Source organism: Ranitomeya variabilis, chromosome 5 (assembly GCF_051348905.1).
Source record: "Ranitomeya variabilis isolate aRanVar5 chromosome 5, aRanVar5.hap1, whole genome shotgun sequence".
Lineage (NCBI taxonomy): Eukaryota > Metazoa > Chordata > Amphibia > Anura > Dendrobatidae > Ranitomeya > Ranitomeya variabilis.
Genome location: NC_135236.1, coordinates 520,918,108 through 520,990,196, shown reverse-complemented (window position 1 = coordinate 520,990,196; position 72,089 = coordinate 520,918,108).

Below are 72,089 nucleotides of genomic sequence, written 5' to 3'. Positions count from 1 at the left end.
CTTTTTTTGGGGGGAGACTGCAGCAAAAAACAGGCCCTATGTATTACACTACACAATGTAAAAGGCGGAACGTGGCTGGCAGATATACTACAAACAGAACTGACGTATATAAACTTGTTGGCAATATAAATCTCCCTTTTGGGGGGGGGGGAAACAGCAGCAAAACACAGGCCCTGGGTATTAGACTATACAATGTAAGTGGCAGAACGTGGCTGGAAGATATATCAAAAAATATAAGGACTGTACTACAATTTCAATTTCCCTACAATGATCTCAGGACAAGTATGGCAGCCAGCAATAAAAAGGACTGCTGCACACAAAAGTGTGGACAAATAAACAAGATAACTGTGCAGAAAGGAGCAACAGGATTTTTGCTTTGAAAAAAGCAGTAGGTTTGCACAGTGGCGTACAAACAGCAAAGCAGCTATCAGGGAGCCTTATAAGGCAGCCTAATAAGCTACAGAGCTGATGCACAAAAATCTAGCCTCCACTGTCCTTGCAAAGGAAAGGTGGTGTTAGACAGTTGAAATCGCTACAGCACAAGTGGTTTGGGAGTTAATATTCCCTCCCTAACGATATCCCTGCTTCTGATGAAGCTGCAGCAACCTCTCCCTATGCTGAGATCGGCAGAAGTAAGATAGCGTTTGGTGTGCACGCCCCTTTATAGCCCCTGTGACACCGCAGAAAGCAAGCCAATCACTGTCGAGCCCTTCTCTAAGATGGTGGGGACCGAGACCTATGTCATCACGCTGCCCACACTCTGCGTCCTCCTTCATTGGCTGAAAAATGGCCCTGAAAGCGTCATACGAAATACGACTTTGGCGCGAAGATCCCGGACCTCATGGCCGATCCCACACTGGGATTGGGTCGGGTTTCATGAAACCCGACTTTGCCGAAAGTCGGCGATTTTTGAATTTGTCCGATCCGTTTCACTCAACCGTAGTGTTCACAATGTGTGCTGCGATTTGATTTGGAGTTACAGCATTTGTTTTCTGTTTTGCTTTACAGTTTACTACTAGTTTTCTTAAAAGAGACCACCCTTTTCTACTGGACCTTTTAAAGTCCAACTTCTCAACTGTTTACATCCATTTGACAAAACGTGCTGCATTAATAATAAATAATAATAATAATAATTTTATTTATATAGCGCCAACATATTCCGCAGCGCTTTACAACTTATAGAGGGGACTTATACAGACAACAGACATTACAGCATAACAGAAATCACAGTTCAAAACAGATACCAGGAGGAATGAGGGCCCTGCTCGCAAGCTTACAAACTATGAGGAAAAGGGGAGACACGAGAGGTGGATGGTAACAATTGCTTTCGTTATTTGGACCAGCCATAGTGTAAGGCTCGGGTGTTCATGTAAAGCTGCATGAACCAGTTAACTGCCTAAGTATGTAACAGTACAGACACAGAGGCTATTAACTGCATAAAGTGTATGAGAACATGATGGAGGAACGTGATTATGTTGTTGTTTTTTATTAATAGGCCACACAGGGATAATTAGGTTAATGCGTTGAGGCGGTAGGCCAATCTGAACAAATGAGTTTTTAGTGCACGCTTAAAACTGTGGGGATTGGGGATTAATTGTATTAACCTAGGTAGTGCATTCCAAAGAATCGGCGCCGCACGTGTAAAGTCTTGGAGACGGGAGTGGGAGGTTCTGATTATTGAGGATGCTAACCTGAGGTCATTAGCAGAGCGGAGGGCACGGGTAGGTTGGTAGACTGAGACCAGAGAGGAGATGTAGGGTGGTGCTGAGCCATGGAGTGCTTTGTGGATGAGGGTAGTAGTTTTGTACTGGATTCTGGATTGGATGGGTAGCCAGTGTAATGACTGGCACAAGGTAGAGGCATCGGTGTAACGGTTGGCGAGGAATATGATCCTGGCAGCAGCATTCAGGACAGATTGGAGCGGGGAGAGTCTGGTAAAAGGTAGGCCAATTAGTAGAGAGTTACAATAGTCCAGACGAGAATGAATAAGTGAGACAGTAAGAGTTTTTGCAGAGTCGAAAGTAAGAAAAGGGCGAATTCTGGAAATGTTTTTGAGATGCAGATAAGAAGAGCGAGCCAGTGATCGGATGTGGGGGGTGAATGAAAGCTCGGAATCAAGGATGACTCCAAGGCAGCGGGCATGTTGCTTTGGAGTAATGGTGGAACCGCACACAGAGATGGCAATGTCGGGCAAAGGTAGGTTTGTAGAGGGAGAGAACACGAGGAGTTCAGTTTTTGACAGGTTCAGTTTCAGATAGAGGGAGGACATGATGTTAGAGACAGCGGTAAGACAATCACTGGTGTTTTCTAAAAAGGTCGGCGTGATAACAGGAGAAGAGGTATATAATTGGGTGTCGTCAGCATAGAGATGGTACTGGAAACCAAATCTACTGATTGTTTGTCCAATAGGGGCAGTATACAAAGAGAAGAGGAGGGGGCCTAGGACTGATCCTTGAGGAACCCCAACAGTAAGGGGAAGGTGAGAGGAGGAGGAACCAGCAAAACAAACAGTGAAGGATCGGCCAGAGAGATAGGAGGAGAACCAAGAGAGAACGGTGTCCTTGAGGCCGATGGAGCGGAGCATAGTGAGGAGGAGCTGATGATCCACAGTGTCGAATGCTGCGGAGAGATCCAAGAGAATTAGCATGGAATAGTGACCATTAGATTTAGCTGTTAGTAGGTCATTAGAGACTTTAGTGAGGGCAGTTTCAGTAGAGTGTAAAGAGCGGAAACCAGATTGAAGAGGGTCGAGAAGAGAATTATCTGAGAGATAGCGGGTAAGACGGGAGTGGACCAGGCGTTCCAGGAGTTTAGAGATGAAGGGAAGATTAGAGACAGGTCTATAATTAGCGGCACAATTTTGATCGAGGGAGGGCTTTTTAAGTAGTGGATGTATGATGGCATGCTTAAATGAGGAGGGAAAAATACCGGAAGTGAGGGAAAGGTTGAATATTTTTGTTAGGTGAGAGGTGACAGCCGGGGAAAGGGACTGGAGGAGATGCGACGGAATGGGGTCGCTGGTGCAAGTGGTCGGGCGAGAAGATGCAAGGAGCCTGCTTACTTCTTCTTCTGTAACTGGTTCAAAGTCAGAGAGTGAACTAGATGCAGTGGGGGAGGGAGGACAGTGCTTGGTATGAGGAGATTGGAAGATGATTTCCTGTCGAATGTGGTCAATTTTTTCTTTGAAGTAATTGGCCAGATCGTCAGCGTGGAGATCTGTGGTTGGGGCCTGCTCTCTTGGGTTGAGTAGGGACCGGAAAGTGTCAAAGAGACGTTTAGGGTTATTGGACAGCGAGGTGATGAGGGTGTTGAAATAGGTTTGTTTGGAGAGGTGAAGGGCAGAGTTGTATGTTTTTAACATGAACTTATAATGGATGAAATCTTCGGGCAGATTAGATTTTCTCCACAGACGTTCGGCGCACCTGGAGCACCGCTGCAGGAAACGTGTTTGCAGCGTGTGCCACGGTTGTCGCCGTCTGTGCCGAGGTGTTCTATGCATTCAATTTGTTTAGCAACTTATCACCGATTTCACCATCTTCACTCTCAAGAAATTGTCTGTATACTTGTTCACATTCATCAGTCCAGCTTGGAATGTATTCTTTGCAGAATCCACGTGGTATTGATTTTTTTGCAGCTTTAATTCCTAAGAATCTGACTCGGTCACTACTTGGACCCAATCCATACTTTCTTTTATTTTTCCTTGTGATTCACAAGCTTCCTGAGGTAACCCAAGGCACTCCAGCAGGTTTAATAAGACTCAGTTTGCATCCTGGGGGACACATATCGACCGTCGCATATGATCTCCCTCGCTGCCTCACAATATATACACTGGGTATGGAAAGTATTCAGACCCCTTTAAATTTTTCAATCTTTGTTTCATTGCAGCCATTTGGTAAATTCAAAAAAGTACATTTTTTTCACATTAATGTACACTTTGCACCCCATCTTGACTGAAATACAGAAATGTAGACATTTTTGCAAATTTATAAAAAAGAAAACTGAAACATCACATGGTCAGAAGTATTCAGCCCCTTTGCTCAGTATTGAGTAGAAGCACCCTTTTGAGCTAGTACAGCTGTGAGTCTTCTTGGGAATGATGCAACAAGTTTTAAACACCTGGATTTGGGGATCCTCTGCCATTGCTCCTTGCAGATAATCTCCAGTTCCATCAGGTTGGATGGTGAACATTGGTGGCAGCCTTTTTCAGGTCTCTCCAGGTAATTCTCAATTTGGTTTAGGTCAGAGCTCTGGCTGTGCCAGCCAAGAATGGTCACAGAATTGTTCTGAAGCCACTCCTTTGTTATTTTAGCTGTGTGCTTAGAGTCATTGTCTTGTTGGAAGGTGAACCTTCTGCCAGGTCTGAGGTCCACAGCACTTTGGAAGAGGTTTTCATCCAGGATATCTCTGTACTTGGCCACATTCATGTTTCATTCAATCGCAACCAGTCGTCCTGTACCTGCAGCTGAAAAACACCCCCATAGCATGATGCTGCCACCACCATGTTTCACTGTTGGGATTGTATTGGGCAGGTGATGAGCAGTGCCTGGTTTTCGCCACACATACCACTTATAATTATCATCAAAAAGGTCTATCTTCGTCTCATCAGACTGGGTAATCTTATTTCTCATAGTCTGGGAGTCCTTCATGTGTTTTTTTAACAAACTCTATGTTGGCTTTCAGTCTTGCACTGAGGAGAGGCTTCCGTCTGGTCACTCTGACACAAAGGCCCAACTTGTGGAGGGCTGCAGTGACGGTTAACTTTGTGGAACTTTCTCCCATCTCCGTGCTGCATCTCTGGAGCTCAGCCACAGAGATCTTGGGGTTCTTCTTTACCTCTCTCACCAAGCCTCTTCTCCTACGATTGCTCAGTTTGGCTGGATGGCCAGGTCTAGGAAGACTTCTGGTGGTCCCAAACTTCTTCCATTTAAGGATTATGGAGGCCACTGTGCTCTTAGGAATCTTGAGTACTGCAGAAATGATTTTGTAACCTTGGCCAGATCTGTGCCTTGCCACAATTCTGTCTCTGAGCTCCTTTGTCAGTTCCTTTGTCCTCATGAGTCTCATTTGGTCTGACATGCACTGTGAGCTGTGAGGTCTTATATAGACAGGTTTGTGCCTTTACAAATCAAGTCCTATTGGTTTAATTAAACACAGCTGGAATCCAATGAAGGAGTACAATGATCTCAAGGAGGATCACAAGGAAATGGACAGCATATGACTTAAATATGAGTGTCTGAGCAAAGGGTCTGAATACTTATGACTATGTGATATTTCAGCTTTTCTTTTTTAATAAATTTGCAAAACATTTCTACATTTCTGTTTTTTTTCAGTCAAGATGGGGTGCAGAGTGTACATTAATGAGAAAAAAATGAACTTACAAATGAAAATACAAAAAGAGTGCAATTTCACAATTGGTTTATATTTACAATGTTCACTTTATGGTAAAATTGATCTGGCAATGTGATTCTCCAGGTCAGTACAAAAACTTAGCTACCAAACATGTACAGTATATAGTTTTTTTTTATTTACCGTATATACTCGAGTATAAGCCAAGATTTTAAGCAAATTTTTTTAAGGCTAAAAGTTCCCCTCTCGGCTTATACCCGAGTCAGTGTCCCAGGGGGTCGATGGGGGACGGGGAGCGGCAGGACTTGCATTTGTCACATCATACTCCCCTGCTCCCGGAGCGGTCTCTGCACTTCTCTGCTTCTCCGATGGTCTATGGCACCGGCAGCTTGTTCCTGTGTTCAGCGGTCACGTGGTACGGACAATTAATTAATGAATATGGATGCGACTCCACTTCCATAGGCATGGAGCGCATAATCAATACTTTAATGAGCGGTACCATGTGACAGCTGAACAAAGGAACAAGCAACCGATGCCGAAGACCATCTGAGAAGCTGAGACCTCGCCAGGAAAGGGTGAGTATGACAGGTGCAGGTGAGCCATGCAATCACTGCAGAGACCCGGAAGACACAGTGGCAGTAGAACGGGGACAGGTGAATATTGCAAGTGCCGGTGTCCTGAGCCAGCAGCAACTCCCGCACCTGGCCCCCATAGCATGCCAGTGTGCCAGCCTGGTCAGGACACCGGCACCAGACCCCCAGCGACGAAAGGTGAGTATGTCTTTTTTTTTAATCGCAGCAGCAGCATATGGGGCATATTTATTCTAAGGAGCATCTTATGGGGCCATCAACCTTTGTGCAGCATTATATGGGGCATAATATTCTATGGAGCACCTTATGGGGCCATTGTTAACCTTTCTGCAGCATTATATGGGGCACATTTTAATATGGAGCATCTTATGTTGCCATTATTAACCTTTGTGCAGCATTATATGGGGCATATTTTGTATGGAGCATCTTATGGGGCTCATCATGAACTTTATGAAGCATTATATGGGGCATATTTTGCATGGAGCATCTTATGGGGTCCATCATGAACTTTATGGAGCATTATATGGGGCGCATTTTGTATGGAGCATCTTATAGAAGCTTCTGCTGATAAATGGCAAATGAGCTTTAATGGGGATAAAGATAAGGTCACGCACTTGGGTGGAAGTAATAAGATGTATAACTATGTGCTTAATTCTAAAACTCTGGGCAAAACCGTCAATGAAAAAGACCTGGGTGTATGGGTGGATGACAAACTCACATTTAGTGGCCAGTGTCAGGCAACTGCTACAAAGGCAAATAAAATAATGGGATGCATTAAAAGAGTCATAGATGCTCATGAGGAGAACATAATTTTACCTCTATACAAGTCACTAGTTCGACCACACTTAGAATACTGTGCACAGTTCTGGTCTCCGGTGTATAAGAAAGACATAGCTGAACTAGAGCGAGTGCAGAGAAAAGCGACCAACGTTAATAGAGGACTGGGGGGTCTGCAATACCAAGATAGGTTATTACACTTGGGGCTATTTAGTTTGGAAAAACGAAGGCTAATGGGTGATCTTATTTTAATGTATAAATATATGAGGGGACAGTACAAAAACCTTTCTGATGATCTTTTCAATCATAGACCTGAGACAGGGACAAGGGGTCATCCTCTACGTCTGGAGGAAAGAAGGTTTAAGCATAATAACAGACGTGGATTCTTTACTGTAAGAGCAGTGAGACTATGGAACTCTCTGCCGTATGATGTTGTAATGAGTGATTCATTGCTTAAATTTAAGAGGGGACTGGATGTCTTTCTTTAAAAGTATAATGTTACAGGTTATATATACTAGATTCCTTGATAGGGTGTTGATCCAGGGAACTAGTCTAATTGCCGTATGTGGAGTCGGGAAGGAATTTTTTTCCCCAATGTGGAACTTACTCTTTGCCACATGGTTTTTTTTGCCTTCCTCTGGATCAACATGTTAAGGCTAGTGTTGAGCATTCCGATACTGCAAGTATCGGGTATCGGCCAATATTTGCTGTATCGGAATTCCGATACCGAGTTCCGATATTTTTGCAATATCGGAAATCGGAATCGGAAGTGTGCGGTGCGTATGGTTCCCAGGGTCTGGAGGAGAGGAGACTCTCCTTCAGGCCCTGGGATCCATATTCATGTAAAAAATAAATAATAAAAATAAAAAATATTGATATACTCACTAGTGTTGAGCGATACCGTCCGATACTTGAAAGTATCGGTATCGGAAAGTATCGGCCGATACCGGCAAAGTATCGGATCCAATCCGATACCGATACCCGATACCAATACAAGTCAATGGGACTCAGGTATCGGACGGTATTCCTGATGGTTCCCAGGGTCTGAAGGAGAGGAAACTCTCCTTCAGGCCCTGGGATCCATATTAATGTGTAAAAGAGAGAATTAAAATAAAAAATATTGCTATACTCACCTGTCTGACGCAGCCGGGACCTCAGCGAGGGAACCGGCAGCGTTGTTTGTTTAAAATTCGCGCTTTTACTTGGTTACGTGAGGTCCCGGCTTGTGATTGGTCAGGGCGGCCATGTTGCCGGGACGCGGACCAATCACAGCAAGCCGTGACGAAATTACGTCACGGCTTGCTGTGATTGGTCCGCGTCCCGGCAACATGGCCGCCATTAACCAATCACAAGCCGTGACGTCACGGGAGGCTGGACATGCGCGTATTTTGAAAAGCGCGCGTGTCCAGCCTCCAGTGACGTCCCGGCTTATGATTGGTCACGGCGCCATGTTGCCGGGACGCGGACCAATCACAGCAAGCCGTGACGAAATTACGTCACGGCTTGCTGTGATTGGTCCGCGTCCCGGCAACATGGCCGCCATTAACCAATCACAAGCCGTGACGTCACGGGAGGCTGGACACGCGCGCTTTTCAAAATACGCGCATGTCCAGCCTCCCGTGACGTCCCGGCTTGTGATTGGTTAATGGCGGCCATGTTGCCGGGACGTCACTGGAGGCTGGACACGCGCGCTTTTCAAAATACGCGCATGTCCAGCCTCCCGTGACGTCACGGCTTGTGATTGGTTAATGGCGGCCATGTTGCCGGGACGCGGACCAATCACAGCAAGCCGTGACGTAATTTCGTCACGGCTTGCTGTGATTGGTCCGCGTCCCGGCAACATGGCCGCCCTGACCAATCACAAGCCGGGACTTCACGTAACCAAGTAAAAGCGCGAAATTTAAACAAACAACGCTGCCGGTTCCCTCGCTGAGGTCCCGGCTGCGTCGGACAGGTGAGTATAGCGATATTTTTTATTTTAATTCTCTTTTTTACACATTATTACATTAATGTTGTTGCGATACCCGATACCCGATACCACAAAAGTATCGGATCTCGGTATCGGAAATTCCGATACAGCAAGTATCGGCCGATACCCGATACTTGCAGTATCGGAATGCTCAACACTAATACTCACCCCTCCGGCGACCCTGGATCTTAGCGGTGCCTCCGTTCCTAAGAATGCAGGGAGTGAATGACCTTCGATGACGTCGCGGCTTGTGATTGGTCGTGTGAGCGGTCACATGAGCGGTCACGTGACCAATCACAAGCCGCGACGTCATCGAAGGTCCTTCACTCTGCATTCTTAGGGAACGGAGGCAGACGCTTGGACCGGTGAGAGCCGGGGCCTTCAGAGGGGTGAGTATATCAATATTTTTTATTTTTATTCTTTATTTTATACATGAATATGAATCCCAGGGCCTGAAGGAGAGTTTCCTCTCCTTCAGACCCTGGGAACCATTCCGATATTTTGTGTCCCATTGATATGCATTGGTATCGGGTATCGGTATCGGCGATATCCGATATTTTTTGGGTATCGGCCGATCCAATCCGATACCTTTGCATATCGGAAGGTATCGCTCAACACTAGTTAGGGCATGTTAGGTTAGGCTATGGGTTGAACTAGATGGACTTATTCTTTCTTCAACCTTAATAGCTATGTTACTATCATTAACCTTTTATGCAGCATTATATGGTGCATATTTTAGTATGGAGCATCTTATGGGGCCCATCATGAACTTTATGGAGTATTATATGGGCCGTATTTTGTATGGAGCATCTTATGGGGCCCATCATGAACTGTATGGAGCATTACATGGGGCTCCTGACTCAATATAGATATTCAAAAACACTTAATCTACTGATGTCTCAATTAATTTTACTTTTATTGGTACCTATTTTTATTTTTGAAATTTACCAGTAGCTGCTGCATTTCCCACCCTAGGCTTATACTCGAGTCAATAAGTTTTCACAGTTTTTTGTGGCAAAATTAGGGGTCTCGGCTTATACTCAGGTCGGCTTATACTTGAGTATATACAGTGCCTTGTGAAAGTATTCGGCTCCCTGGAACTTATCAACCTTTTCCCACACATCATGCTTCAAACATAAAGATACCAAATGTAAATTTTTGGTGAAGAATAGGGTTGAGCGAAACGGGTCGTTCATTTTCAAAAGTCGCCGACTTTTGGCTAAGTCGGCGTCTCATGAAACCCGATCCGACCCCTGTGCTTGTCGGCCATGCGGTACGCGACTTTCGCGCCAAAGTCGCGTTTCAATGACGCGAAAAGCGCCATTTCTCAGCCAATGAAGGTGAACGCAGAGTGTGGGCAGCGTGATGACATAGGTCCTGGTCCCCACCATCTTAGAGAAGGGCATTGCAGTGATTGGCTTGCTGTCTGCAGCGTCACAGGGGCTATAAAGGGGCGACCGCCATCTTACTGCTGCTGATCTGAGCTTAGGGAGAGGTTGCTGCCGCTTCGTCAGAAGCAGGGATAGCGTTAGGCAGGGTCCACTAACCACCAAACCGCTTGTGCTGTAGCGATTTCCACTGTCCAACACCACCTTCGGTGTGCAGGGACACTGGAAGCTACATTTTTTTTTTTTCCCTCAGCGCTGTAGCTCATTGGGCTGCCCTAGAAGGCTCCGTGATAGCTGTATTGCTGTGTGTACGCCACTGTGCAAACCAACTGCTTTTTTCAAAGCACATATCCTCTTGTTCCTTCCTTTCTGCACAGCTATCTTTTTTGTTTGTCCACACTTTTTATTTAATTTGTGCATCAGTACACTCCTATTGCTGCCTGCCATACCTGGCTTACATTACTGCAGGGAGATAGTAATTGTAGGACAGTCCCTGTTTTTTTTTTTTTTTTGTGGAAGATTAAGATTGGCATTTCTGCTACAGTGCCATCCCTGTGTGTGCCATCTCTCACTGAGTGGGCCATAGAAAGCCTATTTATTTTTTTCCTTGATTTGTGTTCTAAAATCTACCTCAACACAAAAACACTACATCAATCAGTGGGAGAAAAATATTGGCCTCAGTCAGGGCTTGTGTGCCACTCCTGTGTGTGCCATCTCTCATTCAGTGGGCCATACAAAGCCTATTAATTTTTTTGTTTTTTTTAATATTATTTGGTTTCTAAAGTCTCCCTGAAAAACAAAAATACATAAAAAAACAGTGGGAGAGTAATATTGCCCTTTCAGCTTGTGTGCCAGTCTTGACTCCTGGGTGTGCCACCTCTCTCTCTCTAATTGTGGGCCATAGAAAGCCTATTTATTTTTTTGCTTTGTTTAATATTATTTGGTTTCTAAAGTCTCCCTGAAAAAAAAAATACATAAAAAAACAGTGGGAGAGTAATATTGCCCTTTCAGCTTGTGTGCCAGTCTTGACTCCTGGGTGTGCCACCTCTCTCTCTCTAATTGTGGGCCATAGAAAGCCTATTTATTTTTTTGCTTTTTGAAATATTATTTGGTTTCTAAAGTCTCCCTGAAAAAAAAAAATACATACAAAAACAGTGGGAGAGTAATATTGCCCTTTCAGCTTGTGTGCCAGTCTTGACTCCTGGGTGTGCCACCTCTCTCTCTCTAATTGTGGGCCATAGAAAGCCTATTTATTTTTTTGCTTTGTTTAATATTATTTGGTTTCTAAAGTCTCCCTGAAAAAAAAAAATACATAAAAAAACAGTGGGAGAGTAATATTGCCCTTTCAGCTTGTGTGCCAGTCTTGACTCCTGGGTGTGCCACCTCTCTCTCTCTAATTGTGGGCCATAGAAAGCCTATTTATTTTTTTGCTTTTTTAAATATTATTTGGTTTCTAAAGTCTCCCTGAAAAAAAAAAATACATACAAAAACAGTGGGAGAGTAATATTGCCCTTTCAGCTTGTGTGCCAGTCTTGACTCCTGGGTGTGCCACCTCTCTCTCTCTAATTGTGGGCCATAGAAAGCCTATTTATGTTTTTGCTTTGTTTAATATTATTTGGTTTCTAAAGTCTCCCTGAAAAAAAAAAAAGTACATAAAAAAACAGTGGGAGAGTAATATTGCCCTTTCAGCTTGTGTGCCAGTCTTGACTCTTGGGTGTGCCACCTCTCTCTCTCTAATTGTGGGCCATAGAAAGCCTATTTATTTTTTTGCTTTTTTTTATATTATTTGGTTTCTAAAGTCTCCCTGAAAAAAAAAAATACATAAAAAAACAGTGGGAGAGTGATATTGCCCTTTCAGCTTGTGTGCCAGTCTTGACTCCTGGGTGTGCCACCTCTCTCTCTCTAATTGTGGGCCATAGAAAGCCTATTTATTTTTTTGCTTTTTTTAATATTATTTGGTTTCTAAAGTCTCCCTGAAAAAAAAACAATACATAAAAAAACAGTGGGAGAATAATATTGCCCTTTCAGCTTGTGTGCCAGTCTTGACTCCTGGGTGTGCCACCTCTCTCTCTCTAATTGTGGGCCATAGAAAGGCTATTTTTTTTTTTTTTTTTTTTTTTTAATTAGTATTTGGTTTCTAAATTGTCCCTGAAAAAAACATTTTATCTTATTTGGTTTCTAAAGTCTCCCTGAGAAAAAAAAAAAAAAAAAAATTAGGTGGGAGAATAATATTGACATTAGTGCTTGAGTGACAGTCCTGCGTGTGTGTCATCTCTGTGATTTTGTGCCACAGAAAACAGAGTGTGTAACATTGTGCCTGATTTTCCTTGTGGTCTCACCAACCTGTTAAGGGATATAGAAATCATACTGAAGTTATAGCTCACCGTGTAAGTTGTTTGACAGCAACAAATAAAGTTACTTTGGTTAATTTTTTAAAACAATGAGGAAGTCTGGTGCAAGAGGTCGTGGCCGTGGGCGTTCATTGTCAGCTGGTAATGATGGTAGTGGTAGTGGAGCATCAGGTGGTCGTGGGGATAAAAATATTCCACCTAAGTCTGGAGCTGTGGAGCCAGTTTCGTCGTCTGGCTACACAAGGCCTCGAACGCTCTCTTTTCTGGGAGTAGGAAAAACGCTTTTAAAGCCGGAGCAGCAACAGCAAGTTTTGGCTTACATTGCAGACTCAGCCTCTAGCTCTTTTGCCTCCTCTTCTGAAACTGGTAAATGAAAAAGCAGCGCGTCGCTTGTGGATGTTCACGGTCAGGGACAAGTCGCTTCCTTGTCCTCCTCAGCAAAAACTACAACAAGAGAGAAGGATGCAGCAGGCGACACAACGGGTCACTCCATGGAGCTCTTTACACATACCGTCCCTGGCTTAGAAAGTGAAACACTTAACAGGCCATGCCCATTACAAGTAGATTCTGACATGGAGTGCACTGATGCACAGCCACAGCCAGAGTACTATGCTGCTCCTTTGACTCAGACCACCACATTGCCCTCTCAGGGTACAGATCCACAATCAGACCCTGATGAGACTATGTTGCCCTGCCACGAACGCTATACCACAGACTGACACAGTGACACAGACGAAGTTGCACACAAGCTCGAAGAGGAGGTAATAGATGACCCGGTTGTTGACCCCGATTAGCAGCCATTGGGGGAACAGGGTGCAGGCAGCAGTAGTTCAGAAGCGGAGGTGGAGGAGGGGCCGCAGCAGGCATCAACATCGCAACAGGTTCCATCTGCCGGGCCCCTATCTGGCCCAAAACGCGTGTCAAAGCCAAAACCTGTTGGAGCACAGCGTTGCCATCCGGTTAAAGCTCAGTCTGCAATCCCTGAAAAGGGATCCGATGCTAGGAAGAGTGCAGTCTGGCATTTTTTTAAACAACATCCAATTGATCAGCGCAAAGTCATCTGTCAAAAATGTTCTACTAGCTTAAGCAGAGGTCAGAATCTGAAAAGTCTCAATACTAGTTGCATGCATAGACACTTAACCACCATGCATTTTCAAGCCTGGACTAACTACCAAACGTCCCTTAAGGTTGTAGCACCCTCGGCCAATGAAGCTAGTCATCAACGCAACATCCCTTCCGTCACTGTAAGGCCACCATTTTCCGCACCACCGGCAGTATCTGTGCAGGTTTCTTTGCCAGCCAAAAGCAGTCAGGGTCAGGGAATCACCAGTTTTGTAGGCGGAAATATTGCATCTAGGGCACCGGCGGAAACAATACCGTCTCCAACCGTCTCTCAGTCTGCCATGTCCACCGGCACACCCGCAAGTTCCACGATCTCCATCTCTCCAGTTCAGCTCACACTACATGAGACTCTGGTTAGAAAAAGGAAGTACTTATCCTCGCATCCGCGTACACAGGGTTTTAACGCCCACATAGCTAGACTAATCTCGTTAGAGATGATGCCCTACCGGTTAGTTGAAAGCGAAGCTTTCAAAGCCCTGATGGAGTACGCTGAACCACGATACGAGCTACCCAGTCGACACTTTTTTTCCAGAAAAGCCATCCCAGCCCTGCACCAGCATGTTAAACAGCGCATCGTCCATGCACTCAGGCAATCTGTGAGTACAAAGGTGCACCTGACTACAGATGCATGGACCAGTAGGCATGGCCAGGGACGTTATGTGTCCATCACGGCACACTGGGTGAATGTGGTGGATGCAGGGTCCACAGGGGACATCAATTTCGGGACAGTTGTGCCTAGCCCACGGTCTAGGAAACAGTTGGCTGTAGGCGTTCGCACCCCCTCCTCCTCCTCCTCCTCGTCCTCCTGCAGAAGCTACAGCTCTTCCACAGACCGCAGTCGGCCAACCACTCCATCGGCAGATGACACTGTTGCACACCAGTTGTCCCATTATGGGCCAGCTACTGGCAAGCGTCAGCAGGCTGTATTGGCTATGAAGTGTTTGGGCGACAACAGACACACCGCGGAAGTTCTGTCCGAGTTCTTGCAACAAGAAACGCAGTCGTGGCTGGGCACAGTAGATCTTGAGGCAGGCAAGGTAGTTAGTGATAACGGAAGGAATTTCATGGCTGCCATCTCCCTTTCCCAACTGAAACACATTCCTTGCCTGGCTCACACCTTAAACCTGGTGGTGCAGTGCTTATTGAAAACTTATCCTGGGTTCTCCGACCTGCTCCTCAAAGTGCGTGGACTTTGCTCACATATCCGACGTTCGCCTGTACACGCCAGCCGTATGCAGACCTATCAGCGGTCTTTGAACCTTCCCCAGCATCGCCTAATCATAGACGTTGCAACAAGGTGGAACTCAACACTGCACATGCTTCAGAGACTGTGCCAACAGAGGCGGGCTGTTATGTTTTTGTGGGAGGATACACATACACGGGCAGGCAGTAGGATGGCAGACATGGAGTTGTCAGGTGTGCAGTGGTCGAAGATACAAGACATGTGTCAAGTCCTTCAGTGTTTTGAGGAATGCACACGGCTGGTTAGTGCAGACAATGCCGTAATACGCATGAGCATCCCCCTAATGCGTCTGCTGATGCAAAGTTTGACGCACATAAAGGAGCAGGCGTCTGCACCAGAGGAAGAGGAAAGCCTTGATGACAGTCAGCCATTGTCTGGTCAGGGCAGTGTACAGGACGAGGTAGCGGGCGAAGAGGAGGTGGAGGACGAGGAGGATGATGGGGATGAGTATATTTTTAATGCGGAACCTTTCCCAGGGGCACTGGAAATTGGTTGCGTGTCAAGGCCGGGTTCTGGTTTTTTGAGGGACACAAGTGACGTAGATTTGCCTGCAACTGCCCCTCACCCAATCACAACCGGAGATTTGACAACTGGAACTTTGGCCCACATGGCGGATTATGCCTTACGTATCCTAAAAAGGGACACACGCATAACGAAAATGATGAACGATGACGATTACTGGTTGGCCTGCCTCCTTGATCCACGCTATAAAGGCAAATTGCAAAATATTATGCCACATGAGAACTTGGAACTAATATTAGCAACCAAACAATCAACTCTTGTTGACCGTTTGCTTCAGGCATTCCCAGCACACAGCGCACGTGATCGTTCTCACACGAGCTCAAGGGGGCAACAGACTAGGAGTGTTAGGGGTGCACACATCAGAAGTGGCGTTGGACAGAGGGGTTTTCTGACCAGGTTGTGGAGTGATTTTGCTATGACCGCAGACAGGACAGGTACTGCTGCATCAATTGAAAGTGACAGGAGACAACATTTGTCCAGTATGGTTACTAACTATTTTTCATCCCTTATCGATGTTCTCCCTCAACCGTCATTCCCATTTGATTACTGGGCATCAAAATTAGACACCTGGCCAGAATTGGCAGAATATGCATTGCAGGAGCTTGCTTGCCCGGCAGCAAGTGTCCTATCAGAAAGAGTATTCAGTGCTGCAGGTTCAATATTAACCGAAAAAAGGACTCGTCTGGCTACCCAAAATGTTGACGATCTAACATTCATTAAAATGAACCACAACTGGATTTCGAAATCTTTTGCCCCACCTTGCCCGGCCGACACCTAGCTTTCCTATGAAAAGCTCTTGCTTGTGAATTACTTTTCTAATGTCTAATTTGCTGCAGCTGATTGTACAGCATACGACATGTTTACACCTCCCTAAATGGCCAAACTCCCCACATGGGGCCGTGGTATCGCGACTTGGCGCAAGCACCCGTGAGACTGCTGTTTGTCTGAAGAGGTGGGTGTGCTCGCTTTTGGTTGACGGCATTGCTACTGGGTCCCTCATAGTACAATGTAGTGTCTCTGGCGGTGGTGGTGCGCACCCAACGTCAGACACACCGTTGTAACATGAGGGGCCCTGGGGCGGTCCCGCCGGCCTCAAGAGAGTTCCCCCCTCCCCCAGCTCAAACTGTGCTCTACCACGTGCAAAATTATGTCGCACAGCTCCACCAATCTTTAGTCTATTCGCTGACATCATTCAATGTCTGGCACTGACAATACAAATTTGTAGACATCTATGATGCAACTTAAAGTAGTCTGTGTCTGTGTCCTATATTGGCACCATTAAATAGTTACTGCCAAATTACTATGTCAGAAACTCAGCAGATGAGCCCACCCCTGTACCTAAGTATGCCACCTTTTTTTTTTTTTTGGTTGTTTTGCGAGACATTAACATCTATTTATATTTTGGGAGTACTGGGACAGACACTCCTTGCAATACTCCTCCACTGACCACCAAGCTGCCTGCCCGTGTATCCATGTAACCGATGTAAAACAGCCATGAGCCTATTGTTTGTTATTTTAGGCCTTTGATAGCCTGTCTGCGGTCCCTACTTTAAATACTCCTCCACTGACCACCAAGCTGCCTGCCCGTGTATCCATGTAACCGATGTAAAACAGCCATGAGCCTATTGTTTGTTATTTTAGGCCTTTGATAGCCTGTCTGCGGTCCCTACTTTAAATACTCCTCCACTGACCACCAAGCTGCCTGCCCGTGTATCCATGTAACCGATGTAAAACAGCCATGAGCCTATTGTTTGTTATTTTAGGCCTTTGATAGCCTGTCTGCGGTCCCTACTTTAAATACTCCTCCACTGACCACCAAGCTGCCTGCCCGTGTATCCATGTAACCGATGTAAAACTGCCATGAGCCTATTGTTTGTTATTTTAGGCCTTTGATAGCCTGTCTGCGGTCCCTACTTTAAATACTCCTCCACTGACCACCAAGCTGCCTGTGTATCCATGTAACCGATGTAAAACTGCAGTATTTTGCTTATAAAAAAGAAAATACTGGAGAGATATCAAATGCAGACATTTTAACATTAAAAACAAAAACACATACAACAAAAAACTGGTACAGTACAAAAATTGGCCACCAGCTACAAAAACTTTCTCCTGCAAGTAGTTAACTGAAAGGTTTTTTTCCATTGAAAACACAGATATGGCATCCACCGAGTGTTGTCCTGTCGCGTCTTCTTTATATTATTGCCAAGAAGCTGCAACTGAATAAAGCTGAGCTTCTACCTTCTGCCTCTTATTAACTGCTTTTTTTAAAAAAAATTGTCCACCAGCTACAAAAACTTTCTCCTGCAAGTAGTTAACTGAAAGGTTTTTTTCCATTGAAAACACCGATATGGCATACACCGAGTGTTGTCCTGTCGCGTCTTCTTTATATTATTGCCAAGAAGCTGCAACTGAATAAAGCTGAGCTTCTACCTTCTGCCTCTTATTAACTGCTTTTTTTTAAAAAAATTGTCCACCAGCTACAAAAACTTTCTCCTGCAAGTAGTTAACTGAAAGGTTTTTTTCCATTGAAAACACAGATATGGCATCCACCGAGTGTTGTCCTGTCGCGTCTTCTTTATATTATTGCCAAGAAGCTGCAACTGAATAAAGCTGAGCTTCTACCTTCTGCCTCTTATTAACTGCTTTTTTTTAAAAAAATTGTCCACCAGCTACAAAAACTTTCTCCTGCAAGTAGTTAACTGAAAGGTTTTTTTCCATTGAAAACACAGATATGGCATCCACCGAGTGTTGTCCTGTCGCGTCTTCTTTATATTATTGCCAAGAAGCTGCAACTGAATAAAGCTGAGCTTCTACCTTCTGCCTCTTATTAACTGCTTTTTTTAAAAAAAATTGTCCACCAGCTACAAAAACTTTCTCCTGCAAGTAGTTAACTGAAAGGTTTTTTTCCATTGAAAACACAGATATGGCATCCACCGAGTGTTGTCCTGTCGCGTCTTCTTTATATTATTGCCAAGAAGCTGCAACTGAATAAAGCTGAGCTTCTACCTTCTGCCTCTTATTAACTGCTTTTTTTAAAAAAAATTGTCCACCAGCTACAAAAAATTTCTCCTGCAAGTAGTTAACTGAAAGGTTTTTTTCCATTGAAAACACAGATATGGCATCCACCGAGTGTTGTCCTGTCGCGTCTTCTTTATATTATTGCCAAGAAGCTGCAACTGAATAAAGCTGAGCTTCTACCTTCTGCCTCTTATTAACTGCTTTTTTTAAAAAAAATTGTCCACCAGCTACAAAAACTTTCTCCTGCAAGTAGTTAACTGAAAGGTTTTTTTCCATTGAAAACACAGATATGGCATCCACCGAGTGTTGTCCTGTCGCGTCTTCTTTATATTATTGCCAAGAAGCTGCAACTGAATAAAGCTGAGCTTCTACCTTCTGCCTCTTATTAACTGCTTTTTTTTAAAAAAAATTGTCCACCAGCTACAAAAACTTTCTCCTGCAAGTAGTTAACTGAAAGGTTTTTTTCCATTGAAAACACAGATATGGCATCCACCGAGTGTTGTCCTGTCGCGTCTTCTTTATATTATTGCCAAGAAGCTGCAACTGAATAAAGCTGAGCTTCTACCTTCTGCCTCTTATTAACTGCTTTTTTTAAAAAAAATTGTCCACCAGCTACAAAAAATTTCTCCTGCAAGTAGTTAACTGAAAGGTTTTTTTCCATTGAAAACACAGATATGGCATCCACCGAGTGTTGTCCTGTCGCGTCTTCTTTATATTATTGCCAAGAAGCTGCAACTGAATAAAGCTGAGCTTCTACCTTCTGCCTCTTATTAACTGCTTTTTTTAAAAAAAATTGTCCACCAGCTACAAAAACTTTCTCCTGCAAGTAGTTAACTGAAAGGTTTTTTTCCATTGAAAACACAGATATGGCATCCACCGAGTGTTGTCCTGTCGCGTCTTCTTTATATTATTGCCAAGAAGCTGCAACTGAATAAAGCTGAGCTTCTACCTTCTGCCTCTTATTAACTGCTTTTTTTTTTAAAAATTGTCCACCAGCTACAAAAACTTTCTCCTGCAAGTAGTTAACTGAAAGGTTTTTTTCCATTGAAAACACAGATATGGCATCCACCGAGTGTTGTCCTGTCGCGTCTTCTTTATATTATTGCCAAGAAGCTGCAACTGAATAAAGCTGAGCTTCTACCTTCTGCCTCTTATTAACTGCTTTTTTTAAAAAAAATTGTCCACCAGCTACAAAAACTTTCTCCTGCAAGTAGTTAACTGAAAGGTTTTTTTCCATTGAAAACACAGATATGGCATCCACCGAGTGTTGTCCTGTCGCGTCTTCTTTATATTATTGCCAAGAAGCTGCAACTGAATAAAGCTGAGCTTCTACCTTCTGCCTCTTATTAACTGCTTTTTTTAAAAAAAATTGTCCACCAGCTACAAAAAATTTCTCCTGCAAGTAGTTAACTGAAAGGTTTTTTTCCATTGAAAACACAGATATGGCATCCACCGAGTGTTGTCCTGTCGCGTCTTCTTTATATTATTGCCAAGAAGCTGCAACTGAATAAAGCTGAGCTTCTACCTTCTGCCTCTTATTAACTGCTTTTTTTAAAAAAAATTGTCCACCAGCTACAAAAACTTTCTCCTGCAAGTAGTTAACTGAAAGGTTTTTTTCCATTGAAAACACAGATATGGCATCCACCGAGTGTTGTCCTGTCGCGTCTTCTTTATATTATTGCCAAGAAGCTGCAACTGAATAAAGCTGAGCTTCTACCTTCTGCCTCTTATTAACTGCTTTTTTTAAAAAAAATTGTCCACCAGCTACAAAAACTTTCTCCTGCAAGTAGTTAACTGAAAGGTTTTTTTCCATTGAAAACACAGATATGGCATCCACCGAGTGTTGTCCTGTCGCGTCTTCTTTATATTATTGCCAAGAAGCTGCAACTGAATAAAGCTGAGCTTCTACCTTCTGCCTCTTATTAACTGCTTTTTTTTAAAAAAATTGTCCACCAGCTACAAAAAATTTCTCCTGCAAGTAGTTAACTGAAAGGTTTTTTTCCATTGAAAACACAGATATGGCATCCACCGAGTGTTGTCCTGTCGCGTCTTCTTTATATTATTGCCAAGAAGCTGCAACTGAATAAAGCTGAGCTTCTACCTTCTGCCTCTTATTAACTGCTTTTTTTTAAAAAAATTGTCCACCAGCTACAAAAACTTTCTCCTGCAAGTAGTTAACTGAAAGGTTTTTTTCCATTGAAAACACAGATATGGCATCCACCGAGTGTTGTCCTGTCGCGTCTTCTTTATATTATTGCCAAGAAGCTGCAACTGAATAAAGCTGAGCTTCTACCTTCTGCCTCTTATTAACTGCTTTTTTTTAAAAAAAATTGTCCACCAGCTACAAAAACTTTCTCCTGCAAGTAGTTAACTGAAAGGTTTTTTTCCATTGAAAACACAGATATGGCATCCACCGAGTGTTGTCCTGTCGCGTCTTCTTTATATTATTGCCAAGAAGCTGCAACTGAATAAAGCTGTGCTTCAACCTTCTGTTCCAAATTACCATTTTTAAAAATGCCATTGGCTGTTCCGGCCTACTAAAGGTGTCTGTCTGCCCCTGCCTGGTGTTGTCCTCAACTGAATAAAGCTGAGCTTCAACCTTCAGTTCCAAATTACCATTTTTAAAAATGCAATTGGCTGTTCCGGCCTACTAAAGGTGTCTGTCTGCCCCTGCCTGGTGTTGTCCTCAACTGAACAAAGCTGTGCTTCAACCTTCAGTTCCAAATTACCATTTTTAAAAATGCAATTGGCTGTTCCGGCCTACTAAAGGTGTCTGTCTGCCCCTGCCTGGTGTTGTCCTCAACTGAATAAAGCTGAGCTTCTACCTTCTGTTCCAAATTACCATTTTTAAAAATGCAATTGGCTGTTCCGGCCTACTAAAGGTGTCTGTCTGCCCCTGCCTGGTGTTGTCCTCAACTGAATAAAGCTGAGCTTCTACCTTCTGTTCCAAATTACCATTTTTAAAAATGCCATTGGCTGTTCCGGCCTACTAAAGGTGTTCGTCTGCCCCTGCCTGGTGTTGTCCTCAACTGAATAAAGCTGAGCTTCAACCTTCAGTTCCAAATTACCATTTTTAAAAATGCAATTGGCTGTTCCGGCCTACTAAAGGTGAATGTCTGCCCCTGCCTGGTGTTGTCCTCAACTGAACAAAGCTGAGCTTCCACATTCTGGCTTTCGCCCTATACTATCAGATATTAAACTGCATTTGGCCTACTAGTGTGGTTAGGCCCTTGAAACAGTGTCTGCTGCTCTTGGGTTTGCTACTCCACTGAACAAAGCAATGCCGCCTGTTTAGTCCTGTTACCAATTTTGAACTGCATTTAGCCTACTTTATTCTTTGGCCCTATATCTGTTTCCTCCTCATCCTGCCCATTGCCCAGCCACTGCTAGATGAGTCTGCTTGTACATTGACCTAGACCACTACATTCCCCTTATACTCTACACAGCCAGAATCTGACCCTGCTGAAAGTAAGGTTCCCCTTCCCGCATGTTATACCACCTTACACAGGGACAGAGAGGAAGGTGCAGATGAAAGTGCAGGTTCCTTCATCAGGTGGGGGGGCATACTCGTTGGCGACGTCACTGGCACAGGGCCCCTCAGAGTACGCAAAAGTGTCGCTGCTGGTGGGAGGCGCCCCCGCCATGCAAACACACCGCCGTACTTTGAGGGGCCCTGTGCCAGTGCCAATGCGAACGAGTGGGCCCCCCCTGCTTGCTCAGGATCACAGCACTTGCAACGTTGAAATACTTACCTTTCCCTGCAACACCGCCGTGACTTAGCCCGCATTTCCTGGGCCCACGAAAAACTTGAGCCAGCCCTACTCCCCCCACAACTTTTGCCAAATGACCCCCAATTCCCTATGCCCAACTATTATTATAAAGTTAATTAAGATTGACAAGCTTCAGAAACAAGAATGGATGTTTTTGGCATTAAAATGGGCACTGTAGGTGTTTTCCTGGCCTCCACTCACTGCCGACTATGCTTCCCCATTGACTTGCATTGGGTTTCGTGTTTCGGTCGATCCCCGACTTTTAGCGATAATCGGCCGACTGCACTCGACTCGACTCTGGACAAAATCGGGTTTCCCAAAACCCGACTCGATCTTAAAAAAATGAAAGTCGCTCAACTCTAGTGAAGAATCAACAACAAGTGGAACACAATTGTGAAGTTGAAAGAAATTTATTGGTTATTTTAAAATTTTGTGGCTTATTTTTTGCGCCCTGAGCTGGTGTTTTACTGATATTTGGGAATAGATACGATGTTTTGATCGCCTCTTATTGCATTTTATTGCAATGTTGTGCCAGCCAAAAAATTCGGGCTTTTTGATTTTTTTCTGTTATGCCATTTTACATTTTAATAGACCGGCATTTTACAAGGGCAGCAATACCAAAACTGTGTGGGTTTTTTTGTTTTTTTTGTTAATGAGGCAAAAGGGGGGTGATTTGAACTTTTGTGGGATTTTTTTTCATATTTTTCAAAACCTTTTTTTCTCAGTTTTTATTGGATTTAATAGTCCCTTGCAAGCATCTGATCGCTTGTGCATCAGCACTGCTATGTATTGTAAAAATCACAATCTCCTATGAATGGCGGCAAGGGGCTGGTTTTCACAGAAAGATCATAACAACAGTCTTGAGCATCTTCAGCAGACCCTCGGCTGTCATGACAATCCAACAGCACCCTGTAATCATGGAAACGTGGAAAAACATGCAACCCTGTTGCCCATACTAGCAGGTTAACAGGTATGGGCATACCTCCCAACTTTTGAAGATGGGAAAGAGGGATATTTGCCGTGGCAAATTTTAGGCCACGCCTCTAACCACACCCATTCATAATTAGTCACACCCATATCCACGTCCCAAGCACACCCATTTAGCACTGCTGATCACACTGTTTCATATACAATAGTTATAAACAAAAAAATATGGCCACACAGTGCTCCATACTGTATAATGAACACACATGATGCCCCATACTGTATAATGGCCACACATGACGCTCCATACTGTATAATGAACACACATGACGCTCCATACTGTATAATGACCGCACATGATGCTCCATACTGTATACTGGCTGCACATGATGCTCCATACTGTATAATGACCGCACATGATGCTCCATATTGTATAATGACCGCACATGATGCTCCATACTGTATACTGGCTGCACATGATGCTCCATACTGTATAATGGCCACACATGATGCTCCATATTGTATAATGACCGCACATGATGCTCCATACTGTATAATGACCGCACATGATGCTCCATACTGTATACTGGCCGCACATGATGCTCCATACTGTATAATGACCGCACATGATGCTCCATACTGTATAATGACTGCACATGATGCTCCATACTGTATAATGGCCGCACATGATGCTCCATACTGTATAATGACCGCACATGATGCTCCATACTGTATAATGACCGCACATGATGCTCCATATTGTATAATGACCGCACATGATGCTCCATACTGTATACTGGCCACACATGATGCTCCATACTGTATAATGACTGCACATGATGCTCCATATTGTATAATGACCACACATGATGCTCCATACTGTATACTGGCTGCACATGATGCTCCATATTGTATAATGACCGCACATGATGCTCCATACTGTATAATGACTGCACATGATGCTCCATACTGTATAATGACCCCACATGATGCTCCATACTGTATTATGGCCACAGTTCTCCATACTGTATAATGACATACAGGCACGCAGCTCACACACATGCAGCATCACACACACAGTATCACACATACACACGCAGCATCACAAACGCAGCTCACAAACACATGCAGCTTTGACACAAATGCATCACACATGCAGCCATCACACACACACACGCAGTCATCACACACACGCAGTCATCACACACACACGCAGTCATCACACACGCAGCCATCACACACACACGCAGCCATCACACACACACACGCAGCCATCACACACACACACGCAGCCATCACACACACATGCAGCCATCACACACACGCAGCCATCACACACACACACGCAGCCATCACACACACACACACAGCCATCACACACACACACCCAGGCATCACACACACACACCCAGCCATCACACACACACACACCCAGCCATCACACACACACACACACACCCAGCCATCACACACACCCAGCCATCACACACACACACCCAGCCATCACACACACCCAGCCATCACACACACCCAGCCATCACACACACACACACACACACACACACCCAGCCATCACACACACACACACCCAGCCATCACACACACACACACCCAGCCATCACACACACACACCCAGCCATCACACACACACACCCAGCCATCACACACACACACACACACACACACACACAGCCATCACACACACCCAGTCATCACACACACACACCCAGCCATCACACACACCCAGCCATCACACACACACACCCAGCCATCACACACACACACCCAGCCATCACACACACACCCAGCCATCACACACACCAGATACCTCATACACACATGACACACACACAAATGCAGCATCACACATCTCACACACACACACACACATCACACACACAATCTCCTCTGTGGTGCAGGGGCGGCTGATCTGTCCATGTGCAGCTCTTCAGTTTCTCCGGCTGCTCACAGCTCTGCACTGTCCCGGCACCTCCCCCGTCTCTCCTTCTCTGCCGGGATAGCAGCTAAGAGCAGGAGACGCCGGAGCTCCGTGCACACACAGGAGGAAGTGAGTCGCTGACCTCTCATCTTGATCGCTGCTGGCTCTCTGCCTCAGCGTGGCAGCGCCGCACACACAGGGGGCGGGGGGGGGGGCGGGATCGGTCGGGAGGAGACCCAGCATGTATAAGAAAAAAAAAACAGCCACAAACCTAAGCTACTCAGGTGCCGCCCCCTGCATTGTCCCTGCCCGACAGCCCTAGGCACGGGACATTAGTGTCCCGCCCGGGATCCCGGGGCTGGCTGTCAAAATCAGGACAGTCCAGCGGGATCCGGGACGGTTGGGAGGTATGGGTATGGGCAGAACTCCACTCCACCCGTGGCTGTTAGAGGCACATGATGGCTAATTAAAGCAGCAGTCATGTGTCTGGAAAATGTGAGCTCGGTTTGCGATCCCCCCTCAAAGGCAGGGACATGACATTTGACATAAGTTTACATCATATGTTATGAAGGGGTTAAAAAATCACAATTGATGAATTGTCTGGAAACAGTTGTAAACAACATACCCTGCCCACAATGGTGAACACGGTGAACACATACCAAATAGATTTCAAAGTGTTGCTCATTAAAAGGAGAATTAGGCACAAGTGAAAATCAGGAGAAAAGCAACAAAAGTAAAGAAAAATCAGGAGCAAATGCAGTAATCAATTGGGCCCTGTATATAATGTTTATTCAATGTTTTATGACTTTCTCACCATATGTATTCAACTAAGTTGAGAGTTGTGATGTCTTCTCACTATCCAGATTCATCAAAAAATGACTGCTGAATTTTCTGCTTCTATTTTTATACTGTCTATAATAGTCCCTCTCTGGCTATAAAAATGTTGCTGTCCATTAAAGCACGTTTCTTCAGAAGTGGTTTTAGTTCCATAAAGATGCGGTACAATCTGGTATCCTCCATTTTGACACAGAAAAAGGTATATATCTTTGTACCATGTGTAGGGGTTGTACTCGCTCAGGTGCAACGGCTGACACTCAGGAGGCACGTTCCATTAAAAGTTCACAGGTTTATTGCTCCATAAACCACATAGTAAGAACAGAAATCAAATAGCCTTTAGCTCAGGAAAGGAAAATACAAATGTCCAGTCCTTCAGGCTCAGTCCTGGAGCCTTAACACACTGTGGAGGCTTTTCCTCCACACATACACCCCCTGTGTTAAGTATTACCCTGTCTTTTATGGATCTAACCACACCCAGGAACCCATCACATGACTAGACATGTGGTTATGACATCACCACAGGTCCTGAAACACACCTAGATAGGCATGGTTATGCCCCTTACCCAGGGGTGAGGTATATGGGTAGCCAGACCCTCCCATCTCTCATAGCTACCCATAACCCGGACCCAAATATACTAAGCAACTCCTTATTGCTTTATGTGCAAAAACACTCTGGGTTACATCGCAGGGAGCATCCATCCCTGTGACACATACCTCCCATTAACCACGTGACCACAAGTCACACCACATATTCCCCCCCTCTGTTCAAACCTGTGGGGTTGAACACTTGTCCTAAACTGTGGGCCTCGAGGCAGGGCACCCACATAATCTTGCTCAACCCCTCGAGAGGGCCTTCCCAATTGGTTTTGAGCATCAGCTCCTGAGTCATAGTCCGTCACTGTCACCACATCTCTGTCTGTGAACAATGTGCTATCAGACTTTGTTGCCTCATGTTTCAGCGTCAACAATCTATTAGGCCTTCCACGTCTCCATCGGTCAGTACGTAGGCATAATCCCCTTGTACCCATACGTCCTGTCTGGTCTGACTCTTTGTCATTTTGTCCGCTACAGGGTCTCCCACTTAGGTCACTTAGCCCTAAGCTAACTGAGGCATCACTGCTTCTACCTGTTTCATCAGGCCACCTTCTCCCATGGTCTTTATTGCCTGGAGAGCAATCCATCCATTTTTCTCTATGTCCTCTGTTAGCTTCAGCTTGAGGACTTCCGGTCTTACGAGAACTTCTCTGCCTCTCTGGAAGCTGTTTATTAACTTGCAGTCTCTCAAGTCTCAGCTGCTCTACCTCCCTTAGGTATGCCATGCGATATTCCAGGAGCATGCGGATATTCCTAAGACTCTCTCTGGATCCGACAACTAGGAACGGAACCATCCCATCTTCACCCATGACCTGGACCCTGTCATCACCCAGAACCCTCAGTCTCTTCACACCGGATCTATTTACAATCTCCTGCTTCACTCGCCCAAGCCTTCCGATGACTTTTCCCACCAAATTTCTGGGTACCAGAATGATGTCTTCCACCTAGCCCAGCCGACTAAGAGCTTTCCTTTCACGCTCCAAATGTCGAACGGCTTCATCATTCCTCAAAATGATCCTCTGTTTTGTACGGAGGCAGTGTAGGTGCATATCCCTCAGGACAGCCACCCACTTCACTGTGACTTCCCTAGTCAACAGTATGACCAATTGCTGAGTCTCAGGTGCCCAGTGCACACTACATGCCTCTACTGCCTTTCTAAATGCCTCATGCACACCCTTCCTGGCGCACACTTCTTGCATGTCTTCGGGTACTTCTATTATGCTCTTGAAAAGCGGGGTCTCATCTTCACGGACATCTGCCATGACCGGGTGACTGTCTTTTTCCGCTTTTAGCACGAACTCTTCCTCAGTCTTTTCTTCTGCTTGAGCCTTCGCCAAGATGGGCATTGGCAACTCCTCTGCCAGGCAGCGATGCTCCTCCTCTCTCTGGAGAAGCTCCTGCTGATGCTTTTCTTGAGCCATTCTGAGCATGTCCATATCTTTCAATATGGCCCTATTCATGGCCTGACACACTGACAGGTGACGTCTGAGTTCAAAGACCTCCTTCTCTAGGTCACCCACTTTGTGCTCAGTTGCTTGCCTCAGGACCCTTTCTCATTCGACTGTTTCTTTAAGCAGCTTATGTTATGGTCCTGCTCTCTTTTGGCTAGCACATGTTGCACCACCAGTTCTTTAATTAAACTTTCAGACTGGGTCTCTTGCCCACCCACACTCTGCCTCTTCAGAGCTCCACCTGTTTCTGCATCCACCTCTATGGTCTCTCCTGGGCTCTCTGTTTGTTTACTCTTAGGTACCTTCAGAGTTCTCCATCTCTTCAGCATCAGGTACTTCATCATACTGAGCCACTTCACTCTTTCCAGGGATTTCAGATGTGGGTCTACTACAGGTCTGTTCTAACCCCAGCCTGTCACTAACTACCTCAGTGCTAGGGTTTGTCAGAGATAAAGTGACCTCCTCATCAAGGACAATAACGTTATCTGCACCTGACCCTGTCCCTTCCTCATCATCTCTCTTCTCAGAGGGTGTAACTTGTCCCGCCATTCTGCCGCCCCCGCGACGAGATGAAGATCTATGATTTTTACTCGGCTCCTCCTTACTGCACTTCTTTCCCCTTGCGCTCGAGTCACAGTCTGGATAGGAGTCACCCCCTCTCACTCTGTAATCCTGGAACAGCAATTCCCCATTTAAACACATGTCAAACCCACACTTTCTTCCAGTCACCCGGGACTCTGGACTATCGACCATAGGTGTTGCTATCTCCTTTTCACGCATCACACAATCCGGAATCACTACAGCCACCTGTTGTGGTGGGGCTCCCTTAGAGTCATTCTGGATCCTTTTTGAGCAATCAGACACTCTCCTTTCCTCCCACAAGTCCCAAAACCTTTCAAAGTCCTGGCCTATTACAACAGGGAATGGCAAGTCTGAGACTACAGGTACATCATGGCTGGCAATAATAGTGGGCGTCTCAATGATTACCCTGGACACCGGATAATCCCTAGAGACCCCATGAACGCAGTGGACTTCCATCTTCCTTCCGGGAATCAGATAGACAGGGAGTGTGGCGCTCACCAGCGTCTCCAGGCTCCCTGAGTCCAGAAGTCCAGTCACGCACACTCCATTGACTTCTACAGAACAGCTCTGTGACATCTTGTCAGATGGAAAGTCAGTACAATATTCGGGACATGCGCTGTTCGAACACTGAACCCGGCAACAGTTCATCAGCGAATTCGCTGCTGCCCCTTTTTGGGCCACCACCCCTATTTGGGTCGCCGCCCCCTTTTTGGGCAACTACCCCTTTTTGAGACGCAGCCCCTTTTTGGCCAACCATAATTATTTAATTATTTGCGGTCACCGCTCCGTTTTGGGACTCAACCCCCTTTAGGGACACCACCCCACTCTGGGTACACCCTGTGGACTCCCCCACGGCAATCACAGGCCCCAACAGTACCACAGTACACTTAGGTCTTTTCTAGGCCGTTGCTATTTAAGAGTTTGTGTGACCTGGTTCACAATGTCCTTTTACAATACCTCACCAGTTCCTGCTGGTACTGCCACAGCTCTTATTTTAGTCACAAACCACCGGCACCTCCGGCTGCCGATCACAAGCCGCTGCTGCTACTGCTGCAACTCCGGCTGCTGCAGAACCTCTTTGCTGCAACTGCACTGCACGTAACCACCACAGACTTCGTGGACCCACCGATCCACAGCAAACTTCGTAACCCCGCCGAGTTACCGCCAGATGCCTTCAGTCTTAGTGGCCCCGCCGAGCCACAGCAAGTTGATCAGAGAATAAAAAAAAGAAATACAAGGACTCGCCGGTCCACAGCAAGCACCTGCACACGTGCTTTAAAAAACACACTCTCGCTGACCCCGGTCAGTATCACACAGACTCCTGTCTGTTACACACCCGGCTTTACAGCCCAAACACAGTTTCTCACTGACCCCGGTCAGTATCACATGGACTCCTGTCCGTTACCTGTTGGTCTCAGCCACACAGGTTCCTGGAACCCTCTTCTGCTTGAAGGTATCCCACAAACAGCAGTTCTCACTGACCCCGGTCAGTATTTACTCACGGTTGTCAAGACCGTCCACTCTTCTGGCTCAGACAAGCCAGCGCTGCAACCTGTGCTCCTTGGATCATTGCCCGCATTCAAAACACCAATTGTAGGGGTTGTACTCACTCAGGTGCGACGGCTGACACTCAGGAGGCACGTTCCATTAAAAGTTCACAGGTTTATTGCTCCATAAACCACATAGTAAGAGCAGAAATCAAATAGCCTTTAGCTCAGGAAAGGAAAATACAAATGTCCAGTCCTTCAGGCTCAGTCCTGGAGCCTTAACACACTGTGGAGGCTTTTCCTCCACACACACACCCCCTGTGTTAAGCATTACCCTGTCTTTTATGGATCTAACCACACCCAGGAACCCATCACATGACTAGACATGTGGTTATGACATCACCACAGGTCCTGAAACACACATAGATAGGCATGGTTATGCCCCTTACCCAGGGGTGAGGTGTATGGGTATCCAGACCCTCCCATCTCTCATAGCTACCCATAACCCGGACTCAAATATACTAAGCAACTCCTTATTGCTTTATGTGCAAAAACACTCTGGGTTACATCGCAGGGAGCATCCATCCCTGTGACACATACCTCCCATTAACCACGTGACCACCAGTCACACCACACATGTTAGCAGTACAAAGATACCACAGGCTATAATACACTCTCCTGATTTTCTATGCTCTACCATGTGATGTGATACCTGTGTGTCATTATGAGCTGGCTTATAGTGGCCCACAGGTGAACCGATGAATAGCCTGGAGGGTCCATGGGCAGTAATGGGCCACTTTCCTCCTTATATGAGCCGGTGTTGGCACAATACACTTGATTCACTATCTACGGACAGAAGAAGCATGTCACTATTAATTTAACAAACTACCCAGTATATTATTATAAATTGGTGAATCAGAGTAAGTGTCACTGGTTGACCTTCACCACCCCAGTCCGACACTGATTATGGAGAAGCCATCTGGCTATATTTGTAGACAAGTGACCTTTCCCTGACTGATGCAATCTTCTGCAATGTGTAATATGGAGGAGACCATTTTAGGTAATTTGCACAAATCAAATCGTTAATAGTTTGAATTCCCCGGGTTCATTGAATTCCTAAAAATTTGACACAAATTAAATTTACATCGATTCACTCATCTCTAAAAGCTATGCTTATTTTTAATTTGCAAAATTGTGATAATTGATAGAAGTGAACAACGCTTTTCACACGGCAGTTCTTTCTTTTATCTAAACTTAATATTTACCATAATTCGCCCAAGTACACAGGATGTATGTATATAGTGGTACATGCTTAAATTTAGGCTGTATTCCACGGAAAAAAATTAACTTGAAGTACTCCAGTTATAGTAAACACAGCTGTCTTTAATTCTGAGTCTGCCTTGTAAGACAAGCGCTGGTGTGATATGACCCATCACCCTTGGACAGCTGTTACATCCTCATAGTTTAGAGAACACGTGTTTCCCTTCTGGGGTTGATGAAAGGTTCAAGGTGTAGAATGTGAATGAGAGGTGTGTCGGAGGGTCTCCTTCTGATTGGTTTATTGCAGAGGAGTGTACTCTAGTAGGCGTGTCTGGCAGGGATAGTGATTGACTAGGCGCCTTCTGTCATGTAGAGCTTGTAGCCTTCAGCCATATCATGTGATTTCCACAGACCCCTGCAACCTTCTGGTGCCCCTTGCTTCCTGAACATGTTTATCAACACTTTGTCCCAGCCCCCATCCATGCTTCTGTGCGTAAAGACTAAAAAAAATGTTAGCTGATTCTTACAGAGTTCAGGTCACTCACAGGAATGCCAAAGAAAATCCACTTTAGGAAAGAAAATAGTCAAACCTGCATGTCAATCTACAATAAAGGTATTAATAGATTAGAATTCTCCATACACAGTTAGTTTAATTAGAAGGTAATTAAACATGACTGGGTTCAGATCACACTTGCATAACATTGTCCGTTGTTTGATTAACTAGTAAACTTTATTTAAAAGTTAAAAAAAAGTTAAATAGATGTTCTGTGTAACTCAAAATGAAGCTGGTCCCTGGAGAAAATTAAACTGCAACTAATTTGCACAAAGGGCAGTAGACATAAATCAAACACATCTAAACCATATGATCACTTACAATTACACAAAGTCATAACAAAATATTGTATAAATCTGTATACAGAAAGAAATAACAATGTGATCTATGAAAAATGGATATTCTACAAAGAATGGAGAGGTCTGAAATTTTTATTGTAGGTACACTTCAACTGTGAGATACAGAATCTAAAAATAAAAAAAACAGAAAATCACATTGGATGATTTTTACATAATTAATTTGCATTTTATTGCTTGAAATAAGTATTTCACAATAGAAAACCAGTTGAAGTGTACCTGGGATAAAAATTTGCAGATCTCTCCTTTAGAGATGGACGAACCCTGGATGTTCGGGTCCAGCGGGTTCTGCCGAACAGTTAAAAAAAAAAAAAAACCCTGTCCCCATTCACTTGAATGGGGGGGCCTGATCATTCAGTGTTTGCCACACTGTCATGTGCATGAAAGCATGGCAAACACTGCTTCTGATCGGTGGTAAAATCATTACCGCCAGTCAGAGAGCCTTGGTTCCCGTGCTGTCAGTTGACAGCGTGAGCCCGCACCTGCGATCAGAGGCAAAAAGCCTCTCCATTACTAAGCCATGGGCTTAATGTCACTGGACAATACAAAGGTGACTTCAACCCTGCAAATATGAACCCCACTTGCCACCGCTACAGGGCAAGTGGGAAGAGCCGGACAAAGCACCAGAATTGGTGCATCTAATAGATGTGCCTTTTCTTGGTGGGTGCAGGCTGTTATTTTTAGGCTGGGTAGGGCAAATGTCCATGGCACCTTACCAGCCTTTGTATACTGTACCAGCCCCCAGCTGTCTACTTTAGCTTGAATGGTTGAATTGTTTAGTTTAAATGGCGATGCCATGTGGTTTTTTAAATTATTTATTTAAATAATTAAAAAAATTTGAATGGGAACCCCTCTATTCCTAATAACCAGCCTTGCTAAAGCAGACAGCTGAGGGTTTCAGCCCTTAGCTGTGAGTTTTGCCTGGCTGGTTATCAAAAATACAGGGGAACCCAAGCCATTTCTTTTTTAAATTATTTATTTAGAGTGCAGGCGCCGGGTGATGAATGCTCCCATCAGCCTCCGCTTGCTCTCACTGTTATTAGCGGCAGTAGATGTAGGCTCATAGTAGTCCCATCAGCCAATGCCAGTGACCAGAGTTAAACTTTTTTCCTCTTATCACAGCTTTGGGCTCACACTGTCATGTGACAGCTTGGGAACTGCAGCTCTCTGACTGGCAGTAATTATATTACCGCTGATCAGAAACAGTGTTTTCCACCCGGTCATGCACATGACAGTGTGACAAACACCACCGGTGTTCAGGTTGCAGAACCCAAACAATAACAAGGACTTCCTGATGAAATCCATGGTCGATGTCAGTGCCAGTAGGTGTTCGATCCAAACGCCGAACTTTACTGTTCAGGTTCACCCATCTCAACTCTCCATTATTTGTAGGTGGGAAAACTTGCAAAATCATCATTGTATCAAATACTTATTTTCCCCACTGTACAAATGTAGATTGTATATTGGTTGTATAATATATTCATATGTACTATGGATGTAAGAACTTCAACATCTAGTGATTTCAAGATATTAAAATCATAATCATCAGGAAAGTGGAGGTCCAAGACCCAGCATCCACACTGGTCATGTGTTTTTAGCTATGGCTGCAGCTAAGATGTAAAAAAAGAATGGAGTGCAGCACAACTATGTTCACAGGCAGTACCTGGCTACTGCATCTCAGCACCCATTCATTTCAGTAGGAGAGATGCAGGACCTGGGAATGGTTCACATATGGCTGCCACAGCATAGATAATAAATATGATATTCCTAGAAAGCACTTTTTTTAAAGGTAACCTGTCATCACATATGACCTATCTAAACTATTAATACTGTATGTGCATACAGGATCTAGACTGCTGAAAAGAGTCATATCTGTATGTCTCATATCAGATGGCTTGTTGTTGAGAAATCATCTTTTATCACTTTATGTAAATGATCTCTTCCAGGCTCTGGGAGGATGCTGACTGGAAGATAACTCTGCCTCCAGAGCTTATTTTACATGAAGGGGAAGTTACCATTGTGATGTGTAATGGTTACCAGTATTACCAGTGTGATGTGTAATGTCCTCTCTCTGCTCTCCTAATCTCACTGCAGAGCTGTGTGTGATTATACCTGACACATCTGCAGGTCCCTCTCAGCTTCAGCTTCCATCTCACAGGCAGACAGGGTAGTAATATCTCTGCAATACAGCAGAGCTCAAGAGCTGCAAAAAATGTGTTTGCAAGAACACAAAGTTAATTTCTCCTGTTCAGTATTAGTTACATATCTCACACTGATAACTGCCCCTTCATGCAAAATAAGCTCTGGAGGCAGAGTAAATTTCTTTTCAGCATCCTCCCCATACATGCGTGCACACACACACGTAGATATTTTAGTCACACTGTAGAGGAATTACGAGTCTGTCTCCTCTTTTTTCCATTCTTCTAGACTCTGGCAGGGCACAGGTACTGTTGTGACATCGCAATCAAATGTTTGTGATATCACCAAGGTTTCTGATGAACTCTCAACTTCATAAACTGCACTGATAGTACAGAACTGCTATTATCAATGTAGTTTTTGCTAAAAACGCTGGGGCCCTGTGTAATTGCACAGTTTGCTCCACCTACCGCTAGTCCTGGCCTCATCAAATCTAAGGGACGTGTTTAATAATATATTTGGTTTGTACGAGGAATTTTGATGACAGGTCCTTTTTAATCTACAGTATGTGTAAAATATAAAACTATGCTATACATATTTATGCTACTATGCCATACATGTTTGACATTTTTTTTATATAAAAAAGCATTATATATTTTTCTCCTTTTATATACACGGTATGTTGTAACAGTGATGTATGCACACTACATGTAGAGGCCTCTTCTCTGTTTTGTGTTTTTAAACTATGTCCTAAGTGAATGTTCCATAAACATGTACTGTATTACATCATTTTATTCTTAGCAACCATTTACAGCATTGTCTTTAGGTATTTGGTTTTGTATACTGTCTAGTAGGATTAGGAAATTCACTATGTCTTGTTCATGTGCAAAGTGACCTTGTTTAACAAATGGTGAGGCCCTCAGCAAATGCTTTGGTTTTCCAAAGATTTACAGGAAATCCTAATTGCTGCCTTCTTGTTCACATCTTGTACTAATTGACAGCACAGAATACTTGTAACCATGTGGAGTATTCCATAGCCTTTTTAATAGAATACACAGGTTAGAAAACCAAGGCTGAAAAGACTTAAATATCATACATACCTTCTTCTTCTAATAGGAAAAGTTAGACATAATAAAATCATATTAAAAGTGGTCATGTTTGATAGCCACCATAAAAAATTCTTTAAAAGATAGTTTTTTGAGATGTCATTCATAAAAAATCAGATATCGCGAAAGAAAATCTGGAGATGTGACCCAAGGATGCTCTGTAAAAAGTCTAAATCCCCATGAGGAGGATTTTAATGTGTAGAAAACTAGCAAAATTCTTCAGACTTCCCCGAAGCTCAAATAACATTGTCTTTTACTAGCCCTGACAAGATTTTCTTTCTTGCTCTTGGATGCATACAAGGTGTTGCTACCAGAGACTAATATGGAAAAGTGACATGAGGATACATAGTCAATACTAGGGTTGAGCGAAACGGATCGGACATTTTCAAAAGTCGCCGACTTTCAGCAAAGTCGGGTTTCATGAAACCCGACCCGATCCCACTGTGGGATCGGCCATGCGGTCGGCGATCTTCGCGCCAAAGTCGCGTTTCATATGACGCTTTCCCCGCCATTTTTTCAGCCAATGAAGGAGTGTGGGCAGCGTGATGACATAGGTTCCGGCTTGCTTTGTGCGGCGTCACAGGGGGTAAAACCGCCATCTTAACGTTTGGGATATAGCGATTTGCACAGTGAAACACAAACTTTGCAGGGACGGAGGAGAGAGAGAGAGAGAGAGAGAGAGAGAGAGAAAAAAAAAATTAAATAAATACCCATTGACCTGCATTGGGTTTCGTGTTTCGGTTGGCCCCCGACTTTTCACAATAATTGGCCGATTTCACACGATCCGACTTTCGAGACAGTCGGGTTTCATGAGACCCGACTCGATCCTAAAAAAGCAAAAGTCGCTCAACCCTAGTCAATACCTTTGTACAATAACTAATGGGGGTTTATTCAGAACTCCCATGGCAAGGAATGGACAGAGAGGGAACACGGACGGCCAACTCTCTTGTCACCACAGGTTGGGCAAAGATGTAATTGATAATCCGCAGACAACTAAATCTCTTGACGGCATACATATTTCTCACAGAAACACAGAGTAATGTCTATTGTAATTCACATGTGTTTGTAGCCCACTTACAAGAAGAACAATGGGTCTTGGAGAACCAATCTCAGTATATCAGCAGCGTGCAACTTGTGGTTGGCACCAATAGTAGGGACTATGGGTTTCAATTACTTTATTGGGCTGAGGCTGGCAGTTAAAGGAGGGTCGGTGGCAACAAATATAGTGTTCAGGCGGTAGCAGTTGGCTAACAATAATGGGGGTGTTATGGCTGGCAATTATGGGGAAAGTGAGGTTGCAAATGACAAGAGAATCTTGTTTGGCAATTACAGGAAAGGTGTGCTTGGAGTTTATGGGAGGGCTATGGTTGAAAATTACAGAAGAGCTGTGGCTGGCAATTATGAGAGAACTGTGGCTACCAATTATGTGGAGAGAGACTGTGACTGGAAATCACAGGAGTGGGGGCAGTGGCTGACAGATATAAAGTATAGAGTTTAGCAGTTATTAGGGCACTTTGTCTGATTATGACAGAGAAGTGACATACAATTACCGGAAAACTGTGACTGTGAATTATGGGAGGGATACTGTGATTGGCAATTATATGAGAGCTGTGGCTTGAAATTATAGAGAGCGGTGGCTAGCAGTAGGGAGAGAACTGTGTCTGGCACTTATATGGAGACTGTGGCTGACGATTATGAGAGGGATATGGCTGGAAATTATGGTAAGACTATGGTTGGCAATTATCCCAATTACCCCAAAGGGTTGTGACTAGGGTTGAGCGACCTTTAGTTTTTTAGGGTCGAGTCGGGTTTTGTGAAACCCGACTGTCTTAAAAGTCGAGTCGAGTGAAATCGGCCGACCACCGCGAAAAGTCGGGTTTCGGCCGAAACACGAAACCCAATGAAGGATTTTTTTTTTTTTTCTCTTTCTCTCTCTCTCTCTCTCTCTCTCTCTCTCTCTCTCTCTCTCTCCCCCTCTGTCCCAGCACAGAAAATTTCGTTTTGCACATTCAAAATCCCTACTGCGCACAAGCGATAACATGACGATAGGCGTTCACTCCCCTAAGACCTATGTCATCACTCTGCCCACGCTCGTTCATTGGCTGTAAAAATGGCGCTAAACGCGTCATACGAAACGCGACTTTGGCGCCAAGATCGCGTACCGCATGGCCGACCCCGCACAGGGATCGGGTCGGGTTTCATGAGACGCCGACTTTGCCAAAAGTCGGCGACTTATGAAAATGAATGACCCGTTTCGCTCAACCCTAGTTGTGACTTTAGTAGTTGTGAGTGACCTGCAGTTAAAGAGGGGGAGAGTGGCTGAAAATTATAGGAGAATAATATATACAACAGATTTGCATTTATGGTTGAATAGTTGAATATTTTTGTACTGTATTATTTGGCAAATCAGCTGTATAGTCTGATCATAGTGTAAAAGATCCTCCAGTAATAAAATATAGCTGTTATCTGTCATTGTTAGGTCTTGCTCCCACTTGCGATTAAATCGGAGGAATAGAATCTGATCAAAAATTGGACTGCATTTGGACTAATGTAATTCTATTATTGTGTGTTCATCTGCGCTTTTTCTTTCCAGCTTGGATCAGATCACAATTGGACTGGACAAAATTGCATCATGCTGCGATTGTAAACGGAAATCGGATCACATTCACCAATAGAAGTTAATGGGTGCAAAAAAAAAATCGCACAGCACTCGGACCATGCGAGTGCTGTCTGATATTTACACACCCATGTCCCTGAAAATACAAAATTTCAGCAGCTGCGTACAGTAAAATCACAGCATGACCAACACAATAAAATAGAAATATATACTTAGAATGAATAGATATAAAGATGTCAGTGACGTGTATAATTAGTACACTGCTTGTGTAGCTTACTGTACATGTATTTAATTAATAAATAAATAAATCAATGAAAAAAATGCCATTTAATTAACTAGCAGAGGGAAAGCGGGTAGCTGGGGCAGATGTTTATAGCCTGGGAAGGGGGTAATACCCATGGAGCTTCCCGTGCTATTAATATCAGCTCATAGCAGTATACTTAGTCTTTACTGGCTATTAAAATGGAAAACCCCTCCCCCAAAAATGACATAAGGTCCCACTATAATTAATAACCAGCAAAGGCTAGGCAGACAGCTGTGGGCTGATATTACCTGAGAAGTGCCAGGGGTATTACGCCTTTCCCAGGCTATAGACATCTGCCACCAGCTGTCTCCTTTCCCTCTGCTGGTTAATAAAATGTCTGTGGATCCCATGCCATTTTTTTCTGAAGGGAATTTTTTATTTAAAAAAGCATGTGCTGTAAACTACACTCACAAAGCACTGATTATTAGTGATGAGCGAATATACTCGTTATTCGAGATTTTCCGAGCACCCTTGGGTGTCCTCCGGGTATTATTTAGTGCTCGGAGATTTAGTTTTCATCGCCGCAGTTGAATGATTTACATCTGTTAGCCAGCATAAGTACATGTGGGGGTTGCCTGGTTGCTAGGGAATCCCCATATGTAATCAAGCTAGCTAAGAGATGTAAATCATTCAGCTGAGGTGATGAAAACTAAATCTATGAGCACTAAAAAATACTCTGAGGACACCCGAGCAAAGATTACCATGGCTGAGCTCCACAGATGCAGTAGGGAGATTGTAGAAAGTTCCATGGAGTCAACTATCACTGCAGCGCTCCACCAGTTGGGCCTTTATGGCAGAGTGGTCCGATGGAAGCCTCTTTTTAGTGCAAGACATATGAAAGCCCGCATAAAGTTTGCTAAAAAAAACACATGAAGGACTCCCAGACTATGAGAAATAATATTCTTATAGTCTGATGAGACGAAGATAGACCTTTTGGTGATAATTCTAAGCGGTATGTGTGGAGAAAACCAGGCGCTGCTCATCACCTGCCCAATACAAGTGGTGGTGGCAGCATCATGCTATGGGGGTGTTTTTCAGCTGCAGGGACAAGACGACTATTTGCCAGTGAAGGAAACATGAATATAGCCAAGTACAGAGATATCCAGGATGAAAACCTCTTCCAGAGTGCTCCGGACCTCAGACTTGTCTGAAGGTTCACCTTCCAACAATTGATCATAAGTAGTGTTGAGCATTCCGATACCACAAGTATGGGGTATCGGCCGATACTTGCAGTATCGGAATTCCGATACCGAGTTCCGATACTTTTGTGGTATCGGAAATCGGAATCGGAAGTTCCCAGTGTATGGTTCCCAGGGTCGGAAGGAGAGGAAACTCTCCTTCAGGCCCTGGGATCCATATTCATGTAAAAAATAAAGAATTAAAATAAAAAATATGGATATACTCACCCGTCCGGAGGCCCCTGGACCTTACCGATTGTAACCGGCAGCCTCTGTTCCTAAGAATGAGCAGTTTAAGACCTTCGATGACGTCGCAGCTTGTGATTGGTCGCGTGCCGCTCATGTGACCGCTCACGCGACCAATCACAGGCCGCGACGTAATCGCAGGTCCTAAACTCCTCATTGAGTTTCCTCTCCTTCAGACCCTGGGAACCATCCAGGATACCTTCCGATACTTGAGTCCCATTGACTTGTATTGGTATCGGGTATCGGTATCGGCGATATCCGATATTTTTCGGGTATCGGCCGATACTATCCGATACCGATACTTTCAAGTATCGGAAGGTATCGCTCAACACTAATCATAAGCACACAGCTAAAATAACAAAGGAGTGGCTTCAAAACAACTCTGTGACCATTCTTGACTGGCCCAGCCAGAGCTCTGACCTAAACCCAGTGGAGCATCTCTGGAGAGACCTGAAAATGGCTGTCCACCAACGTTCACCATCCAACCTGACGGAACTAGAGAGGATCTGCAAGGAAGAATGGCAGAGGATCCCCAAATCCAGGTGTGAAACTTGCTGCACCATTCCCAAGAAGACTCATGGCTGTACTAGCTCAAAAGGGTGCTTCTACTCAATACTGAGCAAAGGGTCTGAATACTTATGACCATGTGATATTTCAGTTTTTGATTTTTAATAAATATGCAAAAATTTCTACATTTCTGTTTTTTTTTCAGTCAAGATGGGGTGCAGAGTGTACATTAATGAGAAAAAATGAACTTTTTTGAATGTACCAAATGGCTGCAATGAAAACAAGAGTGAAAAATTTAAAGGAGTCTGAATACTTTCCATACCCACTGTATATATATTTGAACGACACAAATACTAATAGAATTATTTTTACCACTAGATCACTTTATAATGATCATCAATATCCAACTGAACACAGTCTTCTCCATCTGATATGATGGGCTGTTTGATAGATACACCACCCTGACATTTGGTTCTTGTGAAGCCCAGATCAGGATGAGTTCTCACCTGTTTTCAGATTTTTTAATTTTTTTTCTTTTCCCCTTTTTTCTTTTTGTCTTCTTAAACAATCATCCTATAATGTGAACAGAGATTTATACAAGTTATATTGTAATAATCATTTTTGCTTATTCATTTTATCTTAGCACGCCACATATATGTCATGTGCCATCCCAGGTGGTACCTATCCGAACTTTGACATTATCACATGTTCCTTTTTTTTACATCTATCACACGATTCTTTTGGTGCTCACATTTGAAATCTATACACTATTTAAATGGTACTTTGACTGCTTTTGCTATACTTGTGGTCTTTCCTGATGAAGAAGTCTTTTGTACTTTGAAACGCGTAGAATAAACCACTATTCATTTGGCGATCTGCGATATCATCATTGATCAGCAAGCTTGGAAATCATCCACAAACCTCTCCTTTCTTTCCTGGATACTATGTATTCAGGTAATACATTGTTATAATCTGGTTGTATATACAGTTATATGAAAAAGTTTGGGCACCCCTATTAATCTTAAGCTCAATGTTTTATAAAAAAAAATTTTTTGCAACAGCTATTTCAGTTTCATATATCTAATAACTGTTGGACACAGTAATGTTTCTGCCTTGAAATTAGGTTTATTGTACTAACAGAAAATGTGCAATCTGCATTCAAACAAAATTTGACAGGTGCATAAGTATGGGCACCCTTATCATTTTCTTGTTTTAAATACTCCTACCTACTTTTTACTGACTTACTAAAGCACTTTTTTTGGTTTTGTAACCTCATTGAGCTTTGAACTTCATAGCCAGGTGAATGCAATCATGAGAAAAGCTACTTAAAGTGGCCACTTGCAAGTTATTCTCCTGTTTGAATCTCCTCTGAAGAGTGCCATCATGGGCTCCTCAAAACAACTGTCAAATGATCTGAAAACAAAGATTATTCAACATAGTTGTGTCATGTCGGACGCTGTTCAGACCAGGTCGTTCGACAGACAGCGGTAATTCCGCTTTTGACCACTATGTGCTCATTGGCGTCGGCTAGATTTTATCTAGCTGTTTCGGGGTTAATTAACCTGATCCTCGGATTGGAAGCTGGGCCATGCCCATTGCCTTTAAATAGTTCTCCTGATCATTGGGCGTCGCCGATTATAGCTTCTGTCTTGTGCGTTGTTATCTTGGTCTGGAGTGGAGAGCTGGTTGTTGGAGATTCGTTGCTGGTGGTGTATTTTCCTTTGTCTTATTTACTCCTTCCTATATTTGTATTTATTTTGCCCTGCACATTTATAGTGTATTCCTGAGTGACTGCGGCGTGGTGTATATTTTCCTTTATCCTTGTCTGTGCTAACTGTGGGTATTGGTGTACTACCTCTTCACTGGGTGGTGGGCTGAGGTTTCAGCCTAGGGTTGAAACAGGAGACAGGGTGAGGTTCGAGGCCTGGACATGCACACCATCAGTGTAAACTCCAGGTAGAGGGTCAGTCAGGATTTCCCTAGTCTGAGGGAAATTGCAGGGGCCCGGGTTATTAGCTCTCGCTCATCTGGTCTCCCCGTGACATTATAATCGGCCCAACAACAAAATAGAAAAAAAAAAAGGGTTTCTTTTTTTGTGTTTTGTCATGGATCCCATGACTTCCATAACCCATCAGTTGGAGGCGCTGTCCCTACAGGTCACTGAGTTGAGGGGGGCAGTACAGCAACAGGGACTAGCAGTATCTAATGTGCAAGCTGGAGCGACAGGAAGAGTTGCTGAGCCTAAATTCCCTTTGCCTGAAAAATTTGCTGGGGAACGCAGTAAATTTGTTTCTTTTCGTGAAGCTTGCAAACTATATTTCCGCATGCGCCCGATCTCCTCGGGTAATGAGGCTCAGTGTGTGGGCCTGGTGTTGTCATTGTTAAGCGGGGATCCCCAAGCATGGGCGTTTTCTTTGCCATCTGATTCTGCTGCATTTGACTCTGTGGAGAGTTTTTTTTCCTCTCTTGGAAAAATCTACGATGAACCTGACAGAATGGCTCTAGCAGAATCTAAGATACGCACTATTCGCCAGGGGGGAGCGAGTTGCAGAGGATTACTGTTCTGAATTTCGTCGCTGGGCGATCGATACACAATGGAATGATCCAGCATTGCGGAGTCAGTTTATTCATGGGGTTTCTGGAAGGGTTAAAAAAGCCCTTCTGATGTAGGAGACTCCTGCTTCTCTAGATTCCGCTATGAGTCTGGTTGTCCGCATTGATCGCCGTTTGCATCAGGGGGAGCATGAGACACCGCTTATGGGAGAGGGTTTAGGTTCACGTGAGGTTGCTGCCGGTGAGCCCACGGAGCCTATGCAAATCGCAGGGGTGTCACATATGAAGCGTCGAGCCCCTGAGCTCAGGAAGCAGGGAGCCTGTTTTTACTGTGGTAAAACTGGTCATTTTATTAACATCTGTCCTCTGCTGTCTAATAAAAACGCAACGGCGGAAAACTTCTAATCTCAGAGGGTGTGGAGGAGACCAATCTGAGCTTATGTATATCCTCCATGGTGGTTTCTCAATGCATGCTCCCTGCTAAGGTTTTTATCGCTGGCAGTGAGCTGCCAATTACTTTTTTTGTGGATAGTGGTTCAGCCACAAATCTCATTGATGAGGAGTTTGCGCGCACAGCAGGTTTTAGGATTGAAAAACTGTCTCATCCTATCCGCGTGGTCACCATCAATGCTGCTCCTCTCTCTCAGGGGGAGATTACTAAATTTGTGGCTGAGGTGAAACTCCACATTGGGGTTCTACATTCCGAGCGGGTTACATGTAAGGTGCTCAGGAATCTTCCTGCTCAGGTGGTTTTGGGTTTTCCTTGGTTGTCTATGCACAACCCGGTAATTGACTGGAAAACTCAGGACATAATTCAGTGGAGCGAGTTCTGCCAGGAGAATTGCCTGGCCACATGTGTGGCTGCGGTGACTTCAAGCGTTCCAGAGTCACTTCTGGATTTTGTGGATGTGTTCTCTGAGAAGGGTTATTCAGAGTTGCCGCCACATCGTCCCTATGACTGTTCTATCAGGTTTAAACCAGGGGCCAAGTTGCCTAAAGCAAGGATGTTTAACATCTCTGGTACGGAGAGACAAGCGTTAAAAGATTATATTGCTGAAAGCTTGAGCAAAGGGCACATCAAGCCGTCATCCATGCTGGTGGCAGCAGGGTACTTCTTCGTGAAGAAGAAAGATGGCGGATTACGCCCGTGTTTGGACTTCAGGGAGTTGAACCAGATTACGGTTCGTGATCCATACCCTATGCCACTGATACCAGATTTGTTCAACCAGGTGGCGGGTGCTAAGTGGTTTACCAAGCTTGACCTCAGGGGGGCGTACAACCTCATAAGAGTCTGTCAAGGTGATGAGTGGAAGACGGCTTTTAATACCCCTGAGGGTCATTTTGAAAATTTGGTGATGCCATTTGGGTTGACTAACGCACCAGCAGTGTTCCAACATTTCATCAATGATGTGTTCTCGCATGTTTTGGGGAAATTCGTTATCGTGTACCTAGATGACATTCTCATATATTCTTGCGACCGTGATGCTCATTTAGATCATGTCAGGCAGGTGTTACAGCTTCTCAGAGAGAATAAGCTGTATGCTAAACTTGAGAAATGTGTATTTTTTGTTCAGGAGTTGCCTTTCTTGGGTTATATTGTGTCTGCTTCTGGTTTTAAAATGGACGTCGCTAAGGTGCAAGCGGTGCTGCATTGGGAACGTCCTGATAACCTGAAAGCACTTCAGCGGTTCCTTGGGTTTTCTAACTACTATAGGAAATTTATCAAGGATTTTTCCATCATTGCTAAACCGCTAACTGACATGACTCAAAAGGGTACCAATTTCTCCGTTTGGCCTGAGGCTGCTGTGCGCGCATTTGAATTTCTTAAGAACTGTTTTGTTTCAGCCCCCATTCTTGTGCAGCCAGACGTATCAAAACCCTTTGTTGTGGAAGTCGATGCGTCTGAGGTTGGTGTGGGGGCGGTACTATCTCAAGGCTCATCTTTGAGTGGTTTGCGTCCGTGCGCCTATTTCTCCAAGAAACTGTTGTCCGCCAAACGTAACTACGATATCGGCAACAGGGAGTTGTTGGCTAATAAGTTGGCCTTTGAGGAATGGCGACACTTCTTGGAGGGGTCGGTACATCAGGTTACTGTTATTACCGATCATAAGAATCTGCTGTATTTGGAGTCAGCCAAGCGTCTGTCCCCCAGGCAGGCTCGCTGGGCATTGTTTTTCACGCGGTTTAATTTTGTTGTCACTTACAGACCGGGGTCTAAAAACACTAAGGCGGATGCTCTGTCCAGGTGTTTTCCGGTGGGAGAACCTCTGGTGGATCCAGTACCCATCCTCCAAAAGGGTGTTGTGGTTTCGGCTCTCACTACCGAGGTTGAGGCTGAGATTGCCGAGGCTCAGGAGGAGGTACCATCTGAGCTTCCCATCAACAAATCTTTTGTACCGCTTCATCTCTGCTTAAAGGTTTTGGCGGAGCATCATGATGCTGTCCTGGCTGGCCACCCAGGGGTTAGAGGTACCTTGGAGTTGGTGTCACGTCGGTTTTGGTGGCCCAAGATCCGACAGGACCTGGTCTCATACGCGTCAGCTTGTACCACGTGCGCTAGGGCTAAGATGCCCCGCTCCCGTCCTGTTGGCACACTACTTCCTCTTGAGGTACCTAGTAAGCCATGGACGGAAATCTCCATGGATTTTATCACTGATTTGTCCTCCTCAGCTGGGAACACGGTTATCTTGGTGATAGTTGATCGGTTTTCAAAAATGTCACACTTTGTGTCTTTGCCTAACGCTAAGACTCTGGCTCAGGTATTTGTGCAGGAGGTGGTCAGACTTCATGGGGTTCCGTCTGACATCGTGTCTGATAGGGGATCTCAGTTTGTGGCAAAATTTTGGAAAGCATTTTGCTCACGGCTGGGGATCAAGTTGTCTCATTCTTTGGCATTTCATCCTCAGTCAAATGGTCAGACTGAGCGTATGAACCAAAATTTGGTACAGTACTTACGCTGCTTTGTCTCCGATAACCAGGAGGAGTGGTCTACGTTCCTTCCTTTGGCTGAGTTTGCCATCAATAATCACCGCCAGGAGTCATCTGGGGAGTCTCCTTTTTTTGTGTTTACGGGCTACATCCTCAATTTTGTACTTTGAGTCAGAGGGGCTCTTCCGGCGTTCCGGAGGAGGACCAGTTAGGAGCACAATTGTCATCAGTCTGGAGGAGAGTTAAACAGCACCTGTTGAGTGTGGGTGCTAAGTACAAACGTGTGGCTGACAGTAGGCGTGTGCCAGGTCCGGACCTGAGTGTGGATGACTGGGTGTGGTTATCCACAAAAAACATAAGACTCAAAATACCATCCCTTAAATTGGGTCCACGGTTTATTGGTCCATTTAGGGTCACCGCCGTCATTAACCCAGTAGCGTACCGATTGGAGCTTCCTACAGTGTATAAGATACACAACGTGTTCCACAGGTCTCTTTTAAAGAAGGTGGTGGGTTCTGTGGATGAGGCACCTATGCCACCTCCAGTCTTGGTGGATGGTAATTTGGAATTTGAAGTCTCCAAGGTGGTTGACTCTCGTGTAGTGTGCCACACTTTACAGTACTTGGTTCACTGGCATGGTTATGGGCCTGAGGAGAGGTCCTGGGTACCAGCCTCGGACATTCATGCGGATCGGCTGGTCAGGTTTTTTTCATCATCGCCATCCAGACAAGCCGGGTCCTATAAGCCGTGAGGGCCCTGGGGTCCCTCGTAGAAGGCGGGGTACTGTCATGTCGGACGCTGTTCAGACCAGGTCGTTCGACAGACAGCGGTAATTCCGCTTTTGACCACTATGTGCTCATTGGCGTCGGCTAGATTTTATCTATTTACCTGATCCTCGGATTGGAAGCTGGGCCATGCCCATTGCCTTTAAATAGTTCTCCTGATCATTGGGCGTTGCCGATTATAGCTTCTGTCTTGTGCGTTGTTATCTCAGTCTGGAGTGGAGAGCTGGTTGTTGGAGATTCGTTGCTGGTGGTGTATTTTCCTTTGTCTTATTTACTCCTTCCTATATTTGTATTTATTTTGCCCTGCACATTTATAGTGTATTCCTGAGTGACTGCGGCGTGGTGTATATTTTCCTTTATCCTTGTCTGTGCTAACTGTGGGTATTGGTGTATTACCTCTTCACTGGGTGGTGGGCGGAGGTTTCAGCCTAGGGTTGAAACAGGAGACAGGGTGAGGTTCGAGGCCTGGACATGCACACCATCAGTGTAAACTCCAGGTAGAGGGTCAGTCAGGATTTCCCTAGTCTGAGGGAAATTGCAGGGGCCTGGGTTATTAGCTCTCGCTCACCTAGTCTCCCCGTGACAAGTTGTTCAGGGGAAGGATACAAAAAGCTGTCTCAGAGATTTAACCTGTCAATTTCCACTGTGAGGAACATAGTAAGGAAATGGAAGAACACAGGTACAGTTCTTGTTAAGGCCAGAAGTGGCAGGCCAAGAAAAACATCAGAAAGGCAGAGAAGAATGGTGAGATCAGTCAAGGACAATCCTCAGACTACCTCCAGAGAGCTGCAGCATCAACTTGCTGCAGATGGTGTCACTGTGCATCGGTCAACTATACAACGCACTTTGCACAAGGAGAAGCTGTATGGGAGAGTGAAGCGAAAGAAGCCATTTCTGCAAGCACGCCACAAACAGAGTTGGCTGAGGTATGCAAAAGCACATTTGGAGAAGCCAATTTCTTTTTGGAAGAAGGTCCTGTGGACTGATGAAACCAAAATTGAGTTGTTTGGTCATACAAAAAGGTGTTATGCATGGCGGCCAAAAAACACAGCATTCCAAGAAAAATACTTGCTACCCACAGTAAAATTTGGTGGAGGTTCCATCATGCTTTGGGGCTGTATGGCCAATGCTGGCACTGGGAATCTTGTTAAGGTTGAGGGATGCATGGATTCCTCTCAGTATCAGCAGATTCATGACAATAATGTTCATGAATCAGTGACAAAGTTGAAGTTACGCAGGGGATGGATCTTTCAGCAAGACAATAATCCAAAACACCGCTCCAAATCTACTCAGGCATTCATGCAGAGGAACAATTACACTGTTCTGGAATGGCCATCCCAGTCCCCAGACCTGAATATCATTGAACATCTGTGGGATCATTTGAAGAGGGCTGTCCATGCTCGGCGACCATCAAACTTGACTGAACTGGAATTGTTTTGTAAAGAAGAATGGTCAAAAATACCTTCATCCAGGATCCAGGAACTCATTAAAAGCTACAGGAAGCGACTAGAGGCTGTTATTTTTGCAAAAGGAGGATCTACTAAATATTAATGTTACTTTTCTGGTGAGGTGCCCATACTTATGCACCTGTCAAATTTTGTTTGAATGCAGATTGCACATTTTCTGTTAGTACAATAAACCTCATTTCAAGGCAGAAACATTACTGTGTCCAACAGTTATTAGATATATGAAACTGAAATAGCTGTTGCAAAAGAAACAATTTTTATAAAACATTTAGCGTAAGATTAATAGGGGTGCCCAAACTTTTTCATATAACTGTATGTTATTGCAAATTATTGCCTTATTATTTTTATTATTGTCAGTATTATTATTATGTGTTATATAACAGAATTATTGTAAATTTAGTTCCTGTAGTAAATCTTGAATACCTGCAGACATGGTAATATAAGTAATAGAGACCCCAATCTGGGGAAAGAGGATGAAGCTGGCATGGGACTGTGTTCTTTCAAATGCCAGGGCAGAATTTTAGTCCTATTCAATCTTTGGTTGTATTTCATTATTTGCTGTTCCTTGTTCAATTACCCACATTTTTCACCATCTAAACTCTCTACAATACAATATACACTTGTCAAGTTATTTTTCATCTCATCTCTTGTGAGTATTTATGGAGCTTGGATAGGGTGAAGGTTTCCTGAATCGACCCCTGGCAGAAGAGGAAGACCCTCCTGCATTCCTATAGAGCATTGCGCCACAAGGAGGTGAGAACTATCAGACAACCTGCCTACAGAGTCGGCTTAAAGAGGTGTTACATTAAGTATATACTGTGTAGCGGTGATCTAGATTTAATAAACATTTGAGTGACATAAAATGGATTGCTTGTTCCATGGCTGCTTATCTTTAAGCAATAGCAGTAACAGTAATAGATAACTTTAGCAATGTGCCATTGGCATTAGTAAAACTTCTTTGTAAGCCAATGAAGTCCTGCAATAGCACTTAATAAAGGCCAGAACCATTACCTATCTATTTCAAGAATGTGCCCTCATTGTAGCAATGTGTTCTACATAGAGCAATACTTCCAACAAGTAGATGTATGACTATTCAAAATCATTCAGCCTTTAATTCATGACAGAACAAATGGGACCTTATTCAACATCCCGATAAGCCCAAGTGAGCTAGAGGGAAACAAGGAAAAATTGTAGGCAAAAAAATATATCCAAGCAAGTTTAATAGCTCACAGATCTTTTCAGTCACACAATCAGAATTCTTCTTAATGGAAATAGGGCACTTTTACAAAATAAATATTTATCATGGAGAAACTTCAGTCCTATCATTTTAAGTAAACTTCTCTTTTTTCTCGAGCATTGTTTGCCTTGTAACAAATATGAAGTCTTTACAAGGAATGTTTTACTTCACAACAATCAAGGTTTGTAATACATATAAAAACATATAATATTGGCAAATTATGCTTTATCTATGACAGTAAATTCAAAAAGGACACGTTTCTATGAAAGGAATGCTTGTTCCCTGGCATGTTGTCCCATTACATTCCAGTTGGATTGAGGGGTTTAATCCCGCGGATCACAGGGAATTAGACCTTCATCCATAAAAAACATCTACGAATAAGTTAATATACTAAACACTGAAATAGAAAACCCCTGCAGCAAATAGGATTAATCTGCACGACAGCAAAAAGGATCAACTAAATATGATCAGTGTCTAGTAAAGTATATTATACACTGGATAGAATCCTCCTTGGTTTCTCACTAAATTTAAAATGAAGATTGACATTTATTTGCTATTTTTTCATCTAACTAAAATGCTATACATTTTCTTTATACTGTTAAAATTACTTTAAGGGCTGGGGTCACACAACTGTAGATTCACTCATTTGAGAGAATCGGGTTGATTATGCTAATGATTCTCCTATGAAATTGAGAGAATCAGAGTACACTTTGGGGAAAAGATGGAAAGCAAAATTTCCCCATTGTTTCCATTTTGGATTGTCATCCGAGTGCAGTCTGATGTTTTCTACACACTCATAGTCTTGAATGGGTGAGTGACATTTGATTTCAAAGTGAAATAATCTTTATTTTTTTTAGCATGCTGTGATATTTTTCACTGACAGATTCGGCCCGTGACAAAAATCGGTCATCAGCACTGCCCTATTAAATAAAGAGGGTTTGAGCGCTCTCAGATAAAAAACTTTTATTTTTATAGGATCGGGTCGGGTTTCACGAAACCTGACTTTCTCAAAAGTCGGGTCGAGTGAAATCGGCCGATCCTATAAAAAAGTCGGGGTCGGGGTCGGCTGAATCACGAAACCCAATGCAGTGCAATGGGATACTATGGTTCCCAGGGTCTGAAGGAGAGGAAACTCTCCTTCAGGCCCTGGGATCCATATTTAAGTGTAAAATAAAGAATTAAAATAAAAAATATTGATATACTCACCTCTCCGACGCAGCCTGGACATCGCCGCTGGTAACCGGCATCTTCCGTTCCTAAGAATGGCGCTTGAAAGACCTTTCGATGACGTCACGGCTTGTGATTGGTCGCGGCCACCCACGTGACCGCTCAGCGACCAATCACAAAGCCGTGACGTAATTTTCAGGTCCTAAATTCCTCATTCTAGGAATTTAGGACATGAGAATTACGTCACGGCTTTTGATTGGTCGCTGAGCGGTCACGTGGGCCGCCGTGACCAATCACAGCGCCGTGACGTCATCGAAAGGTCCTTCACGCGCTCATTCTTAAGAAGGAAGGCTGCCGGAAAGAAGTCGAGGGTGAGTATATTCCTATTAGGTATATACTCACCCTCGGACGCGCCCTGCTTCTTTCCGGCAGCCTTCCTTCTTAAGAAATGTGGATTCCGATACCGATTTCCGATATCGCAAACATATCGGAACTCGGTATCGGAATTCCGATACCAGATTCAGAAGATCGCCGACCTCATGGCTGACCCCACACAGGGGTCGGGTCGGGTTTCATGAAACCCGACTTTGCCAAAAGTCGGCGACTTCTGAAAATGGCCGACCCGTTTCGCTCAACACTAGTAAGCTCCACATTGGGGAAAAAATTTCCTTCCCGACTCCACATACAGCAATCAGACTAGTTCCCTGGATCAGCGCCCTATCAAGAAATCTAGTACATATAACGTGTACAATTATACTTTTCAAGAAAGGCATCCAGTCCCCTCTTAAATTTAAGTAATGAATCACTCATTACAACATCATAGGGCAGAGAGTTCCATAGTCTCACTGCTCTTACAGTAAAGAATCTGCGTCTGTTATAATGCTTAAACCTTCCTTCCTCCAGACGTAGAGAATGCCCCCTTGTCCCTGTATCAGGTCTATGATAAAAAAGATCATCAGAAAGGTCTTTGTACTGTCCCCTCATGTATTTATACATTAAAATATCACCCCTTAGCTTTTGTTTTTCCAAACTAAATATCCCCAAGTGTAATAATCTATCTTGGTATTGCAGACCCCCCAGTCCTCTAATAACCTTGGTCGCTCTTCTCTTCACCCGCTCTAGTTCAGCTATGTCTTTCTTATACACCGGAGACCAGAACTGTGCACAGTATTCTAAGTGTGGTCGCACTAGTGACTTGTATAGAGGTAAAATTATGTTCGCCTCATGAGCATCTATGCCTCTTTTAATGCATCCCATTATTTTATTTGCCTTTGTAGCAGCTGCCTGACACTGGCCACTAAATGTGAGTTTGCGATCCACCCATACACCCAGGTCTTTTTCATTGACGGTTTTGCCCAGAGTTTTAGAATTAAGCACATAGTTATATGGAGCGCCCCCAGACGCAGGGCCGCGGAGTACTCGGTACCGGGCCTCTCAGTCTCAGTCCTGGGGTTGTCACGGTGGCTAGACCCGGTCCGTGACCCTGCTAAGGGGCGTCCAAAGAAAGGTGTGATGGTGGTGCGCGGTGCAAGTCGCGATGAATAACGAGGACACAGGGTTGCAGTCTCTTTACCTCTTTACTGAAGGCTTCAGGATCCGCAATCCAGAGTACTGCTAACAGGGCTGGCTGAGACCGGCCTGTCCGAAGGCACATCCAGAGTTCCCTTTGCAGGTGGAAATCAGTGCCTACCTTCTAGCGCCTGTGTGTTGTAGTACCTCCCTGCTGAGCACCACGGGATAGTCCTCACAACTGTTGTGTCTGTTTCTGATGTTCTTTCTCACAACTTGAATCTGTTCTGATGTTCTTCTCCACCCCCCAGATGATATGGCTAGGACGCACCCGTATGACGGGTAGGCCTGGAGTTCTTCCAGGACCCTAGCGTCGCCCCTCTCCCACAATTGCCCCCTATGTCTGCTTAGGTGATTTAGGTGAGACAGCCAACCTATAATCAACTGTCCTGCCGCTGTTTGAAGTAATGCTTGGAGCCCAATACTTCCTCGGTGTTCCGGCCAAAGGCTACGCGCCTCAGTAGGATGTTGCCACGATCTTAAGGCACGACTCCTACTGGCTTTATCTCCTTTTTGCTGCGATCTCATTTCTCACTTCTCCACAGTAAACCTCGCTTCGTTTCCTTTCTTAGGATGCCACCGCAACGGGTGCAGGCGTGGCTCCGTAACGTTCTGTTCGCTAGGCCACTGTCAGGATCCCACCCCTGACAGAGACCCCCCTGAATCTTCCCCTGCAACACCCTCTGCCACAGGATGTTGCCTGGATCCAACCCAGTCAGCTTCTGACTAACTTCCAACCCGGCCCCCAGTTTTACCAGATTGTGAGGAGTGGCCTAATACATAGAACCCTTTGCTCCCCCTGGTGGCCAGGATGTGACATGTAATGTGTGACTGTGATACCTGGTCAGGTGAACTCCTTAAGTGCCATCAGACGTACCAACACTCCCCTTAGTGGCGGAGCATCAGTACTGCAACGACCAGGACTCTGGGGCGCTGCACTCCCCCCCCGGTTAAATCCAGTACTCCCGGACTGGGAAGAAAACAACAATACATGTCAGCAAAAGACATACAAAATTTTGAAATGCAATGAACAAGTAAATATAACAGTGCTTCCCTTTATGGGAGGTGAGGACTCTTGAACGTTACAAACAAAAGATGGTTAAATATTTTTAAATAACGTACTATAAATAACTTCTATTACCCAGCCGGGTATTCTAAGTGCAAATTCTGAACAATAATTTAACTTTTCCTTTAAGGGCGTATAAGTTGAACCCACTAAAGGCTTACTATAAAACTCTAGAATATAAATTAACTTTTTCTTTATTTCTCTCTTTTAAGTGCAACACTCTTCCTTTTACTCTCTGATTCTTCATATGCAGGACTGCCTGTCTATCTGCCCAGGCCTACTGCATCTTTTCTTTGTACAGGATCAATTAACCATCTCTCTATGGCTCTCAGGAGGACTCACTATCTAACCCCTACGGGTTTACTTTCCTGTCCTCATTCTCTAGTAACATTATTAAACCATTCTCTATAACTATCTAGCTAACTACATATTACTTCTATGCAAAACATTATTACCACCTACTTTCTTTAAGGCAACATTATACTTTAAGTGCAACCAGTGAACGTTCCCTTTAAGAGGGAACCAAGTCTCTTTGAGGTAATGCAGACTCTCTCTATCTGTAAGTCTGTTTAAAGCAAGAGCTTCCATGCTGTACTCAGGAACAGTCTCTTCAAAAAGCGCTCTCTTTTGTAAAACCAGTAAGGGGCACCTTTAAGAAGGTGCGAACTATTTACAATACAGTTTGTGAACCATTCACCGTCCATGATTCGGCAGTCTTTGTAACATGGGTGAACAAAAGCAAAAATAAAAACAAGAGCCAAAAGAAAAAGCAATAGGGATCCCTGGTAAACAAAGGGATCCCTTTAAGAATAACCCTGGTAGGGTATTAGCAGCAAAAAGCAGGGAAACAAACAGTTAACTATTTACAGTTGCAGAGCATCGGAGCTTACTCTGATTCTGGCGGCCTCCACCGGGGCTTTACCTGACAGGTGGCCCTCTGTGGCCCAGGCAGGCTTGACTCCAAGTCTACTCCTGGTGCCAGGTACACTCCATGGGTTTGGGTCTTCTGCATGACCAGGTCGAGTGCCGCGATGAGTGTCTGCGTGGGCCGGTGGATGATGCTGGCGGCGGCAGAGGCTGCTGCAGCCGCTTCGGCGGCAAGCTCCTCCTCCTCGGTTCTGGATACCGCCAGGACGGCTGTACAGCGCTGCATGTCCCGGGCCCACCAACTTCTGCCCTTGAGATGTCGGCGGTACATCACCACATCTCGCGGATTCAGGAGGGACTTGGCGCCATCTCCACACAGGCAGGGCTCCACCTCGTCCTGGGTGATGCGAACTCTCAGGGCCGCTCCAATTTCTTGGACGAAGCCCTTCCCTTCCTGAGGCTGGTAGACTATCACAACGCCCCATTTCGGCAAGGAGCCATCCAGCAGCTCACCTCGCGCTTCCCGCTCCACTTCACGCTGGAACTCCGCGATTAGGTGGTTCCGTTACTCTCCCCAAGGGAAGGGCCCGAGGTCGTGCCCCCCTGGTAGATTAGGGACCAGTGGCGGGGCCACCAGGGCGCCAGTGGTTGCAGTGGTGACTGGGTCAGGTGCGGAGGTGAGGCGCCCTCCCCGGGAGTCGTGGCACCGTGTACCCTCGCTTGAGGTAACTCCTTCGGCACCACTCCACTCTCCTGAGGGAGGCCTACGGGTTGGGGGCCATTCAGGCTTGGGATGCCCCATCGACAGCTCCCGTGGGTCGAAATCCTCCAACGAAGGCATGTCGGAGTAATCCTCCAGTGACGGGGGTCGGTGTGGGGCCATTCTCTTCCGTAGGCCTTCTCTCGTCTCCAGTCCCACCTCATCTGAGTCATAGTTTTGTTTCTTCGGTCTCCGCCCACCATAGAAGATCAGGAGGCGGGTCTCAGCTGCTGACGGACACGTCCTCAGAATACAGAAATATTCAGAAAGGGCGACCATTGTCTTTCACGCTCTCCAGCTCGTGTACTGTTATGGAATGGTAATTTAGGAGCGACATGCGACTAGCTCTGAGCAGGTGGTAACTATACAGACCGCAGTTCCTGATCTTAACTCAACACTAGCAGTAGCCGTGGGATGTTCCTGTCACTCCCTGGACACCTCGTCACAGCTGGAGAACTAGCTACCCCTAAAGGTAGAAATAGGAAAGCTATCTTGCCTCAGAGAAAATCCCCAAAGGATAGGACAGCCCCCAACAAATAATGACTGTGAGAGGAGAAGAAAATGACATACTTAGTATGAAACAAGATTTAGCAAAGGAGGCCACTTCTAGCTAGATAGATAGTACAGAAAAGAACACTGTGCGGTAAGTAATAAAAACTAGAAAAAGTCCACCGCAGAGATATGCAAAAATCTCCACACCTGACTAAAGGTGTGGAGGGCAAAATCTGCAGCTCAGAGCTTCCAGCTTAGCTGAATAGATCCATACTGATAAGCTGGACAAATGAGCAAAACATAGAATGTGCTGAACAATAAAGTCCACAACAAGTGAACTGCAAAAGGACAAGCAAGGACTTATCTTTGCTGAACTTGGTCAAAATGTCAGGGAAATCCAAAAGAGCCTTGACTCCAAGCAGGAACAATTGACAACTGGCAATGATTGAGGGATAAGGCCAGACTAAAATAGCCGAGCCAGAAAGAAGATCAGTGGAAGCAGCTGCTGATGCTAAATCCAAGAAGCAGCTATCCCACTCAAAACCACAGGAGGGAGCCCAAGAGCAGAACTCACAAAAGTGCTACTTACAACCACCGAAGGGAGCCCAAGAGCGGAATTCACAACAGTACCCCCCCTTGAGGAGGGGTCACCGAACCCTCACCAGAGCCCCCAGGCCGATCAGGACGAGCCAAGTGAAAAGCACAAACCAAATCGGCGGCATGGACATCGGAGGCAACCACCCAAGAATTATCCTCCTGGCCATAACCCTTCCACTTGACAAGATACTGAAGCCTCCGCCTCGAAAAACGAGAATCCAAAATTTTTTCAACCACATATTCCAACTCCCCCTCAACCAACACCGGGGCAGGAGGGTCAACAGAGGGAACCACGGGCACCACATATCTCCGCAACAAAGATCTATGGAAAACATTGTGGATGGCAAAAGAGGCTGGAAGGGCCAAACGAAAAGACACTGGATTGATAATCTCAGAAATCTTATAAGGACCAATAAACCGAGGCTTGAACTTAGGGGAAGAAACCTTCATAGGAACATGACGAGAAGATAACCAGACTAAATCCCCCACACGAAGCCGAGGACCAACACACCGACGGCGGTTAGCAAAACGCTGAGCCTTTTCCTGAGACAACGTCAAATTGTCTACCACATGAGTCCAAATCTGCTGTAACCTGTCCATCACGGAATCTACACCAGGACAATCAGAAGGCTCAATCTGCCCTGAAGAAAAACGAGGATGGAAACCAAAATTACAAAAAAAAGGCGAAACCAAAGTAGCCGAACTGGCCCGATTATTAAGGGCAAACTCGGCCAACGGCAAGAAAGCCACCCAATCATCCTGATCAGCAGACACAAAGCATCTCAAATAGGTTTCCAAGGTTTGATTAGTTTGCTCAGTTTGGCCATTTGTCTGAGGATGGAACGCCGAAGAAAAAGACAAATTAATTCCCATCCTAGCACAAAAGGACCGCCAAAACCTGGAAACAAACTGGGCACCTCTGTCAGACACAATATTCTCCGGAATGCCATGCAAACGAACCACATGCTGAAAAAACAATGGAACCAAGTCAGAGGAGGAAGGCAATTTAGGCAAAGGTACCAAATGGACCATTTTAGAGAACCGGTCACAAACCACCCAGATAACAGACATCCTCTGAGACACAGGAAGATCTGAAATAAAATCCATGGAAATATGCGTCCAGGGCCTCTCAGGGACAGGCAAAGGCAAAAGCAACCCACTAGCGCGGGAACAGCAAGGCTTAGCCCGTGCACAGGTCCCACAGGACTGCACAAAAGAACGCTCATCCCGCGACAAGGAAGGCCACGAAAAGGACCTAGCAACCAAATCTATGGTACCAAAAATCCCAGGATGACCGGCCAACACCGAACAATGGACCTTAGAAATTACCTTACTTGTCCATCTATCAGGAACAAACAGCTTCCCCACAGGACAGCGGTCTGGTTTATCAGCCTGAAATTCCTGAAGCACCCGCTGTAAATCAGGGGAGATGGCAGAAAGAATCACCCCTTCCCTAAGAATGCCAACCGGCTCAAGAACTCCCGGAGAATCAGGCAAAAAACTCCTAGAGAGGTCATCCGCCTTAACATTCTTAGATCCCGGAAGATATGAGACCACAAAATCGAAACGGGAGAAAAACAGGGACCATCGAGCCTGTCTAGGGTTCAGCCGCTTGGCCGACTCGAGGTAAATCAGATTCTTATGATCGGTCAAGACCACAACGCGGTGCTTGGCTCCCTCAAGCCAATGTCGCCACTCTTCAAATGCCCACTTCATAGCCAACAACTCCCGATTGCCGACATCATAATTGCGTTCCGCAGGCGAAAACTTTTGGGAAAAGAAGGCACATGGTTTCGTCAAAGAACCATCAGAATTCCTCTGTGACAAAACAGCCCCTGCCCCAATCTCAGAAGCATCAACCTCAACCTGAAAAGGAAGAGGCACATCAGGCTGACGCAAGACAGGGGCAGAAGTAAATCGGCGCTTAAGCTGCTGAAAGGCCTCCACAGCCTCAGAGGACCAATTTGCCACATCAGCGCCTTTCTTCGTAAAATCAGTCAGGGGCTTAACCACACTAGAGAAGTTTGCAATGAAACGGCGATAAAAATTAGCAAAGCCCAAAAATTTCTGAAGGCTCTTCACAGATGTGGGTTGAACCCAGTCATGAATGGCTTGGATCTTAACAGGATCCATTTCTATAGACAAAGGAGAAAAAATAAACCCCAAAAAAGAGACCTTCTGGACCCCAAATAGGCACTTAGACCCCTTCACAAATAGAGCATTATCACAAAGGATCTGGAATACCATCCTGACCTGCTACACGTGAGACTGCCAATCATTGGAAAAAATCAAAATATCATCCAAATACACAATCAAGAATTTATCAAGATAATTGCGGAAAATATCATGCATGAAGGACTGAAATACAGAAGGAGCATTAGAAAGCCCGAAAGGCATCACCAGTTATTCAAAGTGGCCTTCGGGCGTATTAAATGCAGTTTTCCATTCGTCACCCTGTTTAATACGAACAAGATTATATGCCCCTCGAAGGTCAATCTTGGTAAACCAACTAGCCCCCTTAATCTGAGCAAACAAATCAGAGAGCAAAGGTAAAGGGTATTGGAATTTGACCGTGATCTTATTAAGAAGGCGATAATCAATACAGGGTCTCATGGAGCCATCCTTCTTGGCAACAAAAAAGAATCCCGCTCCCAATGGTGACGAAGACGGCTGAATATGCCCCTTCTCTAAAGACTCCTTAACATAGCTCCGCATAGCGGCATGCTCTGGCACAGACAGTTTGAAGAGTTGGCCCTTAGGGAACTTACAGCCAGGAACCAAGTCGATAGCACAATCACAGTCCCTATGAGGAGGAAGGGAACTGGACTTGGGCTCATCGAATACATCCTGGAAATCTGACAAAAATTCAGGAACATCAGAAGAGGGGGAAGAGGAAATTGACATTAAAGGAACGTCACTATGTACCCCTTGACAACCCCAACTAGTCACAGACATCGATTTCCAATCCAACACTGGATTGTGTACTTGTAACCATGGAAAACCCAGTACAACAACATCATGCAAATTATGCAACACCAGAAAACGACAACCTTCCTGATGTGCTGGAGCCATGCACATAGTCAGCTGAGTCCAATACTGAGGTTTATTCTTGGCCAACGGTGTAGCATCAATACCCCTCAAAGGAATAGGGCTCTGCAAAGGCTGCAAAGAAAAACCACAGCGCCTGGCGAAGTCTAAGTCCATTAAGTTCAGGGCAGCGCCTGAATCCACAAATGCCATGACAGAGAAAGATGACAATGGACAAATCAGGGTCACAGACAGGAGAAACTTAGGCTGTACAGTACTAATGGTAACAGATCTAGCGACCCTCTTAATACGCCTAGGGCAATCAGAAATAGTATGAGCAGAATCACCACAGTAAAAACACAGCCCATTCTGATGTCTGTATTCCCTCTGTTCCGCTCTAGTCAGAATCCTATCCCATTGCATAAGCTCAGGACTCTGTTCAGAGGACGCTGCCATATGGTGCACCACTTTGCGCTCGCGCAGGCGCCGATCAATCTGAATAGCTAGGGACATAGATTCGCTCAAACCAACAGGCGTGGGGAACCCCACCATAACATCTTTAAGGGCTTCTGAAAGACCCTTTCTGAAAATTGCTGCCAGAGCATCCTCATTCCATTTAGTGAGCACAGACCATTTTCTAAATTTCTGACAGTACAATTCTGCCGCTTCCTGACCCTGACACAGGGCCAACAAGGTTTTTTCCGCATGATCCACAGAGTTAGGTTCGTCATACAATAATCCAAGCGATTGAAAAAATGCATCTACATTAAGCAATGCCGGATCCCCTGACTCAAGGGAGAATGCCCAGTCCTGATGGTCACCACGCAGCAGAGAAATAACTATTTTAACTTGCTGAGTGGGGTCACCAGAGGAACGGGGTTTCAGAGCAAAAAACAATTTGCAGTTATTTTTAAAGTTCAAAAACTTAGATCTATCCCCGTAAAACAAATCTGGAGTAGGAATTCTAGGCTCCAAGACTGGAGTCTGAACAACATAATCTTGGACACTCTGAACTCTTGCAGCAAGCTGATCCACACGAGAAAACAAACCCTGGACATCCATGTCCACACCCAAATCCACCCAGAGATTAAGAGGAAGGAAAAAGACAAAACAGACTAAAGAAAAAAAATGGCTCAGAACTCTTTTTCTTTTCCTTCTTTTGAGATGCATTCAACTCATTTGGGGCCAGTTGTACTGTTATGGACTGGTAATTTAGGAGCGACATGCAACTAGCTCTGAGCAGGTGGTAACTATACAGACCGCAGTTCCTGATCTTAACACAACACCAGCAGTAGCCGTGGGATGTTCCTGTCACTCCCTGGACACCTCGTCACAGCCGGAGAACTAGCTACTCCTAAAGGTAGAAATAGGAAAGCTATCTTGCCTCAGAGAAAATCCCCAAAGGATAGGACAGCCCCCCACAAATAATGACTGTGAGAGGAGAAGGAAATGACATACGTAGTATGAAACAAGATTTAGCAAAGGAGGCCACTTCTAGCTAGATAGATAGTACAGGAAAGAACACGGTCAGTAATAAAAACTAGAAAAAGTCCACCGCAGAGATATGCAAAAATCTCCACACCTGACTAAAGGTGTGTAGGGCAAAATCTGCAGCCCAGAGCTTCCAGCTTAGCTGAATAGATCTATACTGATAAGCTGGACAAATGAGCAAAACATAGAATGTGCTGAACAATAAAGTCCACAACAAGTGAACTGCAAAAGGACAAGCAAGGACTTATCTTTGCTGAACTTGGTCAGAGTGTCAGGGAAATCCAAAAGAGCCTTGACTCCAAGCAGGAACAATTGACAACTGGCAATGATTGGGGATGAGGCCAGACTAAAATAGCCGAGCCAGAAAGAAGATCAGTGGAAGCAGCTGCTGATGCTAAATCCAAGAAGCAGCTATCCCACTCAAAACCACAGGAGGGAGCCCAAGAGCAGAACTCACAAAAGTGCTACTTACAACCACCGGAGGGAGCCCAAGAGCGGAATTCACAACAGTGTACGCCCACTTCACGCCCCTCTTCCTTTCCTGCGCTCCTCGTAGCGCTGTAATAGCAGCAGTTTTGGCGGGCATTTTTGGCGGCAAATAGCAACACACAGTCTTTGCAATAAATCACAATTCAAGCACAATTCAGACACAGTTCCAAGGCACACATGACCTGATTCTTCAGGCTTAAGTAGATCCTGTTCGTGACGCCAAGTTGGAGCGCCCCCAGACGCAGGGCCGCGGGGTACTCGGTACCGGGCCTCTCAGTCTCAGTCCTGGGGTTGTCACGGTGGCTAGACCCAGTCCGTGACCCTGCTAAGTGGCGTCCAAAGAAAGGTGTGATGGTGGTGCGTGGTGCAAGTCACGATGAATAATGAGGACACAGGGTTGCAGTCTCTTTACCTCTTTACTGAAGGCTTCAGGATCCGCAATCCAGAGTACTGCTAACAGGGCTGGCTGAGACCGGCCTGTCCAAAGGCACATCCAGAGTTCCCTTTGCAGGTGGAAATCAGTGCCTACCTTCTAGCGCCTGTGTGTTGTAGTACCTCCCTGCTGAGCACCACGGGATAGTCCTCACAACTGTTGTGTCTGTTTCTGATGTTCTTTCTCACAACTTGTATCTGTTCTAATGTTCTTCTCTGTCCCCCAGATGATATGGCTAGGACGCACCCGTATGACGGGTAGGCCTGGAGTTCTTCCGGGACCCTAGCGTCGCCCCTCTCCCACAATTGCCCCCTATGTCTGCTTAGGTGATTTAGGTGAGACAGCCAACCTATAATCAACTGTCCTGCCGCTGTTTGAAGTAATGCTTGGAGCCCAATACTTCCTCGGCGTTCCGGCCACCGGCTACGCGCCTCAGTAGGATGTTGCCACGATCTTAAGGCTCAACTCCTACTGGCTTTATCTCCTTTTTGCTGTGATCTCGTTTCTCACTTCTCCACAGTAAACCTTGCTTTGTTTCCTTTCTTAGGATGCCACCGCAACGGGTGCAGGCGTGGCTCCGTAACGTTCTGTTCTGTTCGCTAGGCCACTGTCAGGATCCCACCCCTGACAGAGACCCCCCTGAATCTTCCCCTGCAACACCCTCTGCCACAGGATGTTGCCTGGATCCAACCCAGTCAGCTTCTGACTAAAGGTACCTTCACACTGTCCAACTTTCCAATGATAACGATAGCGATCCGTGACATTGCAGCGTCCTGGAAAGCTATATCGTTGTGTTTGACATGCAGCAGCGATCTGGATCCTGCTGTGATATCGTTGGTCGGAGCTTAAGGTACCGTCACATTAAGCGATGCTGCAGCGATATAGACAACGATGCCGATCGCTGCAGCGTCGCTGTTTCGACGTTGTGTGGTCGCTGGAGAGCTGTCACACAGACAGCTCTCCAGTGACCAACGATGCCGAAGTCCCCGGGTAACCAGGGTAAACATCGGGTTACTAAGCGCAGGGCCGCGCTTAGTAACCCGATGTTTACCCTGGTTACCAGTGTAAATGTAAAAAAAAACAAGCACTACATACTTACATTCCAGTGTCTGTCGGGTCCCCCGGCGTCCGCTTCCCTGCACTGTGTAAGCGCCGGCCCTAAAGCAGAGTGGTGACATCACCGCTGTGCTTTGCTTTACGGCCGACACTGATACATTCAGTACAGGAAGCTCTGAGCAGCAGCGCGGACGCCGGGGGACGTGACACACATCAGAAGGTGAGTATGTAGTGTTTTTTTTTTTTACTTTTACAATGGTAACCAGGGTAAATATCGGGTTACTAAGCGCGGCCCTGCGCTTAGTAACCCGATATTTACCCTGGTTACCATTGTAAAACATTGCTGGCATCGTTGCTTTTGCTGTCAAACACAACGATACACGCCGATCTGACGACCAAATAAAGTTCTGGACTTTAAGCTCCGACCAGCGATATCACAGCAGGATCCAGATCGCTGCTGCGTGTCAAACACAACGATATCGCTATCCAGGACGCTGCAATGTCACGGATCGCTATCGTTATCGTTGGAAAGTTGGTCAGTGTGAAGGTACCTTTAAAGTCCAGAACTTTATTTGGTCGTCAGATCGGCGTGTATCGTTGTGTTTGACAGCAAAAGCAACGATGCCAGCAATGTTTTACAATGGTAACCAGGGTAAATATCGGGTTACTAAGCGCAGGGCCACGCTTAGTAACCCGATATTTACCCTGGTTACCATTGTAAAAGTAAAAAAAAAAAACACTACATACTCACCTTCTGATGTGTGTCACGTCCCCCGGCGTCCGCGCTGCTGCTCAGAGCTTCCTGCACTGAATGTGTCAGTGCCGGCCGTAAAGCAAAGCACAGCGTTGACATCACCGCTCTGCTTTAGGGCCGGCACTTACACAGTGCAGGGAAGCGGATGCCGGGGGACCCGACAGACACCGGAATGTAAGTATGTAGTGTTTTTTTTTTTTTTACATTTACACTGGTAACCAGGGTAAACATCGGGTTACTAAGCGCGGCCCTGTGCTTAGTAACCCGATGTTTACCCTGGTTACCCGGGGACATCGGCATCGTTGGTCGCTGGAGAGCTGTCTGTGTGACAGCTCTCCAGCGACCACACAACGACGAAACAGCGACGCTGCAGCGATCGGCATCGTTGTCTATATCGCTGCAGCGTCGCTTAATGTGACGGTACCTTAACTTCTTACCCGGCCCCCAGTTTTACCAGATTGTGAGGAGTGGCCTAATACATAGAACCCTTTTCTCCCCCTGGTGGCCAGGATGTGACGTGTAATGTGTGACTGTGATACCTGGTCACGGTCAGGTGAATTCCTTAAGTGCCATCAGACGTACCATCACTCCCCTTAGTGGTGGAGCGTCAGTACTGCAACGACCAGGACTCTGGGGCGCTGCATATACATCTTATTACTTCTACCCAAGTGCATGACCTTACATTTATCCCCATTAAAGCTCATTTGCCATTTATCAGCCCAAGCTTCTAGTTTACATAAATCATCCTGTAATATAAAATTGTCCTACTCTGTATTGATTACCCTGCAGAGTTTAGTGTCATCTGCAAATATTGAAATTCTGCTCTGTATGCCCCCTACAAGGTCATTAAAGGGAACCTGTCACCTGAATTTGGCGGGTCCAGTTTTGGGTCATATGGGCGGGGGTTTTGGGTGTTTGATTCACCCTTTCCTTACCCGCTGGCTGCATGCTGGCCGCAATATTGGATTGAAGTTCATTATCTGTCCTCCGGAGTACACGCCAGCGCAAGGTCTAGCAGTGCCCCCGTTCTTGTTGGGTCCTGAACCAGTTGTGAAAGGTAATTGTCTCTCATAGTTGTCAAAAACTGATTACCTTTGCTGGAACTGCAGGTTTCTGCTCCCCAATCTATTTCAGGGAAGTTGAAGTCCCCCATAATAATTACTTCTCCTTGAGTCGCAGCTTCAACTATTTGCTTTACGAGGATATTCTCCGTTGCTTCCATTATTTTTGAGACTTATAACTAACCCCTATCAGTAATTTATTATTTTCTCCCCCTCCCCTTATATCCACCCACAGGGACTCTACATTTTCATTAGATTCACCTATATTATCACGCAGGATGGGTTTTAAGGATGATTTTACATATAGACATACTCCTCCCCCTCATCCTCCCCCGTTCGGTCATTTCTGAACAGACTATAGCCCTGCAAGTTAACAGCCCAGTAATGGCTCTCACCCAGCCATGTCTCAGATATCCCCACCATGTCATAATTATGCTCCAACAACATTAATTCTAATTCATCCATTTTGTTGGCAAGGCTTCTGGCATTAGTATACATGTACTTTATGTATCTCTCTGTACCTCTATTCTTTCTTAAATTATTAATTGTTCTAACCCCACCCCCATGCCACCGCCACCCCCAACTTCTGTATTTGTGCCCAGGTCTCTATCTGCAATATCTTTCCCTCCTATAATACTGTACATGTATTTAGCTAATTAAATATGGCCTGGGGTCCCTCTAATTTTTAATAACCAGCTCAGGAAAAGTTGACAGATGGGGACTGATGTTTATAGCCTGGAAAAGGGGAAATGAACATAGAACTTCCCAGGTTATTAATTTCAGCTCACAGCTGTGTACTTAGCTTTTACTGGCTATTAAAATGGGGAACCCTGTTATGACCCCAATGGCAGAGGGTCTCAGGAATCAATACCAAGTCTGCAAACACAAAAATCCAGCTCATAGGGCAGTGGTAACTGGGCTGACCATATATCTAATCCTAGCACCACAAATAGAAGTAGCCGGGGAACGTGCCTACGTTGGTTCTAGACGTCTCGCGCCAGCCGGAGAACTAACTAACCCTAGAAGGGAAAAGAAAGACCTTTCTTGCCTCCAGAGAAAAGACCCCAAAAGTTGGATACAAGCCCCCAACAAATAATAACGGTGAGGTAAGAGGAAAAGACAAACATAAGAATGAGCTAGGTATTTAGCAAAGAGAGGCCCACTAGCTAATAGCAGAATATAGTAAGATGACTTATATGGTCAGCAAAAACCCTATTAAAATATCCATGCTGGATATTCAAGAACCCCCGAACCGTCTAACGGCCGGGGGGAGAACACCAGCCCCCTAGAGCTTCCAGCAAGGTCAGAAATCACATTTAGTACAAGCTGGACAAAAATAGTAGCAAAGCAAGTAACTCAAAAAACAAAGAAGCAAGACTTAGCTTAATATTGCAAGAGCCAGGACCAGCAGACAGGAGCAACAGAAGGATCTGATTACAACAATGCCAGGCACTGGACTAAGGATCCAGGAAGTTAATATAGCGACACCCCTGGACTAACGACCCAGGTGAGTGCCAAACAGAAAAAAGACAATCCCAGAGTCATACCACTAGTGACCACAAGAGGGAGCCAAAAAGTCTAATTCACAACAGAACCCCCTCAAAAAATGACATGGGGTCTCCCCTATAATTAATAACCAGAAATGACTAGGCAGACAGCTGTGAGCTGATAGTAATATTCTAAGAAGGAGCCATGGATATTGGCCCCCTCCTAGACTAAGAACATCAGCCCTCAGCCACCTTAGAAATGGTGCATCCATAAAATGTGCCAAATCTGGCTCACTTCCAATGTGCCCTGGGACAATGGCAAGTGGGTTAATAGGGATGGGGGTTGATGTCAGCTGTTTTATGGCCGTTGATATCAAGCTCAGGGATTAGAAATGGAAAGGCATCTATAAGACACTCCCATTACTAAACTCATAGTAAAATGTAATAAAGACACACAAAATATTGTCGGTTATTTGAAAGAAACTTACAAAGTCCTTTATTTTAAATAAATACTACCCATACCTCTTTTTCACATTTAAATAATAAATCATGGGATGCTCTCTAGAGATTAGCAAATTTGATGGGGTCCCTGCTTATTCGGCAAGCTAAGGCACTTAATGAATAAGCTACAGTGGGAACCAGAATACATGGAGCATGCCGGCTGATCAGCTGTTCGGCTCTGCAGCTGCATGCGTCGTGGCTGTGTCACAGTCACAACACATGCATGGAGAGCCCAACACACAGGCTCTCCATGCATGTGTTGTGACTGTGACACATCCCCTACACATGCAGCTGCGAAGCCGAACAGCTGATCAGCCAGAGCGCTCCATGTATACGGGTTCCAGTCCTAACTTTTTCGCGTTATAGCTTGCCGAATAAGCAGGGACCTGATCAAATTTGCTCATCTCTAATGCTGTCCCAAGAAGAACTCCAGCTCTGTTATATTCAGGTGGTTTGTTGAGCAGTGGCAAGATGCGACCAATCAGCAGGCCAGTGTGATGCTAGTCACAACCCACTGACAGGCCGTGAGTCAGCGAAGTCAGATGTTCCGGGGTCAATACCAAAAGAGCACCAAGTAAACCAAGGGAACATACAAAGTTGTAAGTCAGGTCACATGCCAGGGTCAGAATACCAAAGAAATAGCGGATAAGCAAACGCACACTAACAAGTGAGTAGTCAGAACACGTTCCAAGGATCAGAACAGAATATCAGATGCAAAGGGGCAATAACCAACGCTTAGTCTGAACACGGTCCAAAGATCAGCAGCAGATGAAAATCAGAACTTACAGCACAGAGATCAGGCAACCACACACCAGAGAGTACAAGCTTAGAATAAGCTTTGATTGGCAGCGATCTGGGCCAGACAGGTCATCTAAATAGCAGGGAAATTACTAAGAACAGGGAGCACCTGTGGGAATCTCTGCACCTACCAGTCTCAGATAGGCCCACTAAGTTGTCAATAAAAGCACTGACAGCTCAGCATGCCCCCAGCACAGGATAGGATGTGCATCACTGAGTCCCAGACACTCTGAGCAGAGGAATCATGACAGTACCCCCTCTTCAAGGGGGGAGCCACCGGACCCCAGGAAACCTACAATGAAAAGCTCCAATCAAACGATCAGCCTTCACTAAGTGTGCCTGAACTCAGGATCTCTCCTCGGGTCCGCATCCCCTCCAGTGAACATGCTAATGGAAGGAATTTCAGAACCTCCAAGAATCCACAATCCTCTGCACCTCATACTCCAAACCTCCATCAACAGAGACTGGAGCAGGTGAAGAGACAGACAACATGGAAGGAACAAACTTTAACAGGGATCAGTGAAAAATATTGGGGACACGAAGGGACTGTGGAAGCTTTAATCTAAAGGCAACTGGACTTACTAACACCAGAATCTCGTACGGGCCAATGAATTTCGGACCGAACTTTGCTGAAGGTAATTTTAGCCTAATATTCTTGGACCATAACCAAATTTTATCCCCAACTTTGAAAGTGCCACACGCCAAACTTTTCCTATTGGCCTTATGTTTTTTCTGAAACTGAGACACACAAATATTCCTCTGAACCTCCCTCCAAACATCGCCAAATTTCTGAATGGTCACGTCCACTCCAGGTCAACCAGAACTCATTCTAGAGAAATCACCAAAATGAGAATGAAAACCATTATTACAAAAGAAAGGAGAGGGCTCAGTGGACTGATTGACCTGACTGTTAAGGAGAACTCAGCAAGAGGCAAAAATGAAGACCAGTCCTCCTGCTGAGCAGCCACAAAACATCTTAAAATTTGTTCTAGCAAATAATTTGCTCTCTCTGTCTGATCAGGTGATAAGCAGAGGAAAACAATAAATCAATCCCTAACTTGCTACAAAATGCCCTCCAGAATTTAGAGACACATTGCACCCCTTATCAAAGACAATGTTTAAAGAAATGCCATGTAATGTCACCACATGACTGATAAATAGTGTTGAGCATTCCGATACCGCAAGTATCGGGTATCGGCCGATACTAGCGGTATCGGAATTCCGATACCGGGATTCCGATACTTGGCGCGTATCGGATACCGGAATCGGAAGTTCCATGATTCAAAATTCAGAAATTCAGCCAATGAGAAAGATTCCAAGTGTGGGCACATCCTGTTTAGCATGGAGGGCATGAAAGTACTGGCAAGGCTGTGATTGGCTGCTGAAATGATGTCATGATGCAGTTTAAAAGTCGCTGGCGCCATTTTGCGATCACTCTGCTGTGAATTCAGTTAGTGACAGGACGCTGTTTGCTGACTGAGGGACAGTTTAGAGATAGCGATTTGCTTCTTTGTGCTTTCCAAAGGCTAATTTAGCAACCGCTGTGTTCACCTACTATTCACCTTGCTTTTGCCTTGTAGCGCTGTTTTCACAGCGATCTGCAAGGTCTCTCTGTGTGTGTGTGTGTGAGTGCAGCCCACTCTCTAGTCTGAGTGCAGCCACATAGGCCATCCATAGCTGGTTGTATTCAGTTCAGGGAGGGTGGTTCATTGCCTCATACTGTCCTTTTTTTTTTTTTTTTTTGAAGTAGTGCAGGCTGCTGCACATTTTTTCAAATAATTCCTATTAGTGTCTTTCCACCCGTCTCCATCTAATTTGTGGAAAAACACTACATAGGATAAAGTAGAGGAGGGTTTTTGGGCCTTGCAGCGCCGTTTACGGCTGTCTGCACGGTCTCCGTGTGACTGCAGCTCGCCCTGTAGTCTGTGAGCAGCCGTAGCTTGGTTGTCTCCAGCTCAGGGTTGTTCACTGCGTCATACCGCCAAATCAATTTTAATTTTTTTTCAAGTACTGTAGTCTGCTGTTAATTAATTTAAAAAAATCCTATTAGTGTCTTTCCACCCGTCTCCAGCTAATTTGTGGAAAAACACTACATAGGATAAAGTAGAGGAGGGTTTTTGGGCCTTGCAGCGCCGTTTACGGCTGTCTGCACGGTCTCCGTGTGACTGCAGCTCGCCCTGTAGTCTGTGAGCAGCTATAGCCTGGTTGTCTCCAGCTCAGGGTTGTTCACTGCGTCATACCGCCAAATCAATTTTAATTTTTTTTCAAGTACTGTAGTCTGCTGCTAATTAATTTAAAAAAATCCTATTAGTGTCTTTCCACCCGTCTCCAGCTAATTTGTGGAAAAACACTACATAGGATAAAGTAGAGGAGGGTTTTTGGGCCTTGCAGCGCCGTTTACGGCTGTCTGCACGGTCTCCGTGTGACTGCAGCTCGCCCTGTAGTCTGTGAGCAGCCGTAGCTTGGTTGTCTCCAGCTCAGGGTTGTTAACTGCGTCATACCGCCAAATCAATTTTAATTTTTTTTCAAGTACTGTAGTCTGCTGCTAATTAATTTAAAAAAATCCTATTAGTGTCTTTCCACCCGTCTCCAGCTAATTTGTGGAAAAACACTACATAGGATAAAGTAGAGGAGGGTTTTTGGGCCTTACAGCGCCGTTAACGTCTGTCTGCACGGTCTCCGTGTGACTGCAGCTCTATCCGTTGTCAGTTCAGCCCCCAAAAAAGAAATAAATAATAAAGTTCACCAAACACACCAGTTACACCACTTTACATTTGTGTAGGCCACATTAACTCATATTAAAGTCTAGTCCACACTTTAGCTAATTAGTGTTTCTTATACCTGTTAGGAGGAGTTTTTCAGGAATAAGCACACAAAGCCGTTAGTACTTTTCTGCTTTTCTTTATCAGTCAACCACGATGAAGAAGGCAGTGAGTAAGGCACGTGGGCGTGGGCGCGGAGCAGGGAGGGGACGTGGGGATTCTGTGCCCGCTGCGGGCACCGGTGACTCATCAGCACCCACTTTCACGAGGGAACAGTCGTTCATGCGCAGCTTTGTCGCCGAGCGCCGTACACCGCTGCTGCGTGAAGACCAAATTGAAGCCGTTGTGGGATGGATGGCAGCTAATGCATCAACTTCCATTAGTGCCACATCCTCTCAGACACAGAGCACTGGAGAGCAGCCATCTGTCTCTTCACCACCTGCCAAATTGCCCAGGCAGACAGAGAGCCCAGGACAGGAGCCGTCTCTACTTCTGTTCTCTGAATCTCTTGGCTTGGAAACAGGGGGCCAGCCAAGCAGCATTGGAGAAATGGAAGAAGAGGCAGGGTGCAGTGATGCCCAACAGCTTTTTCTGTCTTCCTCTGAAGAGGCGGGTGGGCCAGTGGCTCCGTTCACCACATCGCAGGCCGCATCAGCTGATGATGACACTCAGGTGCCACTTACTGGTGCGTGCTCTGCTGCTGAGACTACCCGGGAGGAGCAGTTGGGGGCAGAGGGTAGTGTGGATGACGAGGTCCTTGACCCATCTTGGCGTCAGGGACAGGAAGGTGGTGGGAGCAGCTCTGAGGAAGAGATTCCCCGTACGGTCCAAAGAGGGAGAGGGAGGGGGAAGACTGCGGATCCTGCAGCCTCCGCTTTGGCACCCGTAAGGAGCATGTCTCTTCCAAAAGTCAAAAGGGGGGCTCCCAAGACTTGCAGTGCCTGGTCCTTTTTTGACACAGTTGCAGATGACATTTGCTATGTCAGATGCAAGGTGTGTCATCAAAAAATCAAAAGAGGTCAAAAAGTCGCCAACCTCAATACCTCCAACATGTGGAAACATGTGCGCAACAGGCACCCGGCGGAGTTAGACAAACACACTGAAGAGCTAGGCCAACCAACAGCGGCAGCTACCACCTCTTCAGCTCGTGTTGCCTCTTCCTCTAGCTCACACGCAGCTGGTTCGGCTTCCTCCCAGGATCGCCGTGGAAGAACCTCTGGCCCTGTTGTCCAGAGACCCGCTGTAATTCCACCCGCAGCACCACTTTCCCAGTCAACCACACACTCCCAGCCCAGTCTACAGCCATCGGTAGTACAGGCATGGGAGAAAAGGCGGCCTTTCTCGTCAAACCACCCACGAGCACAGGCTCTGACTGCAGGCATTGCCAAACTTCTGTCACTGGAAATGCTGTCATTCAGGCTGGTGGAGACTGACAGCTTCCGTGACTTGATGTCATTGGCAGTCCCACAGTACAGTGTGCCCAGCCGCTTTTACTTCAGCAGGCAAGCCGTCCCTGCCCTGCACAAGCATGTGGAGGGACACATAAAACACGCGCTACTGAACGCCGTCAGTAGCAAGGTCCACCTCACCACCGATGCGTGGACCAGTCAACATGGACAGGGGCGATACCTTTCCCTCACTGCCCATTGGGTTAATGTAGTTGAGCCGGGTACAGACCGTGCGAGTGGCGCAGGACGTGTCCTGCCCACTCCAAGGATTGCAGGAATCCATTCTGTACGCATTGACTCCTCCTCTTACACCAGTTCCTCAGAATCATCGCTGCAGGAGCCGTCACAGTCCACCTCCACATGGACCCGTGATGAACGTGTACCTGTTACGACCGACATGAGCACAGCCGTGGCCAAACGTCAACAGGCCGTCTTGAAATTAATTTTTTTGGGGAATCGTAGCCACACAGCGCAGGAGCTCTGGAATGCCATCAAGCAGGAGAGCGATGTGTGGTTTGAGCCAGCGAATCTCCAGCCAGGCATGGTAGTGTGTGATAATGGCCGAAATCTGGTGGCAGCCCTGGGCCTCGGCAACCTCACTCACATCCCATGTCTGGCACATGTGCTCAATTTGGTCGTGCAGAGTTTTTTGAGGGACTATCCGGATCTTGATGCACTGCTGCACAAGGTCCGCCTAGAGTGTGCTCACTTGCGGCGTTCCAGCACGGCAAAAGCGCGCATTGCGGCTCTGCAGCGCCGACACCGCCTGCCGGAACATCGCATCATATGTGACCTACCTACCAGGTGGAATTCCACGTTACATATGTTGGAGCGGTTGTGTGAGCAGCAGCAAGCTGTAATGGAGTACCAGCTGTATCAGGCGCACAAAAGTCGCAGTCAGCGCCGTACAGACTTCACAACCACAGAGTGGGCCACTATGAAGGATGTCTGCCAGGTTTTGCGTCCCTTCGATTATTCCACGCGGATGGCGAGTGCAGATGATGCACTAGTCAGCATGACTGTCCCCCTTATCTGCCTGCTTGAAAAATCACTGCAAGCGCTAAGGGATGATGTTGTGGAAGAGGTGGAGGATGAGGATTCACCACTTCCATCATCTTCTGG